Genomic DNA, 72,089 nt, shown 5'->3' with positions numbered 1-72,089 from the left:
AAAGCCTTAACCTCCAGTGTGACTGTATTTGGATTAAGGAAGTAATTGAGGTTAAATGAGGTCATAAGAGTGGGATTCTGATTCAATAGCACTAGTGTCCTTATAAGTAGAGACATCAGAGAACTACCTCTCTCTCTCTGTCTCTGTCTCTCTCTCCATCTTTGCTCATGAATGCAATGAGGAAATTCTGTGTGAAGATACAACAAGAAGACAGCCATCTACAAGCCAAGAAGAGAGCCCTCACCAGCAATTGAACTGCCCAGAACCTTAATCTTGGACTTCTATCCTCCAGAGCAGTGAAAATAATAAATTTCCGTTATGGTGGCCCAAGCAGACTAGACAATGCCTAAGCTTGCCTCCCTGAACTTATCAAACCACATGTGTCAGTTCCTTAACACATTTTGCTCAGGATGATAACTACTTCCTTTGATGCTTTATCACTGGTAAAAGAGAAATAATACCTTTACTTAAATCTTCTCTTAGTACGAGGCATTTGAATTCACTGTTGTGATTATGCATAGAAACAATCAAAGTCGTACATCTCACAGACAAGGCCATGCATTCTCATCTCTGTTGACTGCATTAATTTAATGCCAACAGAGTTGATCAATAGTTATTTCATTTCCACTCTCAGGCAGCCACCAAGAGGTTTGGGGATTGACTGGATATACCTCACCCTGAAACCTGTCACAAGTATTTTTAGTTTCAGTCTTTTCCATAGTGAAAAATATGTAATCTTAAAACAATCCTTTCTGTTTAACATTCAAGTTTCGCTCAAAGATGGAAACATTTTTCTGCAGTAAGACACAATTGTAGGTCAATATAATATGCCACTCAGATATAGATAGCCTCCTCCACCTCTCAAACACATGGAAATGATGAGTTACAAAATATGGGATCCACAGAAGATATTTAAAAGAAAGCAAGAAAATCTTTAGGTGCCAGTACCCTGACAAGTAACTAAAGCTTAATAGATCGCAGGTATTTCTGACCTGAAGGTCTTTAGAGCCTGGAATGTGAATGCCTAACAAGGACAGGAGATAAAGTACTCACATGTCAGGGAGGAAGACCTGGGCTCCCTCATGAAGTCAGGAGACAGGAAAGGTTATCTTGGTGCTTGGGAACACCAGTAGAGTAAGCTGGTCATCTGGTTATGAGTGAAAAGGAATGAAAAGAAAGAAATCACTTGCGAGAAATTAGAACCTAAATCTGGTATGAGTACTACAGGAATTTCATGCTAAGAAACCGATAAAAAATGGTCCCGGTCTAGAATATCTATAAAAAGCTGACAGAGGCATATGTGAAACCATCATATAAGACTCCTCTACAGCAATCTTAGACTTGAACGAAAACCACAAAACAAACAAACCACTGGTGAAGATAGGTTCACAGAAAATAAAATTACTTACACAAGAATGATTCCACAAATGGAGCAAATGGGAAAAATCACACCTAAAAAACAGAAAAAATAATGGAATAATCTGAAGAATAATCTGAATAAGACTGCCACAGTCTGATGTGATCCCCCAAAATTCATATGTTGAAATCCTAACCCCTAAGGTGATGATATTAGGAGGTGGGGCCTATGGAAGGTAATTAGGTCATGGGGTGGAGACCTCATGAATAGCTTTAGTGCCCTTATAAAAGAGGCCCAAGAGAGGCCCCTTGTTTCTTCCACCATTTGAGGACACAATGAGAAAGTACCATCTCTGAATCAAGAAGAGAGCCCTCATGAGACACTGAATCTGCTCGTCTTAATCTTGAACTTCCCAGCCTCTGTAACTATAATAAATAAAGTTTTGTTGTTTGTAAGTCACACAGTCTATAGTAGTTACAGCAGCCAAAACAGACTAAGACAGAGACTGCTTCCAAAATAAATACATAAATCTATTGATATCTACTTATCTATATTATACAACAAGATAAGTATAAGGAAACTGCTAAGGAAAAATAACAGGGATTTGAATAGGAATGAGATAGAAATTCTAGAAACATAGTCAAAAGCTTAATGGATTGGGTTAGGCAGCAATCAACTGAAGACAGAATTTATCAAAGTAGAATGTAATAGTATTAGAATTACTACCAGTAAGAATATTAATAACTAACTTTTTTGGAAGATTCAGTCATTATTCTAAGTGATTTCTGTACAACAATTCATGTATTAGTTACCTATTGCTGCATTAAAAACCACCTCATAACTTAAATACTTAAAGCAACAACTATTATTATCTCACAATTTCTTTGAGTCAGAAATTCAATGTGGCTTAACTGGGTGCCTCTGCTTCAGGTCTCTCACAAGTCTACAATTAAGGTGTTGGCTGGGGCTGCAGTCTCATCTAAAGGCTCAGTGGGGAAGAATACATTTCCAGACTCACTCATGGTTATTGGCAGATTCAGTCCCTTGTGGGCTATTGGACTGAGAGCCTCAGTATCTTGTTAGATATTGGTCAGAGGATTTTCTCAGTTCCTTAACAAATTTGGGGCCTATCCATAGGGCAGCTCACAATATAACAGCAGGCCTCCCTCAGAGCAAGTAAGCAAAAGAATTAAGGACAGCAAGAAAGATGGAAATCACAGTCAATTTGTAACCTAATTTCAGAAGTGACATCCCATCCATCCTATCATATTCTATTTATTAGAAGCAAGTCATTAGGTCCAGACCACACTCAAGGGAAGAGGATTGCACATGGGTATGAACACCAAGAGGTAGGTTACTGGGGGCTATCTTATAGGCTGTCTACCACAACTCATTTAACTTTTCCATAAACCCTTGGTATGTGAGAACTATTTGATCTACAAGTCACAGATGAGGAAATTAAATCAAGAAAACCTCAAAAATAGAATGAAAATCTCCAGCATCCCATGCATCTAATAGAAATTCTAGAGAGAATAGAAGAGAGGCAATATTCAAAGAGATTATAGGCAAAATTTTTTTCTGAAAATAAAGAAATAAGACCTCAGGTTGAAGGAGCACACTATGACCTAAATAGCATAAATAAAAACAAATTTACAACTAGGTTCATTGCAGTAGAATTATAAATATTAAACTCAAAAAGAAAAGCTTAAAGCTGCAGTTAACAGTTAAAGGAAAACCAACTATCTCCAAAGAAATAGCAATTCGATAGGCAGCAAACTTTTCATTAGCAATAATAGGTACCAGAAGACAATGGAATGATATGCTTACATTATGAAAGAAAATTTTTAACAAAGAATTGTGTAACTGACTATCACTTAAGAGTAAAGGTGAAGTAAAGACATTATTAGATTAACAGAGGTTAAGGAATTTTTTTATGTATAAATCCTCATAGAAAAGAATGTATCCAAAAAGAAATTGAAACCAGAAGAAATGAAATGTATAAGTAATGGGTAACAAAGAAAAAATGGTAAATGTTATTAAGTTTAAATAAGAATTAATTTTTCAAAAGGAAAACTAATTTTAGATTTTTTTTTTTTTTTTTGAGACAGAGTCTCACTCTGTTGCCCAGCCTGGAGTGCACTGGCTTGATCTCGGCTCACTGCAACCTCTGCCTTTCAGGTTCAAGCAATTCTCCTGCCTCAACTTTCTGAGTAGCTGGGACTACAGGCACATGCCACCACACATAGCTAATTTTTGTATTTTTAGTAGAGCTGGGGTTTCACGATGTTGGCCAGGCTGGTCTCAAACTCCTGACCTCAAGTGATCCACCCACCTTTGCCTCCCAAAGTGCTGGGATGACAAGCATGAGCCACCATGCCCAGCCTAGATAATTTAAATTCTAGTTAACAAGGGGATATGGTTTGGCTGTGTTTCCATCCAAATCTTATCTTGAATTGTAGTTCCCATAATTCTCACATGTCACGGGAAGGACCTGGTGGGGAGTAATTGAATCATGGGGTTGGTTACCCTCAAGCTGTTCTCGCGATAGTAAGTTCTCATGACATCTGATGGTTTTATAAAGGGCTTTTCCCCCTTTTGCTTGGCACTTCTCCTTCCTGCCACCATGTGAAGAAAGACAGGTTTGCTTCCCCTTCCTCTATGATTGTAAGTTTCCTGAGGCCTCCTCAGCCATGCTGAACTGTGAGTCGATTAAACCTCTTTCCTTTATAAATTACTCAGTCTTGGGTATGTCTTTATTGGCAGTGTGAGAATGGACTAATACACATGGAAAATGGATAAGGAGATAGTTTAAAGTTAACTTATTCTGGGGCCAGGCCCAGTGGCTTATGTCTGTAACCCCAGTACTTTGGGAGGCCAAGGAGGGAAAACTGCTTGAGGCCAGGAGTTCAAGGCCAGCCTGGGCAACATAGCAAGACCCCATGTCTACAAAAATGTAATTTAAAAATTAGCCAAGCAAGGTGGCATGCACCTGTGGTCCCAGTTACTTGGAAGCCTGAGGCAGGAGGATTGCTTGAGCCCAGGAGTTTGAGGCTACAGTGAGCTGTGATTGTGCCACTGCACTCCAGTCTGGGTGACAGAGCAGTACCCTGCCTCAAAAAAAAAAAAAAAGAAAAAAGAAAAAAATACATTTAGATTTTTTCCAAAAGTTTACTATTTTAAATAATGCTACTAATAAAATTTTCATACAGGTAGCCTTCTCCCTACTTTTGTTTGATTCAGTTTAATTCCTCAGTATAAATTCCTAGGAATAGGAATTAGTACATATAAATATTTTTAAGGTTTTCAATACAGCTGGACAAATCCATGCTCTACCTAAGTGGCTTTCCTAGGGTATTGTACCACTTATTGATAAATTAGCAATAGTTGTTAAAGGATTTAGAAATGTTCTTAACCTTAATTCTGCCTCCAGGAATAGATCTCCAAAAGAAAATAAATTGACACAGTGAATGTTTATCAAATCACTATTTATAATAAAGAAAACATGGACAAGAAATAAATGTCAAACAACAAAAGACAGGTTATTACAGCACATTTCACAATGGAATACTGTGTGACCATTGCACAGTGGCATGTGCCTGTAGTCGCAGCTACTGGTGAGGCAGAGTTGAGCTGGGAGGGTCACCTGAGCTCAGGAGCTCTGGGCTGTAATACACTATATGATCATCTATCTGCACCAAGTTCAGCATTAATGTGGAGCAAGGACCACCAGGTTGCCTAAGAAGGCGTGAACCAACCCAGGTCAAAAACCAAGCAGGTCAAAATTCTCATGCTGATCAGTAATAGGATCATACCTGTGAATAGCCACTGCACTCCAGCCTGGGCAGCATAGCGAGACCCCCATCTTTTTTTTTTAAAATCAGAATTTAGAAGAGTACTTAATTTGAAGAATTGTTCACATTGTATCTTTAGTGAGAAAGTAGATTTATAAAACACCATGTATATTATAATCTCATGATATTTATACATGTGTGTATATACATTTATTTATGTGTATATATGTATATCTATGTGTGTATTTATATAGATATATATAATCATACATAAACATACAAATATTAAATAGCCATATGTATAGTATAATGATATATATGGTTAAATGCCAAATATTAATAATGTTATCCCAAGGTAAAAAGTAATAAGTGATTTTAATATCTCAAATTTTTTTTGTTTTTTTCACAAAGAACACATAGTACTTTTGTGGCCCAAAAAAAAGCAGTGAAAAGAAAAATGAGGCCAAACATTTCACTCTAGTTCAACTCATCCTCATAGATATGATACCCTGGTGGGCATTGGGTTGCCTACTCTCATCTGTACTTCCTTTTCCTTCATAAGGAAGCCCAATTTGTTTAGGCACACAGTCAAGAGCTTCATGGTGAAGCTTTAAGCTTTGACCATCCCACCCCAAGTTCCAAGAGAAACCCTGATTGGTCTAAGGATAATCCCGTTCTGCTTGCTAGTAGCAGAGTTAGCAATGGCCCACCTCTGACCAATGAACTGTGAGGTGAGGTGTGAGGTAGGGGTGAGAGCTTCTGGGGGTCATTTGCTTGCTTCTGAGAGAGAGCTCAGGATGAGATGGTATCTCTTCTTCCTCCAAATTTATGTGTTTTGACCAAACGCAGCCATTTTGCTCCCTATGTGATGCTGAAACTGCCACTGAAGGCAGAAAAGCAAGAGATCGGAAAGCCTGGGTCCTTGAAGGTTTCACTGAGCTACTGATTTCAATAAGGCTGAAGCCGGTTCTACCTCCAGACTTCCTGCTTTGTGAGGTGATAAGTTTTCTTATTGTTAAAACCAGTGGTTCCCAAATTTTTGCTATGATTCAGAATCCCTAGGGGGATTTAAATAACACTGATCCCCAAGTTTTCCTGATGTAAAGTCAAGGTCTTCAGAGGCCAAGCACTCTGAGTCAGGGTTTTCTGCTAGTGACATCAGAAAGCATCTTGACTGATACAGACACCTTTGAGGATATCGCCACCGTTTTTGTTGTTGCTGTTATTGTTGTTTGGGTTTTTTTTAAAACCTTCAAAACAGAGTTTTGCTTTGAGATTTTCACACCTAGATTCCTCCTGGAACTGAGATCTTGGCTTCTAAAGTGCAGCATTATTGATTTCTTCTGTTTCCCGGGCGTTTATAATAAAACCCATCCAAAGCCAATTCCAGGTGACTTTGGATATTTGTAACACAATAAGGATTAAAGATGTGAAAGAACCTGCCTAGTCATTTAATAAAAGTATATATTTTATGTTTTCCAGAAATACTTTGTAAAGAGTTACCTTTTTACTGTATTTTTAGCAAATATTGAGTTTGGGTAAGACTGTCAAATGAATACAGTATTTAAATATCTCACGGTTTTGGTTGGTACATTGTGGAAAGTACAGGCCTTTACAATCTTCATACCTTGAGTTTCTATAAATTCCCAACAAACTTCAAAAAGGTTTTTTATGCAAATACATTCTTAAAATCATGTTTGGCAGAAGGCTTTTATAAATAGTACCTTTTTAAAAGAGAGTTCAGCAAGCTCTCAGATACCTACTGCGGCATCAGTTCTTAATACACACCGTTGAAAGTACCATATCTGAACAGTTGGTGGGTGCAACAGCATAACAAAGCTGTCTCTTGAGATAAATAGTAAAAAAAATCAGAGAATCCCAAATGAGAATGACAACTCCAAACTGGCCCACCACTCTATCTGCCCTGGCCCTGGAAGTACACTTGCCTGAGGAGACAACCATGCACCTTTCAGGCACTAACCCTTCCCAGTCATGGCTGTACCATCAGCACAAGCTGTGGGATACCAATAAAACATAATAAGCCAGACCCAAAAATCTCACGATCACTGTGGGAACCCGGTCAAGCCCACCACACTACTGATGGTTTTTGTGCCATTAAACAGCAAGTAAGTTAATAATTGCAGCAATTTATCTCAATGTTCCCTGCTGCTTTTAGTGCTTAACTCAAATGTAACGTTCACCAGCTTCTGCCAGTAGGCAAGAGGGAGAGCTTTATCAGAAAAAGTAAAGATCGCTTTGTGATTATTATTTTGCCTTGGGGCAAAGCTACCCTTAAGTGCCCCCACACAGCTCCGAGTGGGACGTTATCTCGCGAAGGCTCTGGAAATGAGCACCATGGCATTTAGAAGATTTCCATCCATGCCTGCCTCACCCCACCCCCAACACACTTTTAAAAAATTGAATACAGTGCTGTCTTAAATCACAGAAAATGGCAATTGATAAGATATAGAGTAAGCTATGTTTTCCTCCCAGCATAGCCTGGCTGACCTGGGCACTCCCTGCTCCAGACCTACCTGGTCCTTGCTTAGCTGCAAAGGCCACTTACTGTCTTGCCATCCTATGTCTATTGCTCACCTGGTGTGTTAAATGTTCAGGACAGTCATACTGTCTCCACGTATGGACTCAGTGTATTACAATACAGAGCTTATTTCTTGCAGACTAAGAACCCAGCAGGTTGCAGAGGCCAGGAGTAGCCTGGGACTAACTTTTAATTGAGTGTCTGGTGGGAGAATCTCTTGTTTAAGAGAAATCATTTAAGCTTCCACTTAAGGTGATTCTGTCCCTAGGTATTTTTTTTCGTCACATGTCAGTGGATTGAAGATTCAGATAGCATCTTAAAGAAAGCAGTGACATCACAGTTTGCCTCTAGTGAATGTAAATTATACTTGCAAAGCAGATATTTTCAGTAGTCAAATATTTCTGAATGAAAGATGCATGGAGAAGACCAGAAGAGAAAGAGAATGTCAACTTTCAAGAAGGTAGTATCTGTATAACAACCATCTCCCCAGAAGCAACTGCTGCTGCCCAGGCTCCCACACTCTCCAGAGAGCCTTCTACTGGAGGGCTAACTGGCCAATTCAAAGGAAACAACCTTTCTCAAGATTTTACTTCTTTTTTCTTTTTTTTTCTTTTTTTTTTTGAGATGGAGTTTCGCTCGTGTCGTCCAGGCTAGAGTGCAATATCATGATCTTGGCTCACTGCAACCTCTGCCTCCCAGCATCAAGTGACTCTCCTGCTTCAACCTCCTGAGCAGCTGGGGTTACAGGCACCCCACCACCATAACTGGCTAATATTTATATTAGTAGAGATGGGGTTTCATGATGTTGGCCAGGCTGGTCTCAAACTACTGACCTCACGTGATCTGCCCACCTCAGCCTCCCAAAGTGCTGGGATTACAGGTGTAAGCCACCATGCCCAGCCAGATTTTACTTTAAAATCCTAAATTTTAACTTGTGATAATCTCCCCAGCATCCCATCCCAACTGTTGGTTATTTGCTTGAGAAGTCTCATTTCTATAAAATATTAAAGAAATCCAAAGATATGATAGCAAGTGCTTTTCATGACTGCTCTGTGCTTTCACCATCTCAAAAAGTTCCCAAACAACGTAAAGTTAATTATGACATAAAAGCCCCAATGAATTTCCAAAGATCAGGCTAGACCAGGCAAAGAGAGGATATATAAAAGAACATATTATTATAAGCTCTGTCAATACATTTTTGTCACTTATGTTTGGTTGGTCTTGATACCAATTGGAATCTGAAGAATGGCAGATTTTTCCACAAGGCATTGAGAAATGTTACCAATGAGCCCCAAATTATTTGTTACAATCATAAATTCTGAACTCAGCTTCTGGAGTGAAAACCCAGATCTACTACTTACTAACGATGTAACTTTGGACACATTAAGTTAACATGTCTAAACCTCAGTTTCTTCATCTGTAAATTGGTGATAATATTAGTAGCTAGCTCATGGGGTTGTTGTGAGAAATACATTAGATAACAGATCTGTAACTGTGTATTACTCTGCCTAGTGGAATTAGCTCTTAATAATCTTAGGTTATTATCATTTTTGTTATTATTGTTAATATTAATATTAAATCAGTGGAAATGACATTGGCACATGAAGTGAAAGCCATTTAGTAACTGCTTGGCTAGAAATGAGACTTAGAGCCTCCAGACTGTTAACACCATGCAAAGCTACAGCTTTAATAGGCTTGCCCAGCATCCACTGGCTGCTCTGCGGGGGAAGCAAGCTTCACCAGGATCCCCTAGCATTTCCATGCAACCTAACATCAAAGTGCCAAACCCTGGAATTAGCAGAAAACAGAGTGGTTGCCATACTGAGCTAAGGCAGCTATGACTTCTTCAAAGCTGCCTTTTTTTACGGAAACAAAAGGCCCCAGGGCCCTTGGTCATTCATGGCCGTGGCTCCTCCATGTCCTGTTTCCTTAGGACCCCGTAAGATCACCCTCCTGATCCATCACTAGTTGCCATTCTAATGATCTATCAGGAAATGATACCTACCATTGATTCGGTTTCCCTGGGGTGGACTCACAGTAATTTATGAACCAGCCAGAGTGTCCTCTCCTCACGGGCTTAATACGCTAAACAGCTAATTACATCTGTGTAGGGATTACACTTTACATTGTCCAGCTTTATGAAAACAAACCCTGGGCTTCCTCAGATTCCCTTAAATAGCTCCTTATCTCTAAGGCCGTGATCCTTATCAGTGCCATATGTTTGAGCCCCTGTGCAGTTTCCAAATGACCCCAGCAATGTCTTCTGGGGTCTAATTAGTCTACAGACCGAAGGACAGGCCTGAACAGGGTCCCATCCTGAACTAGAAACCAGCAGGCCAAAGCCAAGGGGGAAGATTCCTCCCTGCCTTCTATCCTCCATAAACCAGTCAAGGGTCCAGACCCAGATGACCACATGTCGGTTCTACTCACAAGGTGACCAGCATGTCCGATGTCAACCTTCATGCAATGTGGAGCTTGGGTGCTCAAGACCCAGAGGATCATGGGACATCTTTAGCCAAAGTCAAAGTGAAGTCTTTGTCCTTCCCAAGGATGCTGTGGGAGGACTATTATAATAGTAACACTTGTGTTTAAAGGATAAAAGTTTTTGGCTTTTTAACACAAGCTAGCTAAACCCTTCCAACCCCCAAGGAAACAAGTCAATGCTGCTGGCTTCCTTTTGCCACCATGGCAAGGGAGGTCCCCGCAGGGAAGCCAATTTGCCTCACATACTATTTTCTCAAGGCTTGGGAGATTCCCAGGCTTGGCAGACACTAAAAACACTCCTTCCCTTGGCTTATAACAATTCAGTTAAAGACCTTGTCTTTTTTTTTTTTTTTTTTTTTTTATTATACTTTAGGGTTTTAGGGTACATGTGCACAATGTGCAGGTTTGTTACATATGTATCCATGTGCCATGTTGATTTCCTGCACCCATTAACTCGTCATTTAGCATTAGGTGTATCTCCTAATGCTGTCCCTCCCCCCTCCCCCCACCCCACAACAGTCCCCGGAGCGTGATGTTCCCCTTCCTGTGTCCATGAGTTCTCATTGTTCAATTCCCACCTATGAGTGAGAACATGCAGTGTTTGGTTTTTTGTCCTTGCGATAGTTTACTGAGAATGATGTTTTCCAGTTTCATCCATGTCCCTACAAAGGACACGAACTCATCATTTTTTATGGCTGCATAGTATTCCATGGTGTATATGTGCCACATTTTCTTAATCCAGTCTATCGTTGTTGGGACTGTAAACTAGTTCAACCATTGTGGAAGTCAGTGTGGCGATTCCTCAGGGATCTAGAACTAGAAATACCATTTGACCCAGCCATCCCATTACTGGGTATATACCCAAAGGACTATAAATCATGCTGCTATAAAGACACATGCACACGTATGTTTATTGCGGCACTATTCACAATAGCAAAGAGTTGGAACCAACCCAAATGTCCAAGACCTTGTCTTAACAAACTCATGCAGGGAGGTGATGCAGAGTGCAAAGAGCAGGAAATGTCTCCCTGTGTGAAGAGCCCGGAGCAGAGGGGCAGGCTGTAGCTTTCCAGCCTGTGACTCACAGAGTCACTTCCCTGCTTCCCCCATCCTGGACTCGGCTCCTTGGCCACTGTGTCTCAGCTCCTCTTCCTGTCTCCATTCCGCCCAGACCCCTGAACAAAGCAGAAGTCTGGAGTCCACGGCAAAGACTGAAGTGTTGTGTATATATTTGGGCGTCATCTGTGGAAGCAGCTATTTTGAAAACAAAAAATAACTTTCCTGCCCTCAGAAGAACTTGGTGAGCTCTTAGAAGTGTCTCATTTCACCGTTTGAGACAGAAAACTTGGTTATCACTCATTGGAAAAAGAGAGGCAGACAGACTGCATTCATTTTCATTGATCTGTAATAATAGATAAGGCGTCCCCTTGAGTTGGCCTGGTGGATAATTGCTCTGCTCTAGAGCCAAATGGCCCTGGGTTTGATTCCCCACTTGTGTGCCCTAGTCTTCTCATCAGCAAAGTGGAGAAAACACATTTTCCTCATAGAATTATAGCAGAATTGACATCTTCACCACAGTGATTTTGCCTGGGCACTGTGGCTCAAGCCTATAATCCCAGCACTTTGAGAGGCCAAGGAGGATCACTTGAGGTCTGGGCAACATAGCAAGATCCCATCTCTACAAAAAAAAAAAAAAAGGTAAGGCATTTATTGCTTATTATGTGCCAGGCACTGTCCTAAGCACTTTACATACAGTATTTTATTGAATCCTCACAACAACCTTATAAGGTGTGTTCTATTATTATCTCCACTTTATTAATGAGGAAACTGAGGCTCTGAGAGGTTGAGTAAGTTACACATGATCACACAGCCACTAAATGGTAGATTCAAACACAGGTCTGTCTCACTTGAGAGCCCAGCTGCTTGGTGTCCAATGTGCTGATGTAAAAGGGAACTTGAACTTGGAGGTCCCCTGGTCGGAATGCCTCCCTGACTCCTTAACTCCTGGCAACTTCTTGACTGCTTCCCAACAGCCTTACAGAGCAACCTCCTCTTACTCCAGGATGGGAAGAACCTGAAAGACTAAAGGAAAGGGCATGTGATTGGGAATCAGATGACCCAGGGTCTACTATTCTCATGGTTTCTATCCATTGTCTAACTTTGCCATTTGGGAAGACAAAAAAAGCCAGAACGCTTTCCTCGAAAACCTCTTCATATATTGAAAGAGAGCCCTTGCCCTCAAATCTTCTCCTGTCTACTTCCAGCTTCCCAACCATTCTTTCCGTAAGACCACCCCATCAGCCTCTACCGGGTATGCTGTAGCTTGTCAAGTTAACCTCTTAAACGTGAGCACGAGCATTGAGGGTCAGAATCCAAGGGGGTCTGACCAGCTTGTAGACAACAGGATAATTCACTTTCTTGTCTCTACTTGTTTATCTAGTTATATAGTTGAAAATTTCCTTTGCTTCTTTGGAAACCCAATCATATTCTGAAAACACATTCAACAAAAGTCCCTAAGTACTTTTGTTCTTGCTGGTATCAAGGAGAGCAGCTTAAAGGTACTAAAAATCAATTTGCTGAGAGTCAACTAGCTAAAATTCTATTCACCACATGGCCGATTTTATCACTGCATTCCACAGCTATTTCAGGCACTGTTCTAGGTGCTGGGCATAAAGCAGTCAACGCAATAGACAAAAACTTTCTAGAATTTCTCTGGCCACTTTTGAGTTTTTCTGGTTCCTTTGGAATATCATTTTAAATTTTTTCAATATTTGGACATTTTTACCATTCTTTACCATTCATTTTCAAGTCATTGAAAATGACAAAATATATTTATGAAAGGTTTAAGCCTGCATTCCTCACCTTTTGGAAAATTTAAACTTCCATAGATCCTGCTATGAAGGCAGAGTGAAAAGCAATCCATAAAAACTTCATAGAAATCTTCAAGTTGCTATAAACTTTATAAATAATTCTGGAGAATTTTGGTTTATTGATCAATTTAATTTGATGAGTTAGTCATTAGGCAAATTGTTCATTTGACAACCTGATCTTTAGTAAATTGATCACTGGCTAATTGATTTTTGGCAAACTGACATAACTAATTAGCAAACTAACCAACTTAAACCTGTTGCTAAGCCTCGTGTCCCACTCCAAAATTGGTGCAGAAATATCAAATAAATTTATATGATATTTGAATATCATATAATAGATTCAAAGGCTGATCAAAGGTCAGCCTTTGAATCCTGACCAGTGAGCTCTTTCTGAGTCTTGACTATTATACTTCAGCCTCCCCAGGCACCTGTAACCCAGCAATTTATTCTTCATGATATGAAAGTCTTTGTGCAGATCTTTAAACCAAAGGAACCAAGAAGAGCAGTACATTTCTTTGAAGGCCTCCACGCAGTTTGTTGAGGGCAGGTTAACTGACAATCTAAGAACTGTCTTTCGACAAGATATGTCTACCACACTACGCTACCGCTAGCATCATCACAAGAATATAAAAATAGCTAAGCTTTCTTGAATGCTTGCCACATATGAAATAGTGTGCTACTTGCTTTACACACATCTCATTTAATCTGCATCCAGATGAGGAACGTAAGACACAGATAGGTTAAGTAACTTGCCCAAGACCACACAGCTAGTGAGTAACACACTCTTTCCTCTGGAAGTTAGATGTTTGTTACAACGCTGAGCTTTTATGTTTAGTCATTGCTTAGTGGAATTATCTCATAGGTAAAGCTACCTTAAAGAAGGGAATGTTGAAGCCAAGACATACTGACTAAGACACTTAAAGGTCCAGGTCACCTTAATATGTACCTGTCATTTGCTGGTTGATTTACTGTAGGATGAGTCAGCTCTTTGCCTGCCATCAAGAGAGATCTCATCCTGGCTTTTATCTCAAGTAAGGACATGTGCCCCATGTCTTCAGTAGACTGGATTCAATCCTGGTATGTGTGACCTTTCATACTGAGGCTTCAAGCCTTAACTGCCCATCTTCACTTGTAACATGGTGATAACAGCACCTAATGCAAGGGCCTTTGCAAGGATTTAATGAGATAATACAGGAGGCTCGATGCCTGGCATGTGGCAGATGATCAATAGCAGTTCTCCACCCTTCCAGCTGCTCATGTCTGAGTGACTGCACAGCTGCTTAGATGCTTATCACCATGAAATAGAGAAAAATAATGCAAATTAAGTACATTATATATATTTATTTTTAAATTCTATTATGCTGTGATTAAACTTGCTCCAGCATATCTGTTGTCCAAAATTAATGCTCACTGGTATTTTTTTAAGTGAGCATTATTAACTAATTTTGTAAGAGCCAACTTACGAATGGATTCTGGCATAACATTTTGCTCCTCCGTCAAAGAAGCAATAAGCCTTCCTCCAGCACAAAAGGTCACAGGAAAAAAAACTGGACCAAACTCTGAAATTCACTGATGAATAAGATGATAAGAGAAGAATGAGGATGCTTTTTTCTCTCTTCATGACAGATCCTCAAGGTAATTTGCCAACCATATTAGACAGAGGAGCAGGGGAACGGCACAGCAATACGTCATGATCTATCCACAGTGATTGAATTGAGGGAAAATTCATTTCTGTTGACTCAAGTACAGGCTGCTGAAAAGATTCTCAAGGTGATTTATACAGAAGTACACTTTGCTTGGTGAAACAGGTGTATTTGTGAAGTGTTGTGTGTGTTACTTGATAATGTTTTTGAAATCCCCAAGAAAAAAATCATTATATGAAACAATCTTTACTGAATAATTCCTAGTAAAACTAATGAGATGATAGAATGTATTCTTTCTGTACTCTGTATGTTCATCCATTAGAAAAGTAAAATGCAGCACGGGCACTGTGGCTCAAGCCTGTAATCCCCGCACTTTGGGAGGGCAAGGCGAATGGATCACTAGAGGTCAGGAGTTGAAGACCAGCCTGGCCAAATTGGCGAAACCCTGTTTCTACTAAAAATACAAAAATTAGCTGGGTGTAGTGGCACACACCTATAATCCCAGCCACTCAGGAGGCTGAGGCAGGAGAATTGCTTGAACCTGGGGGGACGGAGGTTGCAGTGAGCTGAGATCACACTGCTGTACTCCAGCCCAGGTGACAGAGTGAGACCCTGTCTCAAAAAAAAAAAAAAAAAAAAGTAAAGTAAAATACAGAACAGTAGTAAAAAGGGCAATATAGCATTACTTAACGATTACACCAAAGATTCCTTCCATGTTGCCATTCAGTCCCTGCTAACACGGAGCTCTTCCAGAGCACCAACAAAATCTCATCTTGCTTTACAAGTGAAATGCAAATTTTGCAACATGAGGTGAACCAGACGAAATAAGCCTAATTTCCTCAGCCTTCTGTAAGAGGGTTCTTACCTCAGTTTTTCCCATGAGCTCTCTGACTCTAAAGTCAGCTTAGGTGCCTCCATGGTAAATCTCTGCATTACAATACCTAACGAGGTTCCTGAACTCAGATCTTTACATAAGAATGACTGAATAACGAATAACTGAGCCAATAGTGAGAACTATGTTCGATTCATCAAGGTAAGGCCATAAAGATATGTAGACTCTTCTGGAATAAGAGTGGCCTTCCTCCTCTCTGTGGTTCTGCTGATAACCCTTAACCCATGAACCTAAGGAAATAATTTTGACCACTGCCTAATAGGTTGTCTGGCACATAGTAAATCCTTAACAAACACTTGTGGAAATCATTAATGAGACTCTTTTTGTGTATCCTACTCTGGCCTACCCACCTGGTCTACACTGTGATACCTACATCTTGCTTAGGGTCCCAATTACTTAAATGAGTTAATATTAACCAACTTTGTAAAATAGTGTCTGGCGCATTTAAGCACATTATAGATGCAATTAAATATAAGCAAATAAATATATGTAAATTAAATATTACTCACTCAATGTTTAGTATTAAGGGTTGAATCTGAACGTGACACTTGGTTTCTATGGAAGGCCTTGCTTTTCCCCACTATGTGTTTTGGGATGCCTGCAGTTTTCTTGTTAACCTGGGGAGTGACTATGAGATATTGCTGTTCACTTTCTGTCTAGCTTGAGTTCTCTGCCTCGTATCTCGGTTTTCATTCCAGTTATGTTCTCTCTGTGGCAATGAATGGAATGTTTTCAATCCCCTTTGTCAGGATAAGTTATTTCAGCTTAAAGAGATCTCCCGTGCAAAGCACCAGGATCTTGTTAAACCTCTCCTGGTAAGGTTTGTTCGGAGGGCTCCTGGTGAGTCATTCCATGCCTGGATCCTGTGAGCTGCGCATAGACGCAGAGTCAGACATTGTGAGAGTACCTTTAACTGGAAGAACTCAACCCACGAAAGGACCTTTCTACAAATACATGTGTTTTCTAACTAAAATCTGAAATTATGAAAAATATAGGAAACAAGCTAGTTTGGCATTAAGTGTTGGTCCTGCATGATGCGATTAAGAAAGGATAATTTTATGAGTTAGTGAGGCTTGATGGCATGCGTTTCTTTGTTCTTATTGCACTAAAGGAAAATAATGGGTTGATTTCCAGAGATATAGCTAAAAGGAAATATGGCTGCAAGTGTCTAGCTATTCATGTCCCTGCCCATTTATTTTCTTTAGAGATAATCAAAGCTCTTGTATACGTTTGCACCGAACAGTAAATATGTAATGAAAATTTTTTTGAATCGGTGTCTTTCCTGAATTTATTCCCCCAAAATATTATTTCCTGAAGAAAGGAAAAGATAAACAGAGCAAAAAATGAAATAAAGTTAGAGTAAAAACCATTTTCTTATTCTGTTTTTCTATTGCAATGTCTAAAAGTTGAGAGCTTCAAACAATTAAGGGATGAGGGTCCACTTTCACCAGCTTTTGGTAAGTACACTGATTATATGTTCTAAAGTGCTTGGCATAAACAACAGGTGAGTATAACATAAAAAATTAAACCACATATTTTCTTTTCATTTTTTTATTTTTAAACAAAAAAAAATCACAAAAGTGCTGAATTTAACATCTAGGAGGCATTAAGTAATTACAGGAAAGTCATATGTTGTGTTATAAAGCAAATTAAATCTATGGTGCAAGTTGATGTCTTCTCAGTAACATTCACTTGATATCAACCACAGTTTACTGTAAACCTTGTCTTATCAGTAGTCTTCATTAGCATACTTTTTCCTAACTCAGATAACTCCCTCCTTATCTCTGAGTTAGACCTCTCCTGGGGCCAACATGTTCTACTACCAGAACTTCAGGTCAACTTGACTGTTAATTTTTCTCTGGGTTGCTCCTCCCAGATTCTGCCACTTTTCTCCATTTCAATCAAAAACAGGGTAAACTGTATTTTACCATTTTAATTTCTTTAGCACCTAGGAGCAGTCTGTAACTTTTCCAAGAGTTAAACTTAAATTTGCTTTCAAAAAAATGCTACAGATTTTTAATTATGCCTAAACCCTTAAATGGAAGAGATTCATTTAGGCAACGCAATCTTATAAAAATGTGTTAGAACCCCCTTTGAGCTGTGTTCACTGCATACCCAAGAATACATGGACTTGCCCAGTGTCCCTAAGGGAAAGGCCCATGCAGACGAGGAAAGATGTGTATGAACAGCTATTTTTTTCAAAGACTTTAGCTTTCTGGGTTTGCCTGCATTTTATCATCTGCTGATAAATATCTGAGTCAAAGGTAGAAATAAAGACATGCTGGGGGTACAGGAAAATTGGGTTAAGTCAGCAACTAGAAAGTTGTGGGTTGTGGTTTTTTGCTTTTCTTCCTTTTGTTGAAGAGGACAAAGGAATGTGCATTGATAGGAAAACCTAATCCGGGGTAGTGAACTGAAACCTCCCCACAGCTCTCACCTCTCCTGCTGGGGTCAGGGGTGCAGAGAAGAAGGTGAGTGGAGAGAGAAATGGAAGATGAGACAAGAGGGTTTAAAGGGAGGGAGAAGGACAGAAGTGGATCAAGGAGCGAAGGAGGGAGGGCAGAGCCAGAGGGAGAAACAGTAGCCCCGCCTAAAACACACCACAAGCCTCCAAGGAAAACTTTGAAAATAAGATCCTGCAGGAAGCACTTTAAGAAACCACAGATTTTTCTTCAATACCTGGGCAAATGAGGAGAAAAAAAAAATGCTAAGAACAAGAGTCATGGAAGACAGAAAAGAGAGGAAGAAGGCCAAACCTCACCTCCTAATCATTCTGCCTGAGGTGCTGAAAGCATTTCTTAATAAAGTGTGAAGTTTCAGCTGAATCCAAATTTCTAGTATTGGAAGCAATGCCAGGAGCCACTTATGAAAAAGAAAATCTTCTCTTTTTCTTAAAGTGAAGAAAATCCTGTGTTTTCGTACAAGGTCTTCTCCATCCCAAATAACCTAGACTCTTCCATTCATTTACTGAAAGAGACTGTAACAACAGGAACAGATGAGGAACTCTCTACAAGGCCAGCCTGACCCACAGTTTACCAGTGTCCTTCAGGAGACCCTAATGTTCTCATCCCCGATCTGGAAGTGCCATCCCCAAGAACACACAACAGCAACAGCCCCACCCTTCATCACAGAGCTGTGCAGAACGTCTCAGTGACGTGCTAGTTTTGAACAATGATACAATAGGGTTGTTGCCAACCACAGGGAAAACAGGAATATTTAATAAACGGTGCTGCCATGGTTGATCTGCTTGAAAAAAAGAATGAAGTTAGATTCTTATTTCACTTTGCTCCATATATGCAAATAATCCCAAATGGATTTAAATGCAATAAAAGAAGAAAATTTAGAATTGGGGGTTATTTTAGAATTGGGAAGACCTTCCTTAATAAATTTTTTTTAAACCTAGGAGCCATTTTTTAAAAAGAGAGAGGCATATTTGACTAGATAAACATTTTAAAATCTTGTATTAAAAAATCACAAAAAATAAGGTCACTTATTTGGGCCAATAATTTATTAAATAACTCCACCTACTGAATTTGGGTAACGGTAATCATTCAAAATGGCAATAATGGATCTTATGTTCTGACTCTGTAAGTATAGAGTAGAATATTATTAGAGACTGTAAATCTGGTCCATGCCTCCCTGTACTGACATGGGTCTGATCACCTGTCTCAGGGTCTTTCACCCCCTGAGTTTCATGATTGGCTATTCTAACAGATATGAAGTTCACTGGAGGGCCAAGGAATCACATATCTCTGTTTTAACTATCTCAAAAGTGCTTGGAATATAATATGAAAAAGTGTTGGAGGGTTGTGTGGAGGGATGTGTGTGGGAGTGTGGATGTGTGGGGGTGGTGTGTGGTGGGTGTGTAGGAGGTGTATGGGGGAATGTGTGGGGGGTTGTGACTGTGGGGGTGGGTTGTGTGTGGGTGTGTATGTGGGGTGTGGGTGTGAGTGTGGGGGGGTTGGATGTGTGGGTATATGTGTGGATGGGTGTGTGTGGGGGTGTGCGTGTGGGGGTGTATGTGGGTGGGTGTGGGTGTGTGTGTGGGTGTGTGTGGGGGGGTATGTGGGTGGGTGTGTGGGGGAGGTGTGTGTGGGTGGATCTGTGTGTGGGTATGTGTGTGCTGGTGGGTGTGTAGGTGTGTGGGGGTGGGGTGACTGTGAGGGGGTGTGAGTGTGAGTATGGGGGGTTGGATGTGTGGGTGTTGGGGGGCTGGGAGGTGTGGGTGTTGGGGGGTGTATGCATGGGAGGTGGGTGTGTGTGGGGGGGCGGTGAATTCTTTGTAATGAAGAAGAGGGAAGGAGCAGTTAAACTTTAAACCAGACATACTTATCCTCAAAATAGTTGTGGTGATATTATACCCTCATACTTTGTACTACAAATGCATTTATTGGTTTGTAAAATATATAACCAGTTTATGAAAATATCCCTTATAAGAAGAGTAAGAAAACCAGTAAAAATGTAAAACAACCACATGGAAATTATGTCTGATTCCTTCTTCTCCATTTTATTTTATTTTTACCTTTTTTTTTGAGATGGAATCTGACCATGTTGGCCAGACTGGTCTTGAACTCCTGCGCTTAAGCGATCCTCCCACCTTGGCCTCCCAAAGTGCTGGGTTTTTAGGTGTGAGCCACTGTGCCCAGCCACCCCCTCCTCCATTTTAGAAATGATGGGTACAGTAATGCAACCTTGCAAAGGGATTCCTTCAAGTTTTTCAATGTTTTTTAATAAAATGACATCAATTGCTGAAAGCATTATGACCTTTGTTACGCTACATAATACTGATACAAAATGTGAATAGTACAAAGTTCATTATATATAATATAAGGCTTTAATATATTACATTTGTTTCTACATAAACGGACTATAAATATATGTGCCATAGCATGTCTTATAGTCATTGTTCCCAGCATTTCACACTATGGTACCAAACAAAAAACACATTTTCTTTTTTGAAAAAAAGGACAGAACAAGGGCAAAAATCAGTAGAAATAGCTTTATATGTTAAAAGTCTAAACAATACAATAGATGTTATAATTTGGGCTATAAAATAATTTTGAAGTCTGGCTAATAATCATTCAGAGAGTGAACAAACCCAGTCAGGTTTACTGGAGTGTAGAGGCCAAATAACTAAAATATTGATGGGTTGCGGGGTGAGAGTGGGTTGGGGACAGGGGGGAAGAACAAAAGGGTAAAATCCTTCCTGAAGCTTTGACACCACACACAGCTTGACATTGAACCTCCCGCATTCAGTCTCAGACATATCACATCAGGACAGATATGAGGGTATTCATCCAGAAGAAACCAGAAGCTGGTTTGTGCAGTCAGAACTCTTCAACACGGCAGGGAGCCTTGAGCTGAATGTCCTTTCTGAATAAAGGATCAGCCTGGGAGACAAGGAGCTAGAGCTGCATCATTTCCTTCCTGGGGCTTGGCCAGGAGACACGTAAGGGTCTGGAAGGAACTCTCATTAGGAGTCGGAAACAGCACAACAAACTCTACTTTAGCCCAACTCGAAGAACACGCAACCTTCTAAAACCAGAAACCCCGTCTGAAGCCTTTACATTTCAGAACAGACCCCATGCCCACCTCCACCGGAGCCAACACAAGGCATCTGCAGGCTCCAGTACTCTCCAAAGCAAGGTAACGTTAGTCTTCCTTTCTATCAATCCGAATTCCACACTTAAGGCTTGGCTTGGGACCCACGTCCTAAACAAAGCCTCTTGGATGGACTCAGCCCTGCAAACCCTTCCCATCTTCAACACCTCAAACACTTACATTGCCTGGTTTATCTTCTAGTTTTACAGAAGTTTCAACTCCCCAGGTACTGCTACTTCTTTGAGGATGGGGCCATTTCTTGAACGTCTTTTTTCTAACCCATGGTGAGACCCACAGCAGGGGGCATGATAAATGCTTTTTAAATGAATGAAAAAGAGGATCAGGTCAACACTGGGAGAAGACACAGACACATTCTTGGGTCACAAGCCTCTTCCAGGATATGCCTAGAAGACTAGCTCCCTGCAGGCCGAGGTCCTTCTTTTGTTGTTGAAATGAAAATCAAATGCGGCTACTTCCTGCTGGTGGAAAGAACAACACTTGAAAATCTGAGCAGCACCTCTCATGTGATGTCCGGGAGTTGGGGGTGTGGGTGCTTCCTTTTAAACAGGAGGAGAGCTCAGTGTGGTCCCCGAGTCAGGCTGGAGAATCTGGGCTGTGCTGCCAGTTTGCACTCCAATCTCTATCAGCTTTAAAAGTTCTGCTTCCTCACTGGAGTACACAGTGGTGTCTGTGTCATCGGAGTGATATCCGGACTGGTAGCCGCTTGTCTGGTTTGAGCCTTCAGATGCCACAGACTCCCTGCTTTTGCTGGGCACCATTCCACTGCAGAAGAAATGGCAAACAAATGAGTTGGCAGAGAGAAGACAATTCTTTTGCTTTTTACCCTCACCCCATTCCCAACTCCACATGGCTGCCGTCTCCCTGGAGATCCTAGCCCCGTATCTTTCCCAGTTGTTAATCAGCACAGCAGGTTTACAGCAACAAGGTCTATTTTCAGGTACTGGCATGAATTAGTAGTTGCAGATAAGTCCTCTTACTCAGGTTCAAGTCTTTCAAGCCTCAAATGAGATGAAAGGCAGTTCTCTCGAGTTATGCAAAGGCCCCAACTGATGGAACATGTTTATGGCCTCGCAGATTGACAAGTTTGTATACAGTGACAGGCGCCAAAGGGCCACTTGCATGATATTCAAGGAAATTGGGATGTTCTTAAATTTCACTTGTGCTTTTCCTATTGTGGCAATTTGGGAACTACGGGGCATGTGTATGGTGATAATAAAGCTCCTGGGCAACTTTAAACTTGAATAACTTGAAGCATGTGTGCAGTCAAGCCAGATATGTCAAGCGCTGCTTTTTACTCATCAAAACCACATTCCTTGGAAGGACTGAGGACCCCAGTCACTCAGCAGCAACTAGAAAATGTTTTCAATGGCATGGAATCCTGACAGACGGTAATCATGTCAAAGCCTAGAAATGCAGGCTGTGTTGATCTAAAACTTCAGGATTTACACTTTCACAAGCCACTCTAAGGTGTTTTTTCCCGGTAATAGGTGTTTTACCCAACTTCTTCATGTTAAAACTGCAAAAGGGAATTTTAGTAACTCGTGTTTACGCATAGTTTAAAAGTTACTTCAAATAATGAGAAATACAATTTTTTCTTTCAATTCAACCCCAACAAAACTAATGTAGGTGTCTCAAGCAATGGCATGGTGCTCTGTACATGATACTTGCCGAATAAACATTTTCTGAGTCAATGGATGAAACATATCATTGACTTTCACAATTTCTTACCTTGGGCCTTAAAGAAAACAATAAAATAGCACAATGGCACCTTTTAATGTGTTGGGGTTTTTTTGTTTTCTTTTTGGTATGAGCATTATTCAAAAACCCATGAGTATTCCCATTTTATATAAAAGTTAGATTATAAGCAGATCAAAACCTCCTCTATCCTTACCTTCAGGTAAGAATACTCTAGCAAATACTCCAGCAAATACATAACTACACTTATTCTATTATTCTTATAAATATAGATTTTCATTGATTTATTATTTTAAGAGAACATACACGTATTTAAGACACCTACAAATTCCTACTGAACCATAGAGTGGAGATTATATTTAAAACTAATTTTAATACTTTTCTCAAAATGAAATACGAATTCAGACAATAATATTTAAATATCTCAAACAAATAGATATTGGCTTATTTATATATCATACTTCTTAAGCACAGATGCACCCATTTGTATACAGACTTAAAAATTCTTCAGAATCCACAAAGATTGTAATCATATTGACAGCTTTAGGGATCACATCCAATCACCTTTTTCATTTAGCCATTACTGACCACAGTAAGTATACACAGAAATTCCCTAGTATTCATGAATTCTCATAAAAATTGAGCAAATTCTCTAATTTATTTCGGATTATTTTTAGATTTGTCACTTAATTTTATCGTGTGGTTAGTTTCCATTCTTTATTTGTTAAATTGATGCTAATTTCTCCACCCAACAAAGACCCCATAGGGAAAATTCTGCACTTACATTGAAAGTCCTAAGTTCCTTCCAAAAATTCCTATTGAAATTTGTCTTTTTAATGTGGCGGAGTCTTACCTAAAAGATGGAGCTAATTTGGTTCTGTCTTCCAAAGTTTTCAGCTCTTCTGAGGCAAGAACCATACCACTGTCTGTCTGGTTGTCCTTTTTAAGAGACAATGAGATGGCACAGTTAATTGAGCATATAAAATGACCAACTATTTAATCAAGCTGATTTCTCAACCCATCTATCATGTCTATCAAATAAGGTCCTGTGGAAGAACATAAAGGTATCATAGCCACAAATTGTCCAAGCTACAAAAGGAAGCAACTGCTTCCTATGAGTAGACACAGGCCAGAGAGAAGAAAAAATTTACAAATCAGCAGCTGAGAATGCCTGTTACCATCGCTGTCTTCACTATGACACTACTTGCACTTTAGTGAAATTGGTCAGAAAGCTACACTGTCTTGAACCTTGGACCAAGGGCTTTACTTATTAAAAAAACAAAGTTCCATCTCCATAATGACCCCATGATACACACACTCGAGGGCAGCCTTCTAATGAGGCTCCAAGACTTTAATGCTTAGGCTAATATTTATCTAGCTAGTGTTTCATCCTTTGTATTATTTCTAAGACTATTTTTAAAAGACGTACTTACATCTGGGATTACTTTTACTTCTGGTTCTTCTAATGGGATATCTTCAAATGTTTTTACACTCACAGGTCGGCTCTTTCGCTTACTGTTCTGCAGATACTGACTGCAAAAGAACAAATATTTATATTTTAGTGGTGGTATATTTGACTGCAGATACCACAAGTGATACCTAAGTTCATTATCTTTCAACCACAAACTTAATAGCAACCTTCAAAACATCCTTTAGAAAAACAAAACAAAATAAAAATCTTTCTCTGCTAGCACACATGGAAGGCTTAATTTCCTGAGAAAGTACATTTAAAAGTATAATATAACTGAGGAGTCTCGATGAGCCTGTTCTTTTGAATCCTACTTCTGAGGTCCAGTTCTGGACTAAAGACAACAACAGCAGATGGAGTGATCAACTGCCTTCTACTTGGCTTCCTGATTGCATGGGATTCCTCCATCGAGCTCTGGATATATTACTGAGTGTTTCACATCTGTCTGCCCATCTCCTGGGAAAGTTTTTCTGGATAATGCTCACAGAGCAACCGTTCAATGAAAGATAGGCAGAGGAACCATCTGAAGGTCTCCTTAAAGGATACTGAACCCAGCAGTGATTTGAAGACAACCTCTTCCTCCTCCATGTAACAGAGGCTTAGTGTGCAAAGAGAAGGTGGGCTGAGTCTCACTGTCCCCTCGTTTTCGCCCCCAGAGTTGCTGTCTCAGGAAAGAGCAGTGGTTTGAGAGTAACAAGATATTTTGCCTATTTCAGAGTCTACCACTGACTGCAGAAACTTGAGAAAGTCATGAATATTTCTTTGACCCTCTTGTCCCATCTGTAAGATGTGTTGGCAGTAGCACTCCCTCCCTAGCTCACAGGGATGTTGGGAAGATGAATGACATAGAGAATGTTGGGCTTATTGTTCTTAGGAAGAATAATGCCCTCTCAAACAAAGCTCATTTTTCTCCTTTGACTTCCAAAGCTTCCTTCAGGAGTCCAAAGAATAAGACTTTTTGAACAACAGATCCTCTCCTTCTTGGGAATGCTCCTTCCTGGCCATGTGGCTTTGGGTGAGTCTAGTTGATGCTATCAAAATCACTTACAGCCCAAGTGGAGGGAAGGGAAGTCCTATTCACTGGAAGGGCCCACCGAGACAGAAAATACATTCTTCATTCCTATACCAGCCTACTTCCCACTACAAGCAGCCTTCTGGAACATGCTGCATAGACCTTGGGCCAAAGGAGAAGAATGGAAATTAATTCTCTCTCCCCTACCCCAAGAGGCTGGTTCCTCCCTATACAGAGAGGAGAGAATGAGATTTTCTGGTGACATCCTCACTCAGGAAACTCCACAAGTTAAGAGGATATGATACACAGGGTGCAAGCAAAGCCTACTTTCTCGTAAGTCCAACCCCTAAAAGTAACGGTTGTCAAAAACTACTGGTACCATAGTCAATCATTCCTGCATTCACTTGTTCGGGAAGCTCTCACTGATAATCTGCTGCATGCCTGACACCGTGCCAGATGCTGTCTAAGCAACATCTCATGACGTGTTCACCACGGTACCTCTCTAGGGGTGAGTATTACTATCCCAACTTTTCAGATGAGGAAACCAAGGCATAGAAAGTTTGAAGAACTTATCCAAAATCACATAACTGGAATGTTTGGATTATTATTTTGAGGGCAATGAAGAGCCACTGAAGGATTTTAAGCATGGGATTGACAAGATCAGATGGGCCCTTTAGAGAATTGACTCTGGATTGAAAAGAATAAGACTAGAGGCGTAAGACCCAAGAGACAAATACTGCACTTCTTCAGGAGAAAGAAAGGCAGCTTGGCTAGAAAAAGGGAACGCCCATGAGGTTTGGAGACATGGGCTCATTCTAGTGATATCTAGGGGATAGAATCAACTAGGGTTGGCAAGTTTGGACAATAATTCAGCTGCCTTAGAAAGGACAGCTCCTTAAATTCTTAATCCAGTAATTTTTTAAATGGCATGATCCTCTCATGATTGACAAAGCATTTCCACAGACAATGGTGCATCTGTTTCTCCTAAGACGGAGAAACAGGTCTTTTAACTATTTCCGCTTTGGAGACGAGGGAGCCAAGGATTAGGGAGAAAATGGCTAATAAAGGGTAGAACTGGGACTCAAACTTAGGCCTTCAGACACCAAAGCCCATGTGAAGTTTTTGTTTTGTTTTACTCTACTCCATACAGACTCCCTTGGAAGAGTATCAGGAGGGAAAAGAAAGAAGAAAACAGCAGACACAATTGTTCAAGCAATTATTAAGCACCCAGTATGTGCACAGCACTGTTCTCTTGTCATGCATGCACTGATCATGCAGTATCAGGGTCAGGGGTTTAAGTATGGGGTATGAAACAGACAAAAGGTGCAGAAAGGACAGTCCCACTGCAAGCAGTCTAATGGTAGAGCCAAATTCAGGAATACCTAGCTAGCAGGCTGTCCCAAGCATCAATCTACAAGGGCCATTTAATCATCACTAACAATTACAAAGTGGAGAAAATGGTATGTACCAAAACCTTTCTCTAAGAGAGAACTGCAAAGAAATTTTTGATAAGCTGCTTGATGTGGGAGGTGAAACTCCCAGAGAAAATGACAGAGCAATTGCAGATGATCCCCAAACTGCCCTCAAAGAAAGATGAGCCCAGCAAATATGTGTTTTCTTGCAGGAAGCATGCAAACTTGAGGCCAGAGCTGATCCACAGGGGAAATTAGAGGCAAAGCTAAGTCTAGACATGAGTTGTCCCTCCCCCACACGCTTCTCAGCCTTCTCTCTAAATAAATGCTAAGTAAATATTTTTCAAATGGTTTAAAGGGGCAACAAATCATGAGGCTAGCTCCCACAGTGATGTCTCTGTCCAGCTCTATTTATAATGCAATAGAATTGAAAATTAGAAGGAGAAAGACTGCTCAGCTTTTGTACTTGGCCAGAAATGCGTAAGAGGATGGAACAAGCCCCCTGAGAAGTACCCCAGCCTCAACTCATTCTCCCCAGAGAAACAGAACCCGAGGAGAGCAATGGAATGAAGCATGCCGTGTGCAAATGCCTCTATCTGCTTTTCTTCGAAACCAGATGATTAAAATGTGACCGTGAGTTTTATTTTATAAAAAGGAAAAAAAGGTGGAGGAGGTGGAGAGGAGATGCAGACAAAAGATTCCAATCTCCATTTTATTTTTCAAATTATGGCCGGATAAAAGAGAAACTCGGCTGGAAAAACCGATTCAAAAATCACAGACAGAAAATAGGAGCCAGGCCTGTGCTGGGAGTGTGGTGTCACATTTGTCCACGCTTCTGGAGATAAATGTTAGCAGCCCTTTTATATATGCAACATCATATGTGGTGCTTCCATTACACAAACATGATTTCTTCTCCTGCTCAGCACCATATGCAAAGCACCCGGTGAGCCAGGAGGCTGCTGACTCAGATCATCACTCTACTTGGTCACAGAAAACACATGGAATATAGTTCATGATCAAATGGCTTTCTGATAAAGGGGGAGGCAATAATGGTGTGTGGGAACAACTGTCACACTAACAGGCCGGCTCAACTTGAACTGGAAATGTGTAAACACAGGAGTGGAACTGTAGTCTCATCTCATTACTGTTTCTCTCTGAGGGCCCTCCTTGGCATGGGAGGAAAAAACATGGACTTAGGTGTCAGAGGAACTGGATTCATCTCAAGGATGTGATTTTAAGCAGCTCACTTAATAGACATCTTTTACTGAGTGCTGTCAAGGGCCAGGTGCTTAGAAATAGCTTATATCTTATAACTCTCAAAACAGCCATTTTCAAACAGCACCACTGACCTTGTCTCATTTCACAGATAAAGAAACTGAGGCCAAGGGTAGATGATTTGCCCCAAGTTGCACAGCTGCTATAAGACAGACTTGAGGGTCCTACTCAGTTCTATCTGATTCTAATACCCGATCTTTAACTACAAGTTTGTACTGCCCTCAGGTAACAGAACTGAGCCTCGTGTTCAATAATACATCAAAAAAAAGATCATTGTTTCTACCTTGCCTGACTCTGAGTGTCATGATGTGGGCAACATCTGATAATATATGGCAAAGTTCTTTAAAAATATGCCTAATGCTTTTGACTTCAATGGAACAGTCAGCTCACTTGCTGGCTTCTAAGCTTTCTTCCTTCCCATCAGTGTTTCTGCTACCCCGCACGACTCTAGAGTGCAAACTGTCCACGAGTTTCTCCTTAGCATCCCCTGCCATGTGGCAACCTGGCCAAGTTCTGGACATGAGACAGCTCCCTGCCCCTCCCTGCAGACCAGGCACACTCGGGCTGGCAGGCTGGACCCATGCTGTCAGGGGTTCCATTAAAGCAGGAAAACACCCAAAGGGGTTGGGAAAGAAACAAAGCAAAGTGAAGTAGTCCCAGGCCTAGTAAAGGGCAATTTTAATATCATATTGTAGAAAACCACACCAACTCTTTCCTTATGCACAGGTGCTGGGAGAGAGAAAAAAGAAAGCTGCCTTCAGAACTCCTCTGCAAATCAGGACAGGACTGCAGTGCATGTGTTTTAAATAAGCCCAGACATCCTATTATGCAAATAAAGTACTGAAAAACAGACGTGGGAGGGGCTTCTGAGATGCAGTGTCCAGTCTAATTCAGGACACAGACCCATGGCTTTCTGTATCCTTGCCAGAGAGCCATAAGCGTGTTCTCATGCATGCACAGAACTCTTCCTTTCTGAATCTCTCCTAAGCCATTTAATTCACATTAATAAAAGCATACACGGGGATAATTTAAATGCAGATGTCTTTGTAAAACTGGTCTCTTTATTCTGGAAATTAGCAAACTGTGGCATTCCAGCTATTGCAGCTGCAGGGCTTGGAATTCTTAAAGGCAATGCTGTGGCAGCAGCGTGGGCTACAGATGGGAGGAAGCACACCTACCCAGGCCCTCTTCCAGGAGCATTCCCCATTATGTTAACCTCAGGGCTGAGGTTATGTGGAAGTGCGATGCAGCAGCCTTAGACAAGGTCTTCCTTCCACTTCCAATCCCCCTCCCCAAGATGGCCTTGAAGTCACCCTCCCCCAGGGGATGTTAGGCCATATACAGTACCTGATTCCTGCTGTGTTGTCATAATGGAATTTGGGGTCACATACTTCCTCCTCCTCCATACAGGAAACAGGTGAAGTAGGCAGAGAGAGTCCAGAATCCTCTTCCATGCTCAAAGTCTCTGATATCGGAAGAACAATGTAGTCTTTGCCATCCTGAAACAATAAACACAGAAGACTGTTGTTATGGCTTCAGTTCTTCAAGTGCCTTTTCATTAAAAACAAAGGGCACAGGGGCTTCTTGGCTACATAGGGTGTGTGGCTTTCATATCTGAACATAGAACTTTAAGACAACAATAAAAATCATGTGTCAGAAACAAAAAGCTGTTGAAATGGAAGGTATATTAAGGGAGAGAACTAAAAATGAGATGGGTAAGGAGCCCACAGGGAAGTGCAGTTACAATGAAGAGAAAGCAGGCTGTGGTCAGAGAGGTAACAACAGAACACGTGGAGCTACACAGAACAAAAAAATCACTCCTTCACAAAGCCCTAACCACATGAGCCAAGCCCTTCAAAGGGCATGGCATCCAGTTTTAGCCACCACATTTCAAGGCAATGGAAAAACTGATGACAGTCTAAAGAAAAGCAATAAATGGGTAGGAAAATGGGTCTTTTGAGAAAAGGTTGCACAACTTAATATTATTGAATCAAGAAAAAGAAATAAAGGGCTATTTGATATCTGTAAATGTTTGGAAGGTTTATTGATAAAAATAGAGCTGACCTATCATCCCCCAGCTGTTCAAAAGAAAAGAAAGAGGAAATTCGCTTCCATTGTAGTAAGAGGCATTGACTGGAGATTAAATAACATTCTAATAGTAAAGACTACAACTCTAAAATCTTCCAGTGGAAGTTATAAGAACCTGTGATGATACCAAGATAGAAACCATCTTTTTTGCATAGCTTAGATGTATTTTTGCCTGCAGAATTTATTAAAAATTTCTTGAAATTTCTTCCATTGTTGATCTTCTGTGGATCAACCAGATTTTTTCTTTGTTTTAGCTTTAGAAGAGCATTTGAAGATACAACAAAAAGATAAGTAGGTAGAAATCAGAGTAGTCTGCTCCCAGGTTATAAATTAGAATCCTATCTGTCTAAAAGGGTAATCACAGCTTTTAGAAAAGCATTATTACTGAGATGTAGAAGAATACAGTAGATTATTCAATGGCTGAGAGGACGGCATGGTAGCCACGAGACAGCTCAGGCAGTAGGGAAGTCCTTGACATCTAAGTACTCTTTGTAGGTGCTTCTTGGATGGAGGTGACAAACCTGCTGAGCATTAGCTTGCAAGAGATTTCCCAAATGTTCCACCAACTCTGAAAACGTGGGTCTCTGACTGGGCTCCCCGTGCCAGCAGTCCAACATGGTCTGGTACCTAAAGAAGCAAAACACTGATTTCGTTAAATGCCTCTTTCTTCCTGAATGCTGAAAATAAGCACTTAAATGAGTACACATTTATAAAGAGCTCATGAGTTGAGATGCTAAATAGGGATACAAAACTGTATAAGACACAGAGTCCCATACTCCAGAGGCTCAATGTGTATAGAAAACAAAATATTTGAAGCAACATCTAACAAAAACTAATGTTGCTTTGAATAATAAAGTACTATCTTTTCAAGAAGTGATGACTCCATGCTTGAAATTATCAAGAAAGTCCCCAAAGTAAAAGCAGGGCACTAACTAGGCAATGAAGAAGGTCTATATAATGGAAAGTCTTCCAGGCAAGGAGAATTTGTGAGCAAAGAAAGAGAACAGAGGAATACTTAAAGTCTTACATTTCTGGTGTAGTATAATCAGGGGCCCTCATTCTAGTTCCTTCTTTCAATCGCCTACAAAATTCTTCATCAATCTTTACCCCAGGATATGGAGAAGCACCTAGAACAAAACAGGGAGGAGACATTCTTTGATTTGATTTTCTCTTATAGAAAACCCTGAGCCTGAATCTTGCACATCCTCATCACCTATGTATCTATTTTTTTTTTCAAAGCTTCCAAGAAGTTTCGCCTGATAGACGTGAAGTACAGGAGAGGAAAAGACAACTTTTGTCTTCCTCTTTGGAGTCTGGATGGAAGGACAAAGAGAAATGACTTACCTAAGGAAAATATTTCCCACAGCAAAACACCAAAAGACCAGACGTCACTCTGGATTGTGTACACTCTGTCAAAAATTGTTTCTGGGGCCATCCATTTCAAAGGGAGGCGAGCCTACAGCGGTAGAAGACAAGGATTCAGAACCCAAATTAGCAAATATCTGAAGAAAAATACTTCCTTTGTTCCTGAACATAGGTCCTGAAGCTCTCTACGAGGAGTTTTAACTCTGTTACTTAACCAAGCACGGGGTTCATGTTTGAAACTTACATCTCCTTTTCTGACATAATCTGGATCTTTATAAATATCCCGGGCCAAGCCAAAGTCACAGATTTTAACCACATTCTTCTCCGATAACAGGATATTCCGTGCCGCCAGGTCCCTGTGGATACACTGCAAAGAGAATCGTGTGTGCATTAGGTCTCGGCACAGCTGATCTCTTTCACATCTGTTGTGACCTCATGCATCAAAAAAAATCCCACATCAGAAAGCCAACTGATTAACAAGGACTGGGTTAGTATCTTTTATCAACACTTCAGGAAAAAAGTCTGTGGGCTTTGCTGAGACACACATCTGCTATTCCATAAACAGCCCCAGCCTTTGGAGTTAAATAATTAAGTTATAATATGATGATGGAATCATAAATAGGCTCCTCTAGGACACAAAAAAGTGTGTTTCTGGTCACATCCACACATTCCTTTTGCCTGGCCCCATATTTGGTTAAAAACGTGTTATTCTAAGGAGGTCCCAGAATGGGATTTGTTTTTTGAATGAATGCACGGAAATCAGAAACAAGGGGCTCTCATTGGTTTAGTGCTCTTTGTTGGTTTCCCCCTTCCGTATGAAGCTGAAGCCAGACTGGCTCTGATAAACAATTCCCAGAGTGGCTTCCCCTGATTTCAAAGTGCTGGATTATTATAAAGGTCTATTAAGGCAATTTCAGCCTATCACAAGTCAGGTTGATTCTCTAGTGCATTAATAATACAATGAGATTCATCTTGACTTTCTCTTCCTTTTAGCTTCTCAGTTTCTCCTTTCTCTGTATCCTCCAAACTTCAGCTAACTTCCTACTACTCGGCAGCTTTAGCTCCACATGATATTTTGCAAGAAAATGAGTCTTGGGGAGCACAATAAATGAACCAATGGCTTAGAAGAAAACTTTTTTTTTTTTTTTTTGAGAAGGAATCTCACTCTGTCGCCCAGGCTGGAGTGCGGTGGTGGAATCTCAGCTCACTGCAACCTCCACCTCCCAGGTTCAAGTGATTCTCCTGCCTCTGCCTCCCAAGTAGCTAGGACCACAGGTGTGCCACCACACCTAGCTAATTATTATATTTTTAGTAGAGACAGGGTTTCACCATGGTGGCCAGGCTGGTCTCAAACTCCTGACCTCAGGTGATCCACCCATCTTGGCCTCCCAAAGTGCTGGAATCACAGGCATGAGCCAACACGTCCGGCCAAGAGGAGAATTATTAACTCGCTGGAGAAGTGATCATGTAAGCCAGGCATTGCTGAACTTCCCACACCTCAAATCTGTATGGCACTCTCCTCTGAACAAGGCATATTCAGAAGCACATCATCTAGCACAATTGAGCAACAGTGGCAATTCCAAAAAACAGACAGTATTTTTGACTTTTCCTCCCATACAGAAAGTTTCCTCTTTTAACCCAACAACCAAGTGGATTCAAGAAATCATCTGGTAGATGTAAGGAAAGTTAAAGGATTCCCACATTCATTTTCATTCTCTTCCTAGTCCCCAAAAGGAACCCTGACTAAGTGACGAATTCAGGCCATAAAAAAATAGTAATAATAAATCATAATCTCCAAGAAGTGTAAAGGACCTTTCTCTTTGGGAAAACCCTGTAAGGCCGCAGTTCTCCTCCTTCCCCTTGGGAAAGAGAATACAAGAGCTACCTAGCAGAAACATCAAAGAGCCTGAGGCCTTGAATGCTATGAGAAGGGGAAAACATGGGTTGAAGATTTCATTCTAATTTAGGAAAAACAAAAAATATATATAACTTAAGTCTTTCTTTCTTCATTAGGCTGCACAAATACATTCTGTCAACTGATAGTTCTTCCTGATCCTTAATTTGAAGTATTGTTACCTAATATAAAATTACACATTTTATCCTTTCCAGGGCAGTCACTGCCAACAGCCTTGCTCCCTGCTTGGTGTTTACAACCTTTGGAATAGTTGTAACTTGTCACGTCCCCACCTCAGCCTTTGTTTGGCCTACTTTTCTAATTTTAGCTCTTTTAATCGCTCTCATCTGAAGCCTGTCCTTCCTCGTTTCTAATTATACTCCTAACAAATACTTTTTGATGGATGTTAATGAATGTAAAATAAATTAAAAATGATTCTCATGCCAAGATATCTGTAAGGCTCAGCCCCTCCCCTTTCCAGGTCATTGCTCAAATGTCAAGTTCTTAGTAAAGCCTTCCTTGTCTACCTTGTTTAAAATGGATGTACACACACATAGAGAAACATAAACATACACAAGTGCATTGCTCCTGTATATTCTATAACCCTTTCTTGCTTTATTTCCCCATAGCATTTACTCTCATCTAACCTACAACACGTTTTACTTGTTTATATTGCTTATCGTTTGCTCTACCCACTAGAACTATAAACTCCATGAAGGTGAAGAGCTTTGCCTGATTGTTCACCACAGTATCCTCAGTGCTCAGAAGATTGCCTCACACTTAGTAGACGCTTGACAAGCCTTTATTATACAGCTTAATTTCATGAACTCCTTTACGACTCTTACTCAGCAGAAACAGAGCCTCCCCAGCAGAGCTCTTCTAAGAGACGTAGAAGTGGTGAATGAATTACAATCCCAAACAAGAACCAACAGCTGACACTGGACATCTTATTTCCAAACCTGCGATCTAAAAGATAGCTGATTTCCCCTCAACCTTTCTTACCTTTCGCGATGCCAAGAACTCCATGCCCTTAGCCACTTGGAAGCTGTAACAGATGAGATGCTCCAAGGTCAGGAAGTCCTTATACAGATCTTCAGGAGCTGTCCAAAGAGGCAGAAGGATGGAGATCAGTATTTCCATGTGTTAGTGTGATGTGTTTCTAAGTTTGCTAGAGTAATAATCTTTTTAAGACTTGGGAGTTAAATTTTCAGGAAACAGAAGCAGAGAGTCAATGCTTCTATCTTCCATAAATCTCCTGAATCCCAGTATCATTAGCCTTCATCATACCCCTTAGGAACAACACCGGTTTTTCCATTTTAGCCAAATTGAACCAGTAAATCCAGGAGACAGAATAAGGTAATATTGACCTAGATAATCTGGGAAAGAAGGAGGACATTTCCAAATTTGCCACTTACACTGTTTTTTTCTCATGTACCCAGAGGGATAAACAATAGTTTCATATCAAGAACTCTAAAAATAAAACAACAATATTCAGGGTCATTGAATCTCTTCTCTCCAGGCTTTGTCCTGGGACAAAGGCCAAAAGTCAAACTATAATCTGCAATAGATAACTAAAAATACTAGAAATATATTTAATTCATTTTCAAACTTAAAAAGTGCTGTAAATACATTAAATCTGGCCTGGGAGGATGTTTTTTCCTGAGAGATAACAGAAACATGGGAAGATAAATTTACGTAAATTGATGGTATTTACTTCAGTGTAACTGGTACAAATAAACACTAAGATATTAAATGGGTGTTTCAAAATCATCTCTTTGGTCAGATAAGACTTATGGCTTCTTTCCTGGAGACAAATACCAGAGTAAACAAAAACTTAGTTGTAGTAATAAATTCATAAGTATTTATAAGGCTGTGAGCCTTTTTCTCAACAACTCAATCTCTTATGTTTCTGGCTCACTGGCCACTGTTTTTTGAAAGAGAAAGAGCAGGGTAGAGGCAGCACCACTCAGTGCGGGCCCAGCTAAATGATGCCTAGACCACCTCCCTATGTGCTTCCAGACCACATCCCAGCCCCACACTACCTTCTCAGCTTCTAAGAAAAAGGAGTTAAATGCAAATTCTCTCTGTAGCCTTATGTCAAGGGAAACAGAGTGGGTTTCTTCCATTATTCTTCTAGACTTATGCCTCAAGGGGAGTCAGCCTGTCACCCATCTCTACATCCACAAAGCTATCTCTGCTCCTTCTGAAGGAGGCAGAAATACAGTGTGTCCTGGAGCCGGCTGAAGTCCCGGAAGTTAAGCTGGGACCACAGCTCCACCCAGAAAGAGCACTAAAATATCACTGAGGCCAGGCACAGAGGCTTACGCCTATAATCCCAGCACTTTGAGAGGCTGAGGCAGGTGGATCACCTGAGGTCAGGAGTTCGAGACCAGCCTGGCCAACATGGTGAAACCCCATCTCTACTAAAAATACAAAAAAAAAAAAAAAATTAGCTGGGCGTGGTAGTGGGCACATGTAATGCCAGCTACTCGGAAGGCTGAGGCACAAGAATCACTTGAACCCAAAAGGCGAAGGTTGCAGTGAGCAGAGATCACACCATTGCACTCCAGCCTGGGCAACAGCATGAGACTCCACCTCAAAAAAATAAAAATAAAAACAAATAAAATATCACTGGAAACATAACTTAATAAAGGCCAGGATATTTATCAAGACTCCCCTGAGGAAGTATGGTTGGAAGGAAGACTTGATAAGTCGCATAGGGTAGGGTAGAAACAACAGATGGCTCCTAAACTGCCTTTGAGAAGGTTAGGTATAATGAAAAGAAAGACTTTTGCACAGGTAAAGCATGCGACGTGGGGCTGAACCACTCTGGGGCTCTCCAAGGCAATGGAAAGGCTAGTCAACTACCAGAAAACTTGTAGTTTCTCCCACTAATAAATGCTGAACCAGTATTTTAAGAACACTGCTGTGGTTGTAGCTGACTGCTTAGCCCACTTGGACCACCCAGATTTCTCAGGCTAGCCCTGCTTCACCTCCCAGTCTAGGACTTCCACACTTCACTTTTGAGGAGACAGAATGGAGGCAGTCTATTATAGAAATTCAGGTCTCTTTCAAATTATGAGGTAGTATTGGACTTTTCCCACGATCAAATTCCTTGTAACACCCTATCACCCTGTCTGCTCTGACAAGAGCATGCCATAGCCTGCAGGAAGCACTGGCTGCTACCTTCCTCTTCTTCTACATCACTGAGGGACTTCTCCTCCACAAATCCAGAGCTAGCTGAGCTCTGGCTACTGGTGATGCTGTCCAGGCGCCGTTTCAGATCCACAGGGATTGTTCCAACGTAGTCTTTCCCTTGACGGAATCGTGCCCCTTTGGTCTATAAAAAAGCAAAGGAACAAACTCACTCCTTGAATACAAAATGAGTCTTTAAAAGTTTACGACCTTTAAAATGTAGTAAACCATGGAGATACTTGAAACTACTAAAAAGCAGACAAGGAGGACATCAATTTCAGGATTATGCAATCTCTGAGCTGAAATTTGGGGCAAGTTTTGTGCATAATAGGGTTTCTTCCACAAAGCCTAGCTTCTTCTTTAGCTTAGAGACAAATGCCACATTTTGAGTTGCATTCAGACACACTTTCAGCACTAGGATGCTCTTCACAGAGGGATTTACACTCCACAGGGCCAAATATGGCTAGGGGAGAGACAGAATAACCCAGAGATGTCCTACCCTCTGCCCTCCCCTTTCCTCACTCATACCTGCCTTCTCCCCAATGTCCACACTCTGTAATGGGTCAGTAGATTAAAATCACAAAAATAAAACAGAAACATATGGCCCCCAGAAGGTAAAAGAGGAAGTTATAACAGCCAAGAGGTAATATGAGAAGATTCCTCACAAGTTCTTCACAAAATTTCAACTAAAAAACTAACCTGTACCATTTTGAGTTTCCCTTCATTTTATAACATGGCCAGAGCAGGATTAGGAGATGACATACCTTGTAGGGGACAAATTCATTTCTCTTGCTCCTCAGGTAAGTGGATAGGTTTCCAAATTTGCAGAATTCCACAATCACCATGAGTGGCCCTGCAGGCAGCATGTCCAGGAGGGAAAATGGGTTTTCACTCATATTCCTCACTAAGTGTTTAATATAGTGATGAACCCAAAAACACCTTAGAAGAAGGCTACAACCTTTCATTGGGACAGGAGTGTAGAAATCAGCTGGTCCCAATCCCCTTATACTGTAGCTTTTCTCTTTTCCAGAAGACATTTACACAAAATTAACCAAAATTTCAGAAGAAAACCCACCCGTCTACTTGCTTTTCAATGCAATCACTTAATATGATTCCATTTTGGGGGTAACTACCCTTAAGCTTTCAAGTTTTAGGAAAGTTTACTCTTCTCCTCTGGACATCTGTTACACAAGTAACAAACTGTATCATAGTGGTATGACATTTCTTAATTCAGAGAAAGTTTTACAATAATTATATTCTAGTGCCAATTAAACCTCCATGAAATATATTTATTCCTAGGAATCCGCAAAGTATTCTAAGCTAAGAAAATCAAGGCCATAGGAGTTGACTGCTTTCCCTCAAACGCTATCAGAGAGGCCTGTTAAAATTGGGTGACCACAGCCATCCCATTACTGGGTATATACCCAAAGGACTATAAATCATGCTGCTATAAAGACACATGCACACGTATGTTTATTGCAGCACTATTCACAATAGCAAAGAGTTGGAACCAACCCAAATGTCCAACAACGATAGACTGGATTAAGAAAATGTGGCACATATATACCATGGAATACTATGCAGCCATAAAAAATGATGAGTACATGTCCTTTGTAGGGACATGGATGAAACTGGAAAACATCATTCTCAGTAAACTATCGCAAGGACAAAAAACCAAACACCGCATGTTCTCACTCATAGGTGGGAATTGAACAATGAGAACTCATGGACACAGGAAGGGGAACATCACGCTCCGGGGACTGTTGTGGGGTTGGGGGAGGGGGGAGGGACAGCATTAGGAGATATACCTAATGCTAAATGACGAGTTAATGGGTGCAGGAAATCAACATGGCACATGGATACATATGTAACAAACCTGCACATTGTGCACATGTACCCTAAAACCTAAAGTATAATAAAAATAAATAAATAAATAAAATAAAATAAAAAGAAAAAAAAAATTGGGTGACCAAAACCATCCACAGTTACTCACCTCCTGGCTTGGTACAGGCACCTAGAAGGTTGACCACATTGAGGTGGTGACCAATATGAATGAGGATCTTGAGTTCAGACATGAGGGCTCGATGCTCACTGTGTGTTGCCCCTTCTATAAATACAGTACAGAGAGGGAAATCATCGGTGTGGACGTTTCCTTCAGATAATTGGGGTCCCTCCCTCCCCGCATGCCACTATACGACTTACCCTCCAGGGGTAACACAGCTGTGACCTAGTTTACAGACCACATGCATTTCCTCAAAAGTCAAGTGTAAATTCTATTTTCTAATTTGAAATAAAATTCATATTTTAAGTGAGCCAGAAAGTTTGATATTTAAAGGAACCCATTGTGAAATCTTTTGCAAAGTGGAGAATACATCTGCAGTGGAATCATGCCCAGATTCTCTTCTTTTACAAAACTGGATTTTTGCATTTCAGGTTCACTATGATTCTGAGGGTCTGATCATTTCACTGCTTCCTCATAAGGAAGCAACACCATGTATTAAATATCTTCATGTGTTAGGGGCTATACCGAACGTTCCAGCCAATCTGTGCCGATCTGTGCAGGCAAATTAAGGCCAGCTGGAAAGACCAGTTGGCACATGAGGCTGATGGCACTAAGACTATGTGTTTGATCCTGTATGGACTGCTGCACTTCCTGCTAATTCACAGGCGCATGGTCCACATCTAAGGCTCCGATGAGCCACCTCAAAATTACATACTCCCTTGGCCACAAGAGAAAAAAGGCAAATGGAGAAAGATAGCTTTGAAATGCACAAAACCCATATTGGCAAAGGGTCAGTGGCACTGCCTTCATCAATGAGAGAACATCACAATTGAAAAAAGAAGCTTTAGTGTCTAACTTCCTGAAATGAAAAAGGCCAGACCAGAATTCCATTACTATTAGAATTAACAATTATTTATAAAGCTTTTAATTTAAAAAATATAACCCATTATATTTTTTTCTAACACAACCATTCTTGTTTTGCAAATTATCTTTTACATATGAACATCTTTTACATATTCCAATTCTGGAGAACATGCTATTTTTGCATTCCACTATTTTCCTTTCCATATCTCTAGATGGTCTATAATTATCTGATTCCACAATATATTAAGAAACAATTTTAATATAACCACAGTCCTTTTTTCCTGTACCCAGAACCACTAAGTTCAACTGTGTTGGCTGAGCCCTGCACAAGGGTAACCAGGCAAGAAGGTGAAACCCATCCCCAACACTGCTTGCCAGACCATGCATCCTGGCATAAAGCTACAAAGGAGGATCCTTTTTCCAATTTGCACAAGGGCATTATTTAGGCTGACTGCATGTGTGGCTAGTAGGCCCACGTAAGCACAAAGCTACTGATACAAGCCTTGCAACATGTTTAAAGACTAGATAAAACAGAAAGATAGATCACCACATAATTTTGCTTTTACCTTTCAACATTTTGACTGCTACTGTCCTGCAAGTTGCTGTCTTGTCAATTCCAAAGGCATCTGCTTCAATCACTTGGCCAAAGGCACCACGGCCAAGAGGCTTACCTAGAGTCAAAAACAATAGCAACAAGAAAACGGACTTGGATTACTATACAACCAAAGTGATATGCAGAGACATCAACTAGATAGGGTGACCATACATCCCAATTTAACATGGATAGTCCAGTTTACACTCCTTTGTCCTGGCTTAATTATTTAATAACTCCCCCTTCATTCTCCAAATGTCCTGCTTTGGATGATTACATAGGGGCCCTACCTCTAAGTGGCTAAATGAATGATTATCCAAATTCAAGAGATGGAATTAATATTTCTAAACCAGAATCCAACATCCGAATATACCACATTTGTCATCATTCTAATGGAGGAAGAGATGGCCTGGTAAACACAATATCAAATTAATAGCAATTGAAAATGCACCTAGCTTCAGCCGGTCTCTGGGGAATTCCCATTTGCTGGCATCATAAGGCAGTCGTTCACAATGTTCGTCCAATGGGAGTTCATCTGGATCCATGACGATGGACAAGTAGCCTGTCTTCAGTTCCCCTCCATTGGCCTGGAAAGCATCAATCCTTCCAGTCATAAACACACTGTTGTTTGGCTGTTGTTTTGTGTGCTTGTTATTGCTGTTTATTGGAGCCTCATTCCTGTCTCATTTTCCAATAAAACTCATGGAGTTTGAGAGTGGTCCTATTATAATCCTGCTTCTAGTTTCCCTTGTCCCCCAAAGGAGCTCAGAATTAAGGTTTTAAAGCTTAATTACACTAGACAGTCCAAGCCCTTTTCCTCTCTAGTGGCTTCTATCAATTAAATCCCTGAGATCCAGCCAAAGGAAAGTGGGCAAGAATGTTATTGTATTGAAATAAAAATGTGCCCATTGAGCCAATAACAATGGGAAGAAACAACTCAAAGAACCCCAGTCAGTTTTCATTAATCATGAAAACCAATGTGCATGGGCAGAAGGGAAATTATTTTGTTACCCGCTTAACGGTCCGTAGGATGATGACAAGAAGTAGCCAGAAGAACATGGCAATCACCGCCGTGCCTACTAGAATAATGATTTCCAAGTTTGTCTTTTCCTGGGCACCTGGAAAGACACAATTGAATGAGTATCAACAGTTGGAAACTTATACTTTTTGTTTGTAAGATGACAAATTTTAGCACTAAAGCAAGATCCCAAGCTTACCAGCTTGGAAAAATCCTAGAGGACAATAGTCACACACCCCTGAATTGAATGGAGTCTACAGAATTCTTTTTTTTTTATTTTTATTTATTTATTTATTTATTCATTTATTTTTAGAGACAGGGTTTCTTTCTATGTTCCAGGCTGGAGTACCATGACACAATCATAGCTTATTGCAGCCTCCAATTCCTAGGCTCAAGCAATTCTCCCACCTCAGCCTCCCAAGTAGCTGGGACTACAGGTGCATACCACCAAGCCCAGCTAATTTTTCTTTTATTTTCTGTAGAGACAGGGTCTCATTACATTGCCCAGGCTAGTCTCGAACTCCTGGCCTCTAGCCATCCCCCCACCTTGGCCTCCCAAAGTGCAGGGATTACAGGCATAAGCTACCACACCTGGCCTACAGAATTGTTAATGGAAAATTTAAAGCCTGCAAAACACTGCTCATGTAAACTTACAACAATAAAATTCTAAAGTAATTAAGCGTAGAAGTAGTAATGTCTTAAAAGCCAAACATAGAAAGTGTTTAGAGGAAGAGCAGTCTTTGACGGAAAGAAAACAGATCATTCTCTACAGAGAAAAAAAAAATATTTCTATTTGAGGAAAACAAAAGTCTTCTTTTAAACTGATAGTCAATATTTTGATCTGTGCAGAGTTTGCAAAAGGATCACATAAGAAACCAAGTAGGGAAATAAACAAAGTTTTTTGACCTGAGAGTTACTAATAACCACATATCTACTATGCACTCATCACTTTAAATATGCCATTCCACTTAATCTCCTCAAGAACTCAGTTTTCAGATGAAGAAACAGAAGACCAGAGAGCTTAAGCTACTTGATTGACAGAGCTAGTCAGTGGTTCAGTAAAGAGATAAAGAGGCCTGTCCAACATGAACTAACCATCACATACACTACCCCGTCCCTTGTGGCAGGAGCCTGAGTGAGGAGAAGAGGAAGAGCCAAGATGAGCACATCACACATGGCCTGGTAACGAGAGTTTCAAATCACTCATGAGAGGAAAGAGAAGAGGAAACTAGAAGTCAGCAAGCAAAGCTGCAGATGCTCAGGGCTTCAGAGGACAGCTCTGAGTGGAAGAAACAAAATGCAGAAACAGGCTTTCCACTAAGAGTGATTAGCAAAGAGATGATAAGGAAGCAGTCATCACTTGGGGCCTCCCATCAGAAGAGTGCAAGGAGAATCAAACCGGGCCACAAGCTGTGCGGATGGCCCACTACGGCCTCAAGAGAGCAGAAGACAAGTAATAAACTGGTTTGCAAAATAAGCAATAAATTGGTTTGCAAAATAAAAGTTAACTTAACCATTGAGAGACAAGCACAGTTATGCTTGGAGTAAATTTTGTTTCTCTGGTGGTCCTAGGGAAGTAATTCTCTATTTATACACACAGATTTAAAAGTCCAGTTGTACACAGAGGATAAAAAGTTCAAAGAGTCTATTTTCTATGTGTTTGTGTATTAATATTCTCACATAACATTTGGGAACCCAGCAGGAGTATTAAATATCTAGCTCTGCCTTTCTTAGCATTCACTCCAGGTAAGAAGTAACTATAATCTCTGTGCCAGTGTTACCTAGTTAGGCATCTGTAACCAGCTGCGGGCCACCAACAAGAGGTAACGCAGAGCATCAGAGACAATCTAGAAGTCATTCTGCGGATTTGCCCTAAAACATGAATCACTTTGGAAATGACAAAACTGCCATGGTCTTTGAAATCTTTATTTGCAAGTGTAGTTTATGAAATGCTAATAAGCTTATACATTTGAAACCATGTCAACATATCTCGATGCAATACTTGGCATCAAAGATTTGGCAGAGTAAAGGGACCAAAATCTAGACTTTGAGAGACAAGTTAGGATGAGTTCATAGAAATCCATCGATCCCTTCTATCACCATACTTCTTTCTTACCCTTGCATACCATTCTTTTACCCACACAACACAGTTTTATTCTTTCCCTGGTGGGCTATAAAAAAAAGCCATAGGAATATACTTCTTAAGATAAAATATTCTCCCACAAATTACTTTTCCTAGCTAAGAAAATGACAGATTTCACATCACTCCTGCATACACACATATTGAGATAAAAACCAAAAATTTTCCATGTCAGAAGAGCAATGGTCTATTGTTCACAAGTGAATCTTAATTATCTCTAGTCCAATTAAAACTCAGAATCCTTGTGACTATCTGGATAGCATTGACTGCCATGATTAGGCAGCAATTCTAATGTTTTTCCAAATAAATATAAAGGCATCATTTCTATAAGTTAATCAAGCCATTCAAACAAAGACGGAATCAGGGAGAAGAGGCTATTCATCCTGCCTGGTTAAGAACTTTTCCACAATAAGAACTGCAGGATAGGAAATGTGATGCAAGCAGAATTATAACAACATTAATTATGTTTGCTGGTTAAAAGAATACATACTCACTGAGAAAAAGTACAAAGAATATTAAAAATCATCTGTCGTTGCCCTACTCAAAGTGAATGTGTGTCTATAAGATACAAACTAATCTTCAAAAACCACAGGATGTATCTATGACTTCCCACTGACCTTCTTTTTTTCTTTTAAGTTCCGGGGTACATGTGCAGAATGCTCAGGTTTGTTACACAGGTAAACATGTGCCATGGTGATTTGCTGCACCTATTAATCCATCTCCTAGGTATTAAGCCCAGCATGCATTAGCTATTTTTCCTGATGCTCTCCTTCTCCCCACCCCACAGTAGGCCCCAGTGTGTGTTGTTCCCTTCCCTGTGTCTATGTGTTCACATTGTTCAGCTCCCACTTATAAGTGAGAATGTGTGGTGTTTGGTTTTCTGTTCCTGTGTTAGTTTGCTGAGGATAATGGCTTCCAGCTCCATCCATGAGGCTGCAAAGGACATGATCAGATTCCTTTTTAGGGCTGCATAGCATTCCATGGTGTATATGTACCACATTTTTTTTTTATCCCACTGACCTTCTATTATGAAAAATGCCTCCACTTTTGCACAGCCAAGAACACTGCATGCCTGGCAGGTGTAGAGGCCTTCGTCCTCCTTCCTCACTCTGCGGATAGTGAGGTTCCGGTTCCCATCCTTCAATACGATGCCTAACAGAGGAAGAAAACGATCATTCTCATTTATGATGATGTAGTCTGTGAAGTTTTTCAGGGAAATTTAGAAAATATAAATGCTGCCCTTCATCTTATTCTATTATCTAACTCTGTAGAGTCACATGGGATCTACTGCTGACTAATCTCCTATACGGCTTTCATGAAAATTCAACAGGGCCCCATACTCCAATTCTAAGTCTGTGAAATGAGCCAGGTCGTGGACACCAATACTGCTTTTTTTCTACATTACATCAAGAAATAATATGGCTTTTCAGATAATATCCCTGGGAAAGTTCTGCAACCCAAGAGTGATAGCCAAATTCTATTTACCTGAGTCTTCTACAAGGGTCTCATTATCTTTAAACCACATGATCTGTGGAGAGGGATTCCCAGATGCCGTGCATGAGACTTCGATGCTTTCCCCAATACTCGTCGTCTGATTCTCTAGGTTTCCTGTGATCATGGGTGCCACACGCTCTAGACACACAAAAAGAAAATCACAGAACATGGAATTATAACTTTTGAAATGGTTCTAGTATCAGCAAACTTTTAAACAGTTTAAATTTAGTAAAAAGGAACTTGTTGATTTATTAACTTCCGTGAAAATACACAGAAGTTAATAACAGCACCACTGGTCACTGGGTAAAGTTAAATGAAACAAGTCAGTCAGGACACTGCAAACAGATTAGTGGCTTTTAACATTCATATTAGTGATATTAGCTGGTAATCCCATCACAAAAGAAAGGTTCAGGGTCACCTTTATGGATTTTTCCTCTAATTAGACACAGCCTCCCAGGTGAAAACTTCCCTCCCGTGAAGGTTCTAGTCAATAATACCCTAGAATCCCTTCAAATTTCTCTTGGAAGTGCCAAATTTTAGTACCATTCAACAAATAATGCCTTACATTTATTTGGCAATTCTTACACAACTTGTTTATACAATTTGTGTTCCTCACTATTGATCTTATGTAATGAGCAGAATAGGACTGTTAGCGTTATCTCACAGATGAAATAAATGATGTTCAGTGACATTAAACCACTTGTCCATGTCCCTACAACTAAGCAAACAGTTGAACTGTTTACGGAATCTGGTGAGGTTAAAAGACCAGTTCAGTGCTATTTCCACTAAAACACAAACAAAACAACAATACCCTAAGGGAAACCTTGGATTTAAAGAAAATAAAGCCCATGAGTATTTGTTTAAGTGTACAAGAAAACTTTAGATTTATTCTTTCTTCAGATCATCAAAGTGCTGTGGAAATATCTTGTCCCAACCAACTGAACATCAAAAGGAATCATGCTGAAAAAATCCACTTCAACACTTAGCAAAATGAGATTACCTCAATAGCATACTACATTGAAGTCTCAGCAAATGTACTGGATTCTAGCCTATTTCTAAGAATAGGTTTCAGGAAAACAAGTTAGGAGTTCTTAGGGAAGCAAAGCAGCTGTGAGCACATATTTTCTGGGCACAGCTAGGCCAGGAGCCTACTTCACATCTCTTTCTCAATTCTGCCATAACCTTGAAGCCAGACAAGCCAACAGAAATCCATGGTGATCTATGTGGTGTGACTTGAAGGATGCTGGGGATGACTTGACCCCAAAGTATCTCTTATTATGACACCTGAGTCTTAAAACTAGCGAACTTTATGCTAGTGTCTGTCAGAAGGTGCCTCTTCAAATACGCCAAGGCCTCTGATGAAGATGTTACCCTCTAAAACTGTGGTATAGATGAATTTACTTGGGCAATTTACTTCCTAACAGTAAAAAAAAACAGAGGGCACATATATCCTAGGAATTGGAAAGGGACACCAAAAGAAGAGAAAATGGAGAGAAGTGGCACAAAGAGACACTCCCCAAATTTGCCTGATTTTCCCACAGACAAAGCCATGGCTGCCCAGCTTTTGCACAAGGCATGGCATTAGACAAGGAGTAGAGAGTGCCTCTATGGAGGAATTTACAGAGCTATCTGCTCACTGAAATGATCGTCCCATTGACCTTGAGCTATGCTGGATCATGTTGGATGACCCAGAAGTACAGACAGTGAATGTAGCTTCCTTCCCATGGAGTCTTCTAGGTCTTAAACTCAGCCCATCATCCCACTCTTCATGCAGCAGGTGCCTTATTGAGCACTTAGTATATGCTGCTATGCTCTATGACTAGAGCTACAGCAGGGAGCAAAACAGAGAACACTTCCTGTCCTCATGGACACAGAGACCTCACTGTGCTGTGACTTCCCAGTGGTTGCCTATGTTCTCCTCCTTTCCTTCATGTTTACCACTGTGAATTTCCAACACTCTCCTAGCTCATAGCAGGCATTCCACAAATATGTGTCTATTTAAATAAATGGATGCCCAAGATAAGGCAGAAGTTTCCCTGGTTCAAGCTAATCCCTTGCATGTACTAGTGAATTACTCCATCATCAGGTTTTGTTATCTTCTCTTTTCGATACATCATTTCATTATTATTAGCTTCTTTCTGCCTCAAGGACTTTCGGTGAAGAAGTGTGCACCAGTTTACAATATAATCTCCTAGAGGACAGTAATCTTTGCATAGCACCTGAATTGCACTACATTTAATGCATTCCAACTGCCTCTGCACAGTGATCCAGAATTGTCTCCCTACCTAGGACTGTGAGCTGCCTGACCATGCAATGTCTTTTCTTGGTCTTCCTGTCTTGAGCAAGACAGACATAGTCTCCTTGGTCCTGCAAGGATGCATTCTTAAGCTCCATGATCAAAATGTCATTTGTGCTATTAGAGAACATGGTGGCATTCAATTTCCAAAGAGTATCCAAGTTCTTGCAAACAGGTGTGGGCAACTCTCCCATGTGGATTGGCAGAGGCTGTGGGCCAAGCTTGTACCACGTGAGGTTCTCAAACGTAGATCTGTCTGCAGCACACCACAAAGACACACTCTCCTGCTCAGTGGGCTGCATGTCAGGTTGCAAAGTAATTTCAGGACCCCCTAAAATGAAGAGGCCATAGTTACTGAATGGTGATTTAACTTGGTACAGCTCACTATCTTCTTGCTGCTTTCAGACTACTACGCAGTACCAAAAGAAACGAAGCTCTATCAGTTTCAGGTAATGTACTACAACTTGACAAACAAACTAGACAATTCAGGTCCCAAAATATCTTATTTGGCCAAAACATATTACTTGAAAGCGTAAACGAATTCCTCAGATATTTACCACATCTCCACTATGAGCTCTACGCAACGTTTAATATTTTAAAAATCCGAAGCAAAATCTCTAATCCTAACAGAATTTTAAAAATTAGGTCTTCATTAACACTAACACTCAATGATATGAAAGCTACATTTATGCCAATGAATTAGCCCTGGCTATAATATTCCATTCAGCACAATCAGCTAAAGCTTATCCATAAAACTAAGATGCACAGGCAAAATCAGCAGCATTGAGAGGGCACTGCTCCTATGTCATTCTGATTGCCTCCATAAAGCCCACCCTCATCAACTGTTCCACAGCAAGCCCACCAATATGTACTGAAGCTCAATAAGCCATGCACTGTGCCAGACTCTGAAGACTGAGACGTAAATACGACACAGAGCTTATGGTTTAAAGCATCTGTGAAACCATTCTCTCTCCAGTGAAGTTAGACACACTGACTTCACATAAGCCCAGGAGATACCTGAGAAGTTTTAGTTTAGGAATGAAAGCATCAATGATCAATCCAAGTCCTCTTTCCTAAATGCCATGCCACTCACATGAATGGCAAAAACAACAGGGAATTACACAGCTTAGTACCCACTGTGTGAGTGATCCAACCCAACCCTCCAGAGAAGAGTACTTACTGGTCACGTGGAAGGAGATCACCCTCTCTCCTCTCCCGACTTTGTTGACCGCTTCACATTTGTACAAAGCTGACACATTTGCCACTTGGATAACAAGGGTACTTACAGTCTGTGGGGGGGGAAAAACAAATCCCAGGCCATAAACAAAGCAGGCTGTTTGTGCACAAGCACTCAGTCCAGCAGTCTCCACAATCACTCCAACCTGCCTATGCCATTCCCACTTCTGCAGTGATTGGACACTCAAATTTATGCAATTGCAGGTTGAGTATCCCTTATTCAAAATGCTTGGGACCAAAAGTGTTTTGGATTTTGGGTTTTTTTTGGATTTTGGAATATTTGCATTGTATACTTACCAGTTGGGCATCCCTAATCTGAAAATCCAAAATGCTCCAACAAGCGTTTCCTTTGAGCATCATGTCGGCACTCAAAAAGGTTCAGAATCTGGAGCATTTTGGATTTGGGGTTTTTAGGTTTGAGATATTTACTCAATTTGTATAATTATGCTGCTGTGGAGCTCACACATTATGTAAAAAGGGCTTTGGAAGCCATGAAACTAATGATGTGTTTTAATATGATATGATACACATTTTTTCATTCTCATGTTTATAAAATCAGAATCACCCTACACAGATGCATAGATTTAATGTCATAGATGTTTTTATTTTTCTCTGATAAGCTATTAGTAAGTTAATGGTACTGCTAAAAGTCAATGGTATTTTCAAAGTGACTTAATATGCTACTATTTTATCATCCAGACTATTTGATTATTAATCTCCAATATGCCTCACATATTATTGTACCATCCTTCCATTAAAGAGAGAGAGATTTTCAAATTTTAAAACTTCAAACTCACTTTGTTTTTTCCTTCAATTAGAGCAAATTGATTGTTATTGACTTCAATTTTATTTCCTCCCTGGAAGTCCTCCACACTTCTCCATTCTTCACAAGGGTATGGGTTTGTCACTGAGACAGCTTGGCTATAAGAAACAGATAACAGCACATATTACGATTTAATTTTTCTTTAGTTAGAGTCAAGAGTAAGGAAAAGATTCAGACTTTGGTTATTCTCTTCTTAGAAATAACTTCCAACGCAGCCTAACATGGTACAAGACTTGGCGCCAATTAAAAATAGGCATTGACAATGAAGGAAAAGGTTCTAGGTAGATTCATTCAGGATACAGGAGGGAAGCAGCTATTCTGGGAACAAACCTTCATTCATAAATTGGATCGACAAGACAATTCAAGTTAATTTAGTTCAAAGGAAGGCAAGGAAACTTAGAAGCCACTGGGCTCCTTAAAGTAATGTCTCTGGGACCATGGTCTCTGTGAAGGAAATGATCAGCAGCTGAGGAAGAAGCTCATCGTGGCCATTTCAAAAACAACAACAGGAAGTGGACTGCTTAGGGTGGTGGTGGGTTGGCTGCTGTTGTTGTGTTTTTCCCTAAGGATGTCTGGACTTGTGTCAGAGCATGATAAGCTGGGCCTGAGACCCTGAGGACTGGGGCTGGGTCTATCACCGCCTCTCATCTATCAGCATTTCCTCTGAGAGCTGGATCTTCACACAGACAAGAAGGAGTGATGTGGTATTCACCAGTTGATTGGTATCGGGAGAAAAACCAAAGACTGGCAATCAGCAAACAGAGCAAATAGCCTGTGTTTGGAGAAGTGTACCTCAGGGCTAACCTAACAAGGCTGAGCTTAGCTATTCCCAAAGTAGGATACTCCAAGCAAAGACATCCCCTAAAATGTAAGACACAGACAAAGATGGATGGAGATTCAGGCTACCTCTTGAAAGAAAACCTTTTTTGGTTTAGGCTTCTCCATTTAGGATGGAGTCATATCATAGCTCAGCTGTAAGAAATGCAAGATGGCAGGAAAGCAAAGAGCGTGTGGCCTTACTCACCTGGGCTCGTTGGGGCACTCTTCCTCCAACTGCCAGTACCAGTGGATGTGATGCGGGGGAGGAATGGCATAGACTGTACATGTCAGCGTCTGAGTGGTGCCGTACTGGTAGGAATCCACAGGAGAGATCAGAGATTTCTCACCAATCTGGGGTGGGACTGAAGATAGGAAAAACAACTTTTGAATTGTCAATCAGCTTTGAAGAATGGGAAATAGAGGATTTCAGCAACTAAAGCTGACTTTCTTTAAGCATATGATTTTGCTTCCACTTTCTTTTTCGAAGAACACCTAGATGTGGAAACAAGAGACCTGAGTTCTAGTGATACTCATAAAAATAACAACTAGCCAGGCATGGGGGCTCATGCCTGTAATCTCGGTATTTGGGGAGGCCAAGGTAGGTGGATCGCTTAAGCCCAGGAGATCAAGACCAGCCTGGGCCACGTGGTGAGACCCCATCTCTACCAAAAAAAAAAAGAATAAAATAACAAAATAAAATAAAAATGACAATAAGCTAATAATAATAATAAACTAACAAGCTGAATGACTTTATGCAAGTGTTGAAATCCTGTGCCTCTCATCTGTATTACAGAGATAGTTCTCTCTGTCCTCTCAAGTTCACGAGATCAGGGGAAGGCTACAGAAAATAGCTGAAACAGCACAGTAAATACATTTATTATGTGCCAAACATTGTTTGAAGTGCTTTGCATGAATTCATTCACTTAATCCTCACAACCACTATTACTGTCCACAGCTTTATACATGAGAAAAAATGAAACATAGAAAAAAATGACTCACCCAAGGTCACTCAGTTAACGAATGGCAAAACCTGGAACAAACCTAGACACTCTGACTTCTGAACCCAAACACGTAAACCACGTCGTGTTAAAGGAAGGTGGAAATCTTTGGAGAATGCATTCCTGCCACCATCATCTGAGTTTTTCATTCTCTCTCCCTCTTCCTCCTTCCCTCCCTCTCCACTCCCTTTCCCTCTTCCCCTTTCTTCCTTCTCCCTTCTCTCACTTCCTTCTTTCTTCTCTCCCTTTTTCCTTTCTTTTCTTTTTGACTCCAAAGTCAAAACTATTTCCTTATTACCGTCAACCTAAAGCCTCAGATTATGCTTTCAAGACTTGACTTCTTTTTTATGTTTATTTCATATAGCAGAGAATTTGCTAAAGTGAATAAAATATTTAGTGGCTTCATGAACTGATGAAATGGGCTATTTGCTGTCCATGTTTTGTTTTAATTTCCTGTTCATTTCCTCCTCCCATCCTACTTATACACTTTCCAGTTTCTCCTCTCCCCAGTCTCCTACACCTATGCTGCTTCTAAACAAGCTTTTTTGGAACCTGTTATCTTTTTTTTTTTTTTTTTGAGACGGAGTTTTGCTCTTGTCGCCCAGGCTGGAGTACAATGGTGCGATCTCGGCTCACTGCAACCTCCGCCTCCTGGGTTCAAGTGATTCTCCTGCCTCAGCCTCCCAAGTAGCTGGGATTACAGGTGCCTACCACCATGCCTAGCTAAGTTTTGTATTTTTAGTAGAGATGGGGTTTCATCATGTTGGCCAGGCTGGTCTCGAACTCCTGACCTCAGGTGATCCATCCGCCTCGGCCTCCCAAAGTGCTGGGATTAAAGATGTGAACCACGGCACCCAGCCTATCTTTAAAATATTCCCCGAAAAAAAAAATAAAGCCAAGTTCAGCGGCCTACAGAAGAGCATCAGGACACGTAGGGAAGCACATTAATGTCATGGGAAAATACCCTGAAGTTTTAATATGCCGTACCAGAAGGGGGAACAAAGAATTACAACAGAGAAGCATTTCTCAAACTGGAGTGAGAGATTAATGAATTTGCTCAGGGGAAAAAAGGTTCTCTGGTCAAATAGGTTTGTTAAACCTTGAATACTCTATGTCTCTCCTCCTGGAGAATACCAATATACAGTAGCACATAGAAGGTTCTGAGAAGTCCTGCAATAAAGAAACCTGTTACACATCTACACATCACCTTAGCACCTCTCACACTCACTTCACCATGGCACTCTTCTCTCCACTCCATTCCAAACACTTATTTGTACCTTTCAGTTTCAGAAAACAAAGTTCGAATCATCTTTAAATCAAAAACTTACTATCTTTCCTTTACAGACTCAAAATCAGATCCTGAACTCCTGCCAAAAAGGAAAAAGAAAAAAGCTCCCAACCAAGCCAACAGTGTCAACTTCAAAAGCCTTCAGAGTTGGAATGTGCCTGTACATCTCTGATACATCAACTACAATATCAAACTAGAAGCTTTGCACAAAATCTAAGGAGAAGGGTCTTACACATCTGTGTACCAGGTGGGCAATTCCATCAGAGGGGAACGTGGTAGTATAACTTAGATTGACAACTGTCCCTATGGGCATTCTTATTTCACAACATTTAGCTATCGAGGATATCACTACTTTAATCTTGCATTTGACCACCACAGAGCTCATTTACATGGCCTCTTAAACAAACATGGCCAGAGCACACGGTCCTACGTTTCACTTCAGCTTCACCATGCCAGATGACTTTTGTACAAAGGCCCAGCCATGATGTGATTGAAGCAGCAGGAGGCAGAGGAATGGTGGCTTGGCTGATTTGGAAGACAATGTATCATAATAAATCTTGGGCAGAGAGGAAAATTGAATGGACTCACCATACACAACCAGAGAGACCACATGGCTCTGCTTCTCCTTTGAAATGGGATTGGTAAGGATGACAGTGTAATTTCCTGTGTCTCTTTCACTCACTTCCATAATCGTCAGTACGTGCCCCGCTTTAATTGTGTGATTGGACTCAAGGGGTATTCCATTTTTATACCTACGAAAAAGAATTCTCAGGAATTAGTATAGTCAAAGGATTTGCTCTCACATGAAATGATGCTTTGCATTTATTTCCAGTAGTTACCATTTTATTTCTGGGGGTGGGTAACCAAGGTACTTCACAGGGATTCTGACACGCTCCCCCACCGTGGCTTCCACCAGAGATTCCATGCCACTTCCAAAAGCAACAAAAGGTTTTTCTGGAAGAAAATTAAAAAAAAAAATGTCAACTTACTGTAAATGGTCATTTGGTTTAGTTTTTCATTTCAAGTGAAACATCAAAGACCTTGAGGGTCTGAGTAGCTGCAGTTCCAAGATTTCCTGTACTACCTTTCAGTGGGTCACGTTTCAGCTTCTCCCACACCTCCCGTGTTTCTCCCACACCTCCCGTGTTTCTCCCACACCTCCCGTGTTTCTCCCACACCTCCCGTGTTTCTCCCACACCTCCCGTGTTTCTCCCACACCTCCTGTGTTTGCATTTGCATTTCTCTCCCTGCTAGCGCACTCCCACAAGCCTAGTGATTGCTCAAGTCTCAACGCAAACACTTTTTCCTCTGTGCAGCTTCCTCTAAGTCCCCCAGGGATGCTTGGGTGCTCCTTCTCCTCTGCTCCCATGACACCCTCCACACACCTCTTCCACCATGAAGCCCCAGGACTCAGTCCTCAGACCTCCTCTTTATTTACACCTTCCTCTAGCCTCAGGTTTAAAGTATCATTGAAGTACCTCCTAAATGTGTTATCTTCTGCCCTGACTCCTCTGGGTTCCAGGTTGATGTATTAAATATCTCCACTTGGATGTTTAACAGGCATCTCCAGATAAACATATCTAACACTGTTTCCCTAAATCTCACTGCCTTCTCGATCTTTGCCATCTCAGTAAATAACACCACCATTTACTCAGTTGCTCGTGCTAATGCTCGAGTCATCTTCCACTCTTTTTCTCTTACACTCCACAACCAATGAATTGATCAGCAGACCCTGTTGACTCCACCTTCAAAATATATCCAGAAGCAGATCACTTCTCACTACCTCCACCTCAACTACCCTCATCTAAGCCACCCCTCAACTCTCACCTGGATAACTGCAATTAGCCTCCCAACTGACCTCTTTATTTCTGCCCCTATTTCCCTGAAGTATTCTGGAGAACAAGAGTAATTCTATAAAAACATAAGCCAGAGCACGTCTCTCTCTGTGTATTTTGGCAAGTGCATCTTGGCAAGTGAAATAATTTAAATAAATCTAGGACACTTAGTGATTTCTATTTTGTTCATTCAGAAGAAATTTTCAAGTTCTTGCTAGGAAGGCCACGTGACCTAGAGGTCAAGAGCATAGCTTTGTAGTCAGGAACTTGGGTTCCAATCTCAACTTCAAAGATGAGATGAGCTAATAAAGTAAGTGCTCACTAAATCATACTTGTTATAGTTGTTGCCACTTTTATGATTATAACTCTAATAAATAGTATTATCTAAAGTATTTTTAAAATTTCACTTTATTGATGCATTCTCATAATATAAACTCCAAAATCCTTTCCAAGGCTTATAAGTAGGATGCCACAAAAATTATCATGTAAATTCAGACATTTATGTAAATGAAAGAGAATAAACAAAACATTAAGGTGATTTACTCAAGGCCAGTTCAATTTAATTCCAGTTCAATTACAGTTGACCCTTAAATAAGACAAATTTGAACTGCATGAGTCCACTTATAAGCAGATTTTCTTCCACCTCTGCCATCCCTGAGACAGCAAAACCACCCCCTCCTCTTCCCCCTTTTCCTCAGCCTACTCAATGTGAAGACAAGGATGAAGACCTTTATGATGATCCACTTACACTTAATGAATAGTAAATATATTTTCTCTTCCTTACGATTTTCTCAATAACATTTTCTTTTCTCTAGCTTTATTGGAAGAATACAGTATATAATACATATAACATATAAAATGTGTTAATTGACTGTTTATGTTATCAGTAAGGCTTCCAGTCAACAGTAGGCCATTAGTTACGTTTTGTGGAAGTCAAAAGTTATACCTTGATTTTTTTTTTCTTTTTTTGAGAAGGAGTTTCACTCTTGTTGCCCAGGCTGGGGTGCAATGGCAGGATCTCGGCTCACTGCAACCTCCACCTCCTGGGTTCAAGCAATTCTCCTGCCTCAGCCTCCTGAGTAGCTGGGATTACAAGCTCCCACCACCACACCAGGCTAATTTTTTGGATTTTTAGTAGAGACGGGGTTCCACCATGTTGACCAGGCTGGTTTCGAACTCCTGACCTCAGGTGATCCACCCACCTCAGACTCCCAAAGTGCTGGGATTACAGGCGTGAGCCACCGCGCCCGGCCTATACATGGATTTTTGACTGCAGAGGAGGGAAAGTTAGGGGAACTCCCCTGAGTTCCCCCAATCCCTGAGTTGTTCACAGGTCAACTGTATATTGCTAAATGTTTCCCCAGTTTGCAAAGCTCATGCTTATTCAAGTAGGCCTCTCAGCCTTGCAATAAAATGAAAATTTAAAAACTACCTTAGCTAATACTATTTATCATAGTAACAATCCTAATAGCAGCAATAACTATAATAAGTAATACTAAGTGAACTCTTACTATATATCAGCACATCTCATCTTTAAAGTTGAGGTTTGAACCCAAGTTCCTGACTACAAAGCTATGCTCTTGACCTCTAGGTCATGTGGCCTCCCTAACAAGAAGAACTAGCAACTATCTTCTGAATGAACAAAATAGGAATCACTAAGTGACCTAAATTTATTTAAATTATCTCACTTGTCAAGGCACAGAATAATTTCCAAGGAAACCATAGCTTACCATGGACCCTGACAAATGTGCTGTTCTTCCTGGTCATCAGCCCACTGGACGCTGCACAGGTGTACAATCCTTGGTCACTCCGGGTTACACCATCTATAGTTAAGGTGCTCAAAAATTTCTTCATCTCACTCCCAGACTGGGTTTTTAGGTCTCGGTTTATAAGTCTCTTATGCTGATGCTGAAAAAAGAGTTGACTGAACTTCCAAAGCACAGCATATAACATTACCCAATAGCTTCTAGTAACACACAGAATTAAATCCGGCCTTTGGTAAACATTATTTAATGCTAAAAACAGGGACACCAGAACTTTTAACCTCATGCAGACAACAAATATATTTTGTTTCAGGAGAAATAAATGGAATCAACTGAATTAGGATTTTTAAAACCTCACATGGCGAAAATGAGATGGATATAAACTGCAGAAACACAAGTAAATGTGACCACTGTTTAAGGAGCAGTGTATCTCATGCCACCTCTTAAAGAGAAATTCCCTTAAAAGGAATGTAGATCAGAAACTTTGGAGAACAGAGAAATGACATAATGTGGAAAGATGTAATCACCTAGAGAAAACTAATATTCATAGCCTGGCTGTTGCAGAATAGGACAAAATTCCTGGTATTTCACCTTTTTGTGGGTGCTATCTGTTCTGCAATTCCCTTAAATTGTGTGTGTATGTGTGTGTGAGTGGGTGTGTATATGTGTGTTTTAAGGCTCTTAAATTTTATCTGGCCAAAGAGGCCCCTATCTCTCAAGCAAACTTCACTGGGGCTTATTATCTAAGTATTTGGAGGTCTGGCTTTGAATCATTAGTGTTACCTTCAAAGAAGGGTATTCCCAGTTGAAGTCAATCCCCACATTTAGTTCAGTTCTTGCTGTACAATTTAAGACAAGCTTTTCTCCAACAGATAGTTCAACTCCATGAGATGGACTCAGAACCACATCATAAATCCTATACCCTAGAGCAAGTAAATTGAAAAAACAGAACATGAGAGAGAAAATAAGCCTATAAATTTGCACAGATTTATTTTTTAAAGTAATGCAACTTTAAAACATGCCACATTGTTTTTCCCTGCAGGCCTCACCAATACTTAGTAGCTCCCAGGAAAATGGCCAACAGAGGTTTACAAAGCACTACCTTCGCAGATCTCAAAGATGTTGTAACCCAGTGGATAGAAAATAGTAAACTTTCAGTGGTCGGTACCCCTAGGCCAGTAGGGCCAGCTTTAGCAAATTGCTGAAGTTTCCATAAAATAGGCATAATTGAAATAATTGGTAGCAAGCAATGCTCTGAACATTGAATTCTTCATAAAATGTGCTCGAGTAATACCATTCATTTTCATCCTTTTTAAAAAAAGTTTTCTTTTTCTTCCTTGATCTTGGCAAGAAAAGAGACGACCTCAATTGCACATCGGTTTATTTGGTAGAGAAGAGCAAATGAATTGCCCAACACCATATCCTGAGTTCCTATACTTTTCAATATCCTTCTTCACTGTATGTCGTTATCTCCAAGATCTTAATACAAGGATGTGTTATTAATGATATGGAAAGGAACTTTCTTCTTACCTACAACGACAACTATGTACATAATAGACTGGTAACTTTCATCATTAATTTTTGCTTCACAGAAGACCATGCCAGCATAGCTGATCATGTAGCTGGGAATAGTAAAGCCCTTCTTGCTGTCCCAGGAAATTCTGTTACCATCAGGAACAAATCTCTTTTCTGGGTACCTCTGGGTAATAAAAAGAAATATCAAATACTTAATCCAGTACCAAAAATGAGAGCCATGTACAATGATCACTGAAGAATTAATCTTATTTTTAAGAATACTAATTAGTGTTATTCATTGCATTTGACCCTTCCTAAAGGATCCTTAAAACTCATTGTGAATATTATAAACAGGCTACCCATCTTAATATTAGCTTAAAATTATAAAAACTTAAGAGACGATTGGAGGAGATGCAACTTACTGCACAAAGTGACACGTTGAGATTTGAAATAGACCCGAGACATGGAATCACCACAGTTTTGTTTTTGTTCTCAGTAATGTACACGACTCCATGTTGGTCACTAACAGAAGCGATAAATGGAGATCTGTAATCTGGAAGAAAATTTAGTTTTATTAATGAGTTAATAGTATTTACTAGAAAAGTTGGTCATTTTTCAGGTTCCTAACTCTAACCAGACAAGTGAATGACCGGAAGTGACACCTCACACAAGCAAAGGCATCCACAGATTATTCTGCTGATAGATATCTGTGCTACAGGAGGGTGTGTGTATGTGTGTGTGTGTGTGCGCACATGCATGTGTATATATTTGTGTGTATAAAAATTTTGAAAAAACTCCCAATTGACATTGACTCCTTTCACAAGGTTTATTGACAAGTAGAATATATTTTTATAGATTTCACATTTTAAAAGATTAATCATTATAATTTTTTCAAAATGAAGGATAATATTTACTTTAAAATTTAAAGTTAAATCTATACACTTTACCGACAAGTTTTACTGATGTTTAAAATACTCATGTGCTCTCTCTTTAGGTAAATAATGTAAATTCCATGAAAATAAATGAATGGATCCCAGAGGATCTTTAGATTAACAGGAAACAGCCAACATTTTTGAATTTGGTTATTCAAGAGGAACTTTCATGTGAGCATTTTAAAATTCTGAAGACTAGGGACATGATTCTTTCTAAAACCATGTTTAATTGTTTTTGCATTTAGTTTAACATTTAGCAGTCATTGATATCTTCAATGACAAACATTTGAAAAGTCACCATTCCAAAGACTGAGAAGAAAACTGAAGAGATTCTGACCAGGTTCAGTGGCTCACACCTGTAATCCCAGCACTTTGGGAGGCTGAGGCAGGTGGATCACTTGAGGTCAGGAGTTTGAGACAAGCCTTGCCAACATGGCAAAACCCCATCTCTACGAAAAATACAAAAAATTAGCCAGGCATGATGGCACGCGCCTGTAGTCCCAGCTATTTCAGAGGCTGAGGCAGGAGAATCGTTTGAACCTGGGGGGCAGAAGTCGCAGTGAGCCGAGATAGCACCACTGCACTTCAGCCTGGGCAACAAGAGCAGAACTCCGTCTCAAAAAAAAAAAAAAAAAAAGACTCCAAGGCCATTCAAACATTACTCATACAATGTTAACACACTGCTGGAAACCCAGTCCATTCCCCAGAGATAGAGATGATGTGGTGTGGAGTCATGCTTGAAATCTCAGAGAGATAACATTTCACATTGCTATGCCCAACACAATCTGATCAAGCATTTTCAGAGTGCTTCATAGTAGTCAGTCAAAGTGAGCAAAGAGTTAATTAAACCACAGGGGCAAAGGCAGCTAATTCCCTGCAACAGCAGAAGTTTGATTTCCTTCCCAGCTGGAAAGCACAGAAAAGCAGCCAATCTAGCCCACCACATGGCATAGCCATTATCTTATGAGGCCAGGGCTCGCTTCCTGGCTCCATCCATTGCTGAAGAGAATGGGGTCAGAAGACTAGGGAAGTAAGGTGGGGACCAGAGGGGACATTAAACACCTATCCATAGAGAATACTTCAGTGTTTCCTTTCCCATTGTTTAACTTCATGGACAAAATCTTGGACAGCCCAACTCCTAGAACTTTAGGCTTAGACAGGAAGCAGAATTTAATGGTATACCCAAAGACAGGCAGTGTACCAATAAACAGTGCTAGGGTTTGCCACTTCTTAATATTGCCCACCTTTCATCCACATGTTATGAAATATTACATAACTTGCTTACAGAGCAAGCCTTTGGAAGCTAAATTAACCTTTTGACGTAAGACTAAACCTATTTAGTAAATCAATTCTATTTCTGTATCTCAAAAAAAGGAAATAAACAAAAGAAACCCAAACAACCACCCAGCTTCTCAAAATAAAATATTTACTGAAACTCACGAAATGAATTTTCACATGCCTCCAAGTTTCCTGACTTAGGAAGAAGTAAATAATGAGAGATCATGGGGGAGGTTCATCTTGTAGTATTTCTAGACAGGCTGAAAGCAGGAAATCCTTGCAATCTTCTGACCGAGCTGCATCTCTCAAGACTGCCGGGTCAAAAGGAGCCAGAAATTCTCTAAGATGTGAGCCCTGTCTCTTTCAAATCTTGTGGAGGGAAGGAAGAGGGCACAGAATTCTATCTTGGACAATGCTTACTCTGGGCAAAGATATTTCTCAAACATTGTGAATCCAGTGGCATAGGTTATTTTGATGTAGTCTCCACTTTTTCATTGCACTGACCATATTACACTACTAAAATGTAAGCAGAGATATACAAGTGTGTTTCCCAAAGCTGATGAAATTCTTGCCCTGTAAAAGCTGCTTCTGGGAAAAAAGTCTAAGTCATCTTCACCTGTCTCAAATACTCTGGGATGTAGAAAGGCATATACGTAAATACATAAAATGTCTGTTTATCTTCACTGAAAAGAAAAATATTTGGTACATCCAAGCAAACTACGATGCAGCTCTTATATTCCTTAAATTTATATCATAGAGATCTCATTAGTTAAGTTAGGCTTTCACAGAAAAATTAAGATAGTGTAAGATTTTTGAAACACAAAAGAATGCATAACTTATTATAAATGCAGAATATGTGTGACATTTATTTTATACTATATGGATGTTAAGTCAGCCTTCATAATATCAATCCCAAATTGCACATCCTAGAAAGATACAGCATATCATCCAAGATCTCAGACCAAATAAGCAAAGGAAAGAAACATTGTCCTGAGAAGAGTCTGAAGCAATGTCTTTATTTGCACATGAGTATGGGAATTGTTTTTTATGAAGTATTAGTAAGAAAAAAAAAGTTCCTATGTGCAAAAAACTCCAGAGCCCTTGGCAAAAAATGCTTTCCTATGCATTCTTGGGAAAATCTCCTACTCTGCTGTAGATAACTTATCTCTCCATAGAAATTTCTCCATAATTCACCGCCAAATCTTCCTCGATTTCAAGAATTTTAGGTTTTCTTCTCAAACATAAGAAGACTCTTTACAAGTCTCAATGACCAATAGTGAACACAGATTTACCTTGGAAACAAACATCAGACCCAAACTAACTGAGCAAAAGAGAGGTAACACGGCCCAAGCTCCAGAATCAATGAGTCTTATTTCTCAGAGAAAGCCTCAGGAGAGAAGAATTTTGTGTATTCCTCTTGGCAAACAGCCTTTAGAGCAAGCCCTTTGTTGTACTCAATTCTTCTTTGAGCCTATTGTCTTTTATAACCGGTGAAGAGACGTGGGAAATGAATTTTATTTCACCACTTACCTTGAACATAGACATAAATGACTGAGGCCAAGTCAGTTTCCCGGTAGAAGCACTTGTAGGCTCCAGTGTCATTTCCGATCACTCTTGGAATTGTGAGTGTCTTACAGAAGAGGCCATCGCTGCACTCAGTCACCTCCACCCTTTGCTCACTGCCACTCTGATTATTGGGCCAAAGCCAGTCCAAGTCCCTCTGTCCCCTGAAAAATTAATTTCAGGGAGGTATTAATATGAAGTGCCAGACTGTGAGGCTATTTCTAAGAAAAGAGAAAATTTGGTTTTGAAACTTAAATAAACTCTTCAACAGACACAGTCAAAGTCTTCTACCAGCCAGGCATGGTGGCTCATGCCTGTAATCCCAGCAGTTTGGGAGGCCGAGGTGGGTGGATCACCTGAGGCCAGGAGTTCAAGACCAGGCCGGGCAACATGGTAAAATCCTGCCTCTACTAAAAATACAAAAATGAGCCAGGTGTGGTGGTGCATGCCTGTAATCCCAGCTACTCAGGAGGCTGAGGCATGAGAATTGCCTGAACCCAGGAGGTGGAGGTTGCAGTGAGCCAAAATCACACCAGTGCACTTCAGCCTGGGCAAGAGGGCAACCCTGTCTCAAAAACAAAACAAAACAAAACAAACAAAAAAAAACAAAGTCTTCTACCAACAAGTCGGATTGACATATGATGAAAAGTTATAAACTCAGCTTCAGAAGTCACTTATAGAGATTCCTGAGTTTTCCATTAATTAATGCATTCTTTCTTTCAACAGATATCTATTAAGCATCTACTATGTGCCAAACTTGTTACCGACTAGAGAAAGAGCAGTGAACAAATCAGACAAAAATCAATGCCTTTATGGAACCTCAGTCTAACTGGAGAAAACAGGCAATTAAAAAGTAAGTAAAGTTTATTGTATAAAAGATGGTGTTTAGTACTATGGAGAAAAATATAGAAGATGCAAAGAAAAGGGTAAAGAATTTTGCAGGAGGTGGTCTTGATAAAGCTAGCCATAGGAACATCACGAAGAGCAGTATTACAGGAGCAAAAACAGCACATGGAAAGGCCCTGGAGCAGGTGCATATCTGGAGTATTAAGGGAACAGCCAGGAAGCCAGAGCAGCCAGGTAAGAGTGAGCAAAGTGGAGTAAGAAGTGAGGTTAGGAAGGAAGGAGGTGGAAGTAAGAGGCCCTCAGGGCCTTGTAAGGACCTCGTATTAAAACATAGATGGCTTGTACTGCAGCATCTCTCTACAAGGCCCCAAGGAAGATGAGAAGATAGTCAACATCAAGAAGAATGTAACATTATTGGTCCTTCATTCAAAGAACTTAAAATTTCCAGGAAGTTGCAGCTAAATCAATGAAGTTACTTTTAACACACTCCATGGTTTTTTTCAGAACATAAGAAATGTTTATGCAGAGTTCTAAAAAGCGAGCATGGGATCCTTGGGGATTTCAAATAACCTTGTTATCGAGGGTCGGTAAAAGGAAAATCTGATGGGAAATGTGTCTTAAGCAAGTAAAGCCAGAGAAACAGTACCTGCTACTGTGTTTTTTCCCAAGGGCTGGGTATTGGTAAGGGGCTAGGGTATTCTTTATACTGCAGTCTAAAATAGATGTATGTCATTCGGTTTAATGCTTAGTATTCAACAAGTATGAAGCTATGGCAATAAGCTACCCAAGGTCCTTTGTGGACCCCCAGCACTCTTCCAGGAGGGTAACATCACCTCCACTTGTCACAGTCTCTACCAAAAACACACAGGTCCTAAGAAGGCTCCATGCCTTTCATGTGTGATCACTATGTTAAACCCAAGGGTCTTCTATCTTTCATCCTGGGGTAAGGGCTGAAAGGCAAAATTTAAAGGCCTCTTCTTCTTGACAAAGAAGTCTACTTCTCCAGTTATCAAAAATCAATAGCATGACTTCTTGCTAGCAAGTGGGGAACGATGCATTCCAGAATATCAAGGCAGAGCCCGAAGTCCATTATTTATGTAGATCATGTGCTCAGTAATATTACCCACTAAATATTAAATTGCTATTAAATATTACTGCCTAAGTAATTACAGTAATAAATTTCTTATAAAGCAAAGTTTTTGGAAAGGGATAATAAGATGTTCAAGAATCATACTGAGCATAATAAATACAGTCCCAAATTTTTTCAACTCTATTCCTTAAATGTATGCCCTCAACTTCATTTATTCATTCATATTTATTGAGCGTATGTCTACTATATGCCAGGTGGCGGTACTGGTTATTGGAATGTGGGTGTGTGTGTGTGTATTTGTGTGTATGTGTGTGTGTGTGTATGCATGTTGGCAGAGAATAGTATAAAAACGCCAGCAAAATTGTACAGAATTTTTGAGAGAAAATTATTCTCATTTTCCATTATTACATCAGTTCTTAGAAACCTCACCACTCATGAACAATTACTACAAGCTCTATTATAATTCTGCTCTACTGGAAATTATTTCCACTCAATAAACAATCAGTTACTTAACACAAGAAATCTAGATCTAGAATGAATCCTTACCTGCACGTAATTTGAAGAGTTGTATTAGCCTTAATTGTAAGTATGTCTTTTTGTATGCTGAGCCTGGGCAGATCAAGAGAAACACTAGGCAAACCTAGAAACAAATTAAATAAATGAATGTAGTTGCCACTGAGTTAGACCTAATAGGAAACACCTTCCATAAACAATGCATACTCTATACTTTAAAAGGCCTCTTCAGCAATTCATTGTATAAAACTGGGAATTTACTTTTCACCATTCTCAGTAAAAGTTCACAAGCTGTGTCATAACAGGAAGAATGGGCAGATGGTCATAAACCAACACAACAGTTCTGCAATTCATGGAGCTAGGGTGGAGTTCCTGTTTTCCTGCATTGCCAACTTCAAGGTCTTACAAAAGGATATGGGACATTGAAACCAAATGAACCTTCATCTGATGATCTCACTCCCTTGGGAAAGGACCCACTGACATTTCTTATAAAACATAGGATGTACACATTTGACTAAATTGCTGATTAACGAATCCCACTTAGACGGATTTCTATATAGTTCATCTACGTACCCTGAAGGGAATGAGAGAATCTATGACCTTGTCTCATTTTCCTTTATCAATTTTCTAGTGCGCTTCCTCTGGTAACCAAACTGCCACAGCTGAAATAATGTCTTATAAAGACTGTACATTAAAAGCAAGGGAGAGAAACTGAGGAAGAGAAAACATTCCCCAAGTCCACACATACATGCATACTAATATACTTTTATGTATGTGTGGAATTTTCCCAATTTTACACATATGTGGAAATTAATATACTTTTCTGCCTACTGTAATTCATTAGCATTACCCTTTTTTTAAAAAGTATATGAATTTTTTGGTGAAAAATTTTCCCAATTTCACACATACATGCAAACTAATGTACTTTTCTCTCTATTGTAATTCATTAGCATTACCCTTTTTTAAAAACATATATAATTTTTTTTAAGTGTAATGCTAATGAATTACAATTGGGAGATCTGAACTTATTCATCAAAGCCCTGAACTCATCCTGACATCAAGCTTCAGTCATAAGAAACTTGTCTTTACCTATAAGGGATAAGAACCAGAAAAGTACCACGGCATAGATTCCTCACCATGGGTCCCTCTACAGCAAGATAATTGAATTCTCTGTCAACTAAATGTGAAGAGCTATGAGGTGTTGAAAAAGCATGAGAGAAAGAAAAATTGTCCACTATGCTAGGGTCTTAATAAATATCAAGACCTAGAAAATATCAGCTTTAAAAAAGTAATTGATGCTGGGCAGGCACCCAAGCTTTCTAAGTCATATCAACTAAGAAAAAATGACTCCCTAGGCCTAAACTGGCATTGACCTTGCTGGGCAAATAAGAGAGTATGAACAAATAGGAGGAAGTACGAGACGGTATAAATAGAGACAGTATAAGCAAATATTCAGCGCAAACATCCAATGCATTGAATCTGAGGATCCCAATGTGAACAAATGCAGGCAAAATGAACAAGTGACTGCACATGTTCTCACACACCACACAGATGTGCAAAATAAGTTACTGACATAACTGCTCGATATCATGGTTTTTAAGTCAATAATATGGTTTTTAAAAAACTAGAAACTAAGTTATATCAATATATCTCAGAAATTAATTGCCCTGACTTATGTTTAGGGCAGTTTTGTTCTTAAGACTTTAGACTGTGTCAGAATATCCCTGGGTCTACAAATCTGCATTTTAACAAGCATTTCAAGTTATCCTATCACAGATGGTCTATGGGCCACTCTTGGACAGTTGCTGGTCTGGGTGGTCATGTTTAATTAATTTGCACAGTACTTTGTGTGTGGAAGGGGGGTTACATTTATGTTTTAAATAGAGAATGGGGTCTCGCTATGTTGCCCAGGCACTTCTTGAACTCCTGGACCCAAGGGATCCTCCTGCCTCTGCCTCCCTAAGTGCTGGGATTACAGGAATGAGCCACTGCACCCAGCCTGCACAGTACTTTTTAATATGAAAGAAACAACTGCCCCCAAAACAGGCAAACAAAAAACCAAAATGTTTAAAAGCAAAATGAAACCTGGAGTCCCACTTTGTCTAAGAAAAGGAAAATGAAAACAATTCATTTGGATAACACAGATTTCAAACTTGACTGGGGAACACTAGGTTGAGAAAGATGCTGAAAACATGATGTACAATTCACACTGCAATCCAAATGAGAAAAAAACCATTATTTGGGCACATTCTTGTGAGAAAACAAATGACAGTAAAAATGACTCTCAATAAGCTGTGCCCACTCGGCTACCAAAATGAGAAACTCTTGAAGGTCCCTCATAATTTATTGCCACAGATCACATTCTAAACACACTTTCCTGTGTAACAAATATTTTAAAAAAGAAAAGGTATGTCCTTCATTCATAGGAAGCTGAGACAATGCCATACTATTCTAGAGACACATTTACAACAAAAATCTATTCAACAAGGCTCTCAATAACTTCAAATTCATATTTGTAGACCAATACAGTTTTTTGTTTTTTGTTTTTGCTCCGTTAAACTTCATTCGCTTTCATTGGCAAGCTTGAGCTGGACCCTTCAGAAAGTTCTAAAGAAATAACTGTAAGAGGTACATATGTTACTACTCAATAAAAAGCCCTTCTATGTTCAAATCCCATAACCAATATTAATTAATTTGTGCACTGTTACCCTTACAGCTCAAAGACGGGAAGGAAAAACAACAGTGCCTCTGTCTCTAGAATTTGATGGCACCAATTACAGCCCAATCCAATTAAGCAAGTAATGCACTCCAAAAGGGCAAGTTCACCATTATATTCAGAGCGACCCGCCTGCCGTTACTACTGCGCTAGGAAACACCCCAGGCTTAAAAGCAACTCACTTCTTTGTGGAATACAGAGCAACCACATGTTCCAGACCTTCATTCTCTTCCCATAAAGGGGGAGAGAGAGGGCTTGTCAGGGACAAATGAGTGTCCATGGTGGACTGGACCCGTTGAACCAAGTCATTATAAAGAAAATTCAGTAACCATGGACAGATGATCTTCGTACTGTATGTGGGTGTGAGTGTCTTTTAAGACATGTGATTCTTGTCTTAGGAAGTAAGAAATTTTTTTCCCTGAATTATTCGACTTTTTTTTTTCTTTCTCTGACTCTTTCCCCTTTCTCACCCTGCAAAGGGTGGAAATCTGGATATCAGCAAACTGGCTGCAGGAAAGAAATATTATCTAAGGGGTGGGGAGAGAAACGGAAGTGAGGAAGAAAAGACAGACAGTTACTGCATGAAGAACGTGTGTGTTCCTAATTGAAGGAGACGGAAATTTTAGGTGGCAGGGAAAGGAAGGAATGGCACTAAAGCTAGGTACCAAGGCCCACAGGAAAGGTTTTCGAAGCTTGAACTTCTGACAATGCGCTTACTCCAAGGACCACAGCGCTTTGAAAGATGCGCAATGCTTTACGCAGGACAGTTGGCTGTTACTTGGAGACCCTTGGGGAAGCTGTCAAAGCCCCCAGGACAAGTCCCTATTTCCCCCCCCACCCCTTCTTCGCTCTGCAAGGAGAGCGGCGTCCCGCACCAAGGAAGGAAAAAAAGTTTCTCTCCGCTCCAGACCCCACTTCATGCAGTGGGTGTGCAAGTGTGTTCGAGCATAAAGACAACAACGGGCCGGGTCCCGCAAAGAGGCAGAACCGAGTGTATCGTGCGATCCGGGAGACCCGGCCTGAGGTTCCTGCAAGGTTTCCTTCCCCGGGCCCGGACTAGGATATTGCGCGCAGCCAGACAACTTTTCACCGCCTGTTCTCGCCTGCGGAGGCAACTCCTGCCTGCCAGCCCCGGGCGCCTTCCCACCCCTGCCTCCCAAGAGCCTGAGGGTGTGTCGGCATCTCAGGATACGCTCCAGCGGAGGTCCCTGTCTCAAACCAGAGTCCTGGAAAAGGAACTGGGCTAGAGCACAGGCGACCACAGACTCGCTGGGTAATCTTGGGCCAGTCTCTGAGCCTCAGTTTCCCCACTGGTAAATGAAAGATCGCAAAGTGTCAAGTCCCGTCCAACTCTCCAGCTCTACGATTCCGAGTTCGATCTGGCTTTCAGGTCCTCTCCGCCCTCACCCGACCTGTCCGCCTTCCTCCTCCAGAGTGGGCTCCTTACCCACAGAGGCGGCCCAGGTCTCCACGCAGAGCCACAGGGCGACGGCCAGCAGCACCTTGCTCTCCATCCTGCACCTCGAGCCGGGCGAAATGCCCAGAACTCGGGAGCCGGTTCTTTCTCCCAGCGCCTGTCTAGAGAAGGAGGCGCGGAGGTGGAACCCGCGGCACCGCGCAGCGCAGGACAGTTCAGCGCACAGGGCTAGGGAGCCTGGGCGCCGACCGCGGCTGCAGAGGCGTCTGCGGTGCCAGTAGGAGAGGATATCCCGGCTGCCAGACTGGCTTTCTGCGGTGCGCAAGTGATGGCCGGCGCAGGCTGAGGAAACGCAGCGACCACACACTGCCTGCTCTCCCGGGGTCCCGGGACTCAGTGCCGGGTGGGAGCTGGAGCCGAAACTCTAGAGCGCGGGGGCGGGGCCGTGCGGGGCAGGGCCGAGGCGGAGGAGGGGCTCTCCCGTGCGGCCAGCCCCGCCCCTCACCCGGGTACCCGGCGGGGATCTACAGTTCCCCAAGCCCATTTACATCTCCCCACTTCCCCACACACCTGGACTGCGCTGGGCCCCAAGTCGCCCAGGAGAGAACATCCCGGAGCAACAACTTTGTTTCTGGTGTAAATAAAAAGTAGTCGGTAACGGGCACTGAGCTACTCCAAGGTTTAATCGCTTGCGGGTCCCCTAAATTTGGGGAGCATCACCAGGAGCGCAGCGAGGGGCACCGCGCCCTCACCAGGCGCTTCAAAGTGCAGGACCCTCTTCGCCATCGCGCGCGTCTGAAGTGGCCGAGAATCTGCAGCAGTTTGGAGCTACAAGGGAGAAGCGGATACTCAGCCAAGTATGCCGGGTCGCAAGCTGGCAGCGACTCCTGCCAGCAGTTTTGGTTTTTGTATTAGGGTATTTTGTTTGACCAGCATAATTGTAATTTAAAAAGCTGAATCTGGTTGCTGTTAATCAGAAAACGCACCCGTCCAGTTCGCCAACATTCCCGCTATTTCCCAAAATATTTGGCGGCCCCAAGTTTGAAGTGACCTGCCTAGCCCCAAGAAGGCATTTTCGTTTGGGACCCCTGCCTGGCTCTCGCCACAAAACCTGTAGCAGGGCTCCAGGGAGCTGGAGGTATACAGGGCCCGTCCCTGGCATAAGGCTTTCCGTGAGAGAGGACTTTTGTCCATCGTGTTCCCCAACGAAGAGCCCTAGTGAAAGTTTGGCCATGCCCCTTTTCAGAGCAGAGCTTCCAGCCAAGATATCCTTAGGCCCAGGGGAAGGAGGCCAGCTGCCAGCCGGCTTCAGTGGAGGAGCAATGAAGCAAAAGCACCTAGGACATTCTGTGACCAAATTGCACAACTGTCTCCACGTGTGTGGACTTCTTGTGGCAGCTGTTTGGAGAGAAACTCCAATTCCTTCCTGACCACATTCGTTCCTTCTTGTTTTCTGTCCGTATCTCCCCACACCTGAGGAGTGACATCAGATGTCCCCTAACTTCATTAAATATGAATCTTCCAGATGCCTATGTCTCTTACCTCCCAGAGGTGCTTTTTAATGACAACCTAAAGGACCATTCTTCACCAAGATAAACACACAGAATTATTTTATCTACGTCTAATTCAAACTAGATTGATTGTATACAATTAATGTAACCTGTTACTTATCTTCATCTGTTTTTAAATATTTACTGTATTCACGCTTTTACTTTTCCAAGTTGACAGGTGAAATATTTTAACTCTGAGATATAATGAATGTATATAGCAAAAAAAAAATGTTGGAAAAACACAAAAAGATTTAGAGTGAAAAGACTTTCTTTTGGCAGAGGCATTTTTATGTTTCCTATTTTTTCCAAGCAGATTCTTAAGCACAAGAATGTAGATATGTCACCCTTCTCTTCCCACAATTGCTTGGTATAAATGCTGTTTGAGCCTTGGCTTTTTTCCCTTTAAATTGTATTTATTTATTTGAGACAAGGTCTCACTATGTTGCCCAGGCTGCTCTGCAATGCCTGGACTCAGTCCATCCTCCTGCCTCAGTCTCCCAAAGTGCTGGGATTACAGGCATGAGCCAACCTGCCCAGTCTTCACTTTATAATATACATTGGAGATTTGTTCTACATCAACCTTTAAATCTCCATCTTTTATTTATTTATTTATTTATTTATTTATTTATTTATTTATTTTTATACAGAGGCAGGGTCTCACTATGTCGCCCAAGCTGGCTGCAAACAAAGCTCCATCCTTCCATCTTTTCAATGTTGGCATGGTGCTCTACTGTATAGATGTACTCATATTTATCTGGGAGGTATTTATTTGGGGAGGGGAGAGAATCTTTAAAGAAACTCCTCTCTTCCTGCTAGTAAATGTAGCAAATAAAATAGGATGGACTCTGGCAGAGTTGGATAAAGGGGTGGGAGATGGAACCTGGTTTGGAGAGGGCAGTTTTTCTCCATCCCCATCACCAAACAATTCCCTATCAGCCTTATTTACAATTCATGACACTTCCTCTTCGATGTCTCATTTAAGAAGATAGTGTCTCCTCTGAATGCAAACCAGAACCTGCAGGCCCATGGTAATAGCCCCCTTTAGAAGTCTTGGAGGAAATGATGTGCCTTTGATGGCCACAAGACCAGAATTTGGCAGAGTCTCAGTGAAATCAGCCTACCACATTCCCTCCCACACAGCACTTAGAAGTGCCTTAGGTTCATAAAAAAATGGCAAAGTCTGTTAAAAAAAAAAAAAAAAAAAAAGATAGAAAAGAAAGTCTGTTCCATGTGCAGCACCCTCTCATTATCTGGCATTGCAAAGGAGTGACTTTTGGGAGTTAACCCAACAGTACGGCACCTAGCAAAGTGCCCCAAATGTGTTGAGTGTTCCACAGATGCTATTCAGATGCTACAGCAGAGTAGTAGTTAAGTGCACAGACTCTGGGGCCACTGCCTGGATTTTATTCCCAGATCTACCACTTATGAGCTGTGTGATCTTTACCAACTTACTGGTAACTTATCTATGAAACACAAAAAAAATTATAATAGTACCTTCTTCATAGGGTTCTTACAAGAATTAAAGGAGTTACTGCATGTAAGGCATTTGGAATAGGCCCCAACACAGCTAGTAAAGATCTTGGACATAGTAAGTACCAGATACACATTAAGAAACATTCTGCAAAAGTTAGTTATACTACAACGCATGGGCTTCTTCATGCTGCTGAGATCTAAACTGCAAAGCAGGCTCATTCATTCAACAGTTTTTGAGCACCTACTATATGCTAGGCATTGAACCAGGAACTGGGGTTACAATGGTGAAAATAATGTCAAGATGAGCTTAAATGAGGAATCATTGTAACAGCCTCACCCAAGACAAATTTAATTTAATCTTTAAGCACTTCTTGTCTCCAGCTACTTTTCTGGGCTTGTACATACAGAATATACATTGTTCATACTCAAAGCACACTGCATAAATTACTCTCCATGGTCTCCAAATTTGGTTACATTACCAGCAGTATTTTGGACTCCATGTCTTAACAAGTTATATGAAGATTGGTGAAAGGTTAATAACTGTGGAAGTTCAATTGCTTCAAAGAGAATAAAATACCCAGGAATCCAACTTACAAGGGATGTGAAGGACCTCTTCAAGAACTACAAACCATTGCTCAATGAAATAAAAGAGGACACAAACAAATGGAAGAACATTCCACGCTCATGGATAGGAAGAATCAATATCGTGAAAATAGCCATACTGCCCAAGGGAATTTATAGATTCAATGCCATCCCCATCAAGCTACCAATGACTTTCTTCACAGAATTGGAAAAAACTACTTTAAAGTTCATATGGAACCAAAAAAGAGCCTGCATTGCCAAGACAATCCTAAGCCAAAAGAACAAAGCTGGAGGCATCATGCTACCTGACTTCAAACTATACTACACGGCTACAGTAACCAAAACAGCATGGTACTGGTACCAAAACAGAGATGTAGACCAATGGAACAGAACAGAGCCCTCAGAAATAATACCACACATCTACAACCATCCAATCTTCAAGAAACCTGACAAAAACAAGCAATGGGGAAAGGATTCCCTATTTAATAAATGGTGCTGGGAAAACTGGCTAGCCATATGTGGAAAGCTGAACCTGGATCCATTCCTTACACCTTATACAAAAATTAATTCAAGATGGATTAAAGACTTAAATGTCAGACCTGAAACCATAAAAACCCTAGAAGAAAACCTAGGCAATACCATTCAGGACATAGGCATGGGCAAGGACTTCATGTCTAAAACACCAAAAGCAATGGCAACAAAAGCCAAAATTGACAAATGGGATCTAATTAAACTAAAGAGCTTCTGCACAGCAAAAGAAACTACCATCAGAGTGAACAGGCAACCTACAGAATGGGAGAAAATTTTTGCAATCTGCTCATCTGACAAAGGGCTAATATCCAGA

At 40.7% G+C, this 72,089-nt stretch overlaps 1 protein-coding gene across 1 annotated transcript; it reads right to left on the bottom strand.

Annotated features, from left to right (window-relative positions):
* Positions 1-20,079: 20,079 nt before the first annotated feature.
* On the bottom strand, positions 20,080-68,038 carry KDR (kinase insert domain receptor). Its single transcript, XM_055294647.2, has 30 exons — positions 67,671-68,038; positions 63,541-63,634; positions 61,026-61,222; positions 57,708-57,838; positions 57,301-57,469; positions 56,554-56,693; positions 55,738-55,915; positions 53,012-53,126; positions 52,761-52,924; positions 50,092-50,248; positions 49,042-49,165; positions 48,189-48,297; positions 46,998-47,339; positions 44,704-44,850; positions 44,239-44,370; positions 41,072-41,178; positions 40,512-40,647; positions 40,035-40,139; positions 38,596-38,709; positions 37,367-37,455; positions 36,594-36,747; positions 34,410-34,507; positions 31,758-31,880; positions 31,493-31,604; positions 31,176-31,275; positions 30,670-30,775; positions 29,408-29,559; positions 24,327-24,426; positions 23,747-23,832; positions 20,080-21,960 (listed from the first exon to the last, which is right to left on the bottom strand). Exons 1-30 carry the CDS (start codon positions 67,735-67,737, stop codon positions 21,738-21,740), a joined length of 4,071 nt encoding a protein of 1,356 aa, XP_055150622.2. The 5' UTR covers positions 67,738-68,038; the 3' UTR covers positions 20,080-21,737.
* Between the last annotated feature and the right edge of the window lie 4,051 nt (positions 68,039-72,089).

This window comes from Symphalangus syndactylus, chromosome 10, assembly GCF_028878055.3.
Source record: "Symphalangus syndactylus isolate Jambi chromosome 10, NHGRI_mSymSyn1-v2.1_pri, whole genome shotgun sequence".
Lineage (NCBI taxonomy): Eukaryota > Metazoa > Chordata > Mammalia > Primates > Hylobatidae > Symphalangus > Symphalangus syndactylus.
This window is presented reverse-complemented; position numbering and strand designations above follow the sequence as displayed.

Coding starts and splice junctions, on each gene's coding strand:
- KDR (XM_055294647.2), bottom strand. CDS start 67,737: ATGGAGAGCAAGGTGCTGCTGGCCGTCGCCCTGTGGCTCTGCGTGGAG. Junction 44,371..44,703: donor GACCCTTGTAGAAGACTCAG/GTAAATAGAATT, acceptor TTCCTCTGTTAG/GCATCGTATTGAAGGATGGG. Junction 24,427..29,407: donor GACAACACAGCAGGAATCAG/GTACTGTATATG, acceptor GTTCTTTTGCAG/TCAGTATCTGCAGAACAGTA.